General features: G+C 37.3%; 1 protein-coding gene and 2 long non-coding RNA genes across 4 annotated transcripts; all 3 read right to left on the bottom strand.

The window, feature by feature from the left end:
* Positions 1 to 24,022: 24,022 nt before the first annotated feature.
* Positions 24,023 to 27,510, bottom strand: LOC113333746. Its single transcript, XR_003352304.1, has 3 exons — positions 27,245 to 27,510; positions 26,662 to 26,894; positions 24,023 to 26,474 (listed from the first exon to the last, which is right to left on the bottom strand). It is a non-coding gene; the product is annotated as an uncharacterized LOC113333746 (long non-coding RNA).
* A 19,123-nt stretch (positions 27,511 to 46,633) lies between these two features.
* Positions 46,634 to 48,117, bottom strand: LOC113333525. Of its 2 annotated transcripts, none has more exons than XR_003352109.1 (3): positions 47,969 to 48,117; positions 47,773 to 47,853; positions 46,634 to 46,837 (listed from the first exon to the last, which is right to left on the bottom strand). It is a non-coding gene; the product is annotated as an uncharacterized LOC113333525 (long non-coding RNA). The 2 variants fall into 2 exon arrangements; XR_003352110.1 differs by lacking the exon at positions 46,634 to 46,837 and adding an exon at positions 47,068 to 47,092 and having other exon boundaries at positions 47,969 to 48,110.
* A 5,238-nt stretch (positions 48,118 to 53,355) lies between these two features.
* Positions 53,356 to 54,435, bottom strand: LOC113333556. The gene is made up of 2 exons (XM_026579989.1): positions 54,172 to 54,435; positions 53,356 to 54,045 (listed from the first exon to the last, which is right to left on the bottom strand). The coding sequence occupies exons 1-2, from the start codon at positions 54,433 to 54,435 to the stop codon at positions 53,356 to 53,358; spliced, it is 954 nt and encodes a 317-aa protein (XP_026435774.1).
* Between the last annotated feature and the right edge of the window lie 17,654 nt (positions 54,436 to 72,089).

Raw genomic sequence — 72,089 nt, 5'->3', positions numbered from 1 at the left:
TTTTTAGTATATTATTAGATGTTTTAAACAGTTTCTAGCGGTCGAGGTGACATCTATTAATTCTCTAATCTTAAAGAACTATGAGTTATTGATAATAAGCACACTACGAAACTAAGCAATTGCCAATACTTTTGTGTATTATTTTGAACCATCCTCTTAAATTTACCAGTTTTAGTATATTATTAGATGTTTTAAACTGTTTCTAGCGGTCCAGGTGACATCTATTAATTCTCTAATCTTAAAGAACTATGAGTTATTGATAATAAGCCTACTACGAAACTAAGCAGCTGCCTATAATTTTGTTTATTCATTTGAACCATCCTCTTATTTACCTATTTTAGTATATTATTAGATGTTTTATACAGTTTCTAGCGGTCGAGGTGACATCTATTAATTCTCTAATCTTAAAGAACTATGAGTTATTGATAATAAGCACACTACGAAACTAAGCAATTGCCAATACTTTTGTGTATTATTTTGAACCATCCTCTTAAATTTACCAGTTTTAGTATATTATTAGATGTTTTAAACAGTTTCTAGCGGTCCAGGTGACATCTATTAATTCTCTAATCTTAAAGAACTATGAGTTATTGATAATAAGCCTACTACAAAACTAAGCAGCTGCCTATACTTTTGTGTATTCTTTTGAACCATCCTCTTAAGTTTACAAGTTTTACTATATTGTTAGATGTTTTAAACAGTTGCTACCGGTCCAGCTGACATCTATTAATTATTTAATCTTAAAAAACAATGAGTTATTGATAATATTCCTACTACGAAGCAGCTACCTATACTTTTGCGTATTCTTTTGAACCGTCCTCTTAAATTTACCAGTTTTAGTATATTATTAGATGTTTTAAACAGTTTCTAGCGGTCCAGGTAACATCTATTAATTCTTTAATCTTAAAGAACTATGAGTTATTGATAATAAGCATACTACGAAACTAAGGAGTCACCTATACTTCTGTGTATTCTTTTGAACCGTCCTCTTAAATTTACTAGTTTTAGTATATTATTAGATGTTTTAAACAGTTTCTAGCGGTCCAGGTGACATCTATTAATTCTCTAATCTTAAAAACTATGAGTTATTGATAATAAGCCTACTACGAAACTATGCAGCTGCCTATACTTTTGTGTATTCATTTGAACCATCCTCTTATTTACCATTTTTAGTATATTATTATATGTTTTAAATAAGTTCTAGCGGTCGAGGTGACATCTATTAATTCTCTAATCTTAAAGAACTATGTGTTATTGATAATAAGCACACTACGAAACGAAGCAATTGCCAATACTTTTGTGTATTCTTTTGAACCATGCTCTTAAATTTACCAATTTTAGTATATTATTATATGTTTTAAACAGTTTCTAGTGGTCCAGGTGACATCTATTAATTCTCTAATCTTAAAGAACTATGAGTTATTGATAATGAGCCTACTACGAAACTAAGCAGCTGCCTATAGTTTTGTGTATTCATTTGAACCATCCTCTTAAATTTACAAGTTTTAGTATATTATAAGATGTTTTAATCAGTTTCTAGCGGTCTAGGTGACATCTATTAATTCTCTAATCTTAAAGAACTATGAGTTATTGATAATAAGCATACTACGAAACTATGGAATTGCCAATACTTTGTGTATTCTTTTGAACCATCCTCTTTAATTTACCAGTTTTATTATATTATTAGATGTTTTATACAGTTTCTAGCGGTCGAGGTGACATATATTAATTCTCTAATCTTAAAGAACTATGAGTTATTGATAATAAGCACACTACGAAACTAAGCAATTGCCAATACTTTTGTGTATTATTTTGAACCATCCTCTTAAATTTACCAGTTTTAGTATATTATTAGATGTTTTAAACAGTTTCTAGCGGTCCAGGTGACATCTATTAATTCTCTAATCTTAAAGAACTATGAGTTATTGATAATAATCCTACTACAAAACTAAGCAGCTGCCTATACTTTTGTGTATTCTTTTGAACCATCCTCTTAAGTTTACAAGTTTTACTATATTGTTAGATGTTTTAAACAGTTGCTACCGGTCCAGCTGACATCTATTAATTATTTAATCTTAAAAAACAATGAGTTATTGATAATATTCCTACTACGAAGCAGCTACCTATACTTTTGCGTATTCTTTTGAACCGTCCTCTTAAATTTACCAGTTTTAGTATATTATTAGATGTTTTAAACAGTTTTTAGCGGTCCAGGTAACATCTATTAATTCTTTAATCTTAAAGAACTATGAGTTATTGATAATAAGCATACTACGAAACTAAGCAGTCACCTATACTTCTGTGTATTCTTTTGAACCGTCCTCTTAAATTTACTAGTTTTAGTATATTATTAGATGTTTTAAACAGTTTCTAGCGGTCCAGGTGACATCTATTAATTCTCTAATCTTAAAAACTATGAGTTATTGATAATAAGCCTTACGAAACTATGCAGCTGCCTATACTTTTGTGTATTCATTTGAACCATCCTCTTATTTACCATTTTTAGTATATTATTATATGTTTTAAATAAGTTCTAGCGGTCGAGGTGACATCTATTAATTCTCTAATCTTAAAGAACTATGAGTTATTGATAATAAGCACACTACGAAACGAAGCAATTGCCAATACTTTTGTGTATTCTTTTGAACCATCCTCTTAAATTTACCAATTTTAGTATATTATTATATGTATTAAACAGTTTCTAGTGGTCCAGGTGACATCTATTAATTCTCTAATCTTAAAGAACTATGAGTTATTGATAATGAGCCTACTACGAAACTAAGCAGCTGCCTATAGTTTTGTGTATTCATTTGAACCATCCTCTTAAATTTACAAGTTTTAGTATATTATAAGATGTTTTAATCAGTTTCTAGCGGTCTAGGTGACATCTATTAATTCTCTAATCTTAAAGAACTATGAGTTATTGATAATAAGCATACTACGAAACTATGGAATTGCCAATACTTTGTGTATTCTTTTGAACCATCCTCTTTAATTTACCAGTTTTATTATATTATTAGATGTTTTATACAGTTTCTAGCGGTCGAGGTGACATCTATTAATTCTCTAATCTTAAAGAACTATGAGTTATTGATAATAAGCACACTACGAAACTAAGCAATTGCCAATACTTTTGTGTATTATTTTGAACCATCCTCTTAAATTTACCAGTTTTAGTATATTATTAGATGTTTTAAACAGTTTCTAGCGGTCCAGGTGACATCTATTAATTCTCTAATCTTAAAGAACTATGAGTTATTGATAATAAGCATACTGCAAAACTAAGCAGCTGCCTATACTTTTGTGTATTCTTTTGAACCATCCTCTTAAGTTTACAAGTTTTAGTATATTGTTAGATGTTTTAAACAGTTGCTACCGGTCCAGCTGACATCTATTAATTATTTAATCTTAAAAAACAATGAGTTATTGATAATATTCCTACTACGAAGCAGCTACCTATACTTTTGCGTATTCTTTTGAACCATCCGCTTAAATTACCAGTTTTAGTATATTATTAGATGTTTTAAACAGTTTCTAGCGGTCCAGGTAACATCTATTAATTCTTTAATCTTAAAGAACTATGAGTTATTGATAATAAGCATACTACGAAACTAAGCAGTCACCTATACTTCTGTGTATTCTTTTGAACCGTCCTCTTAAATTTACTAGTTTTAGTATATTATTAGATGTTTTAAACATTTTCTAGCGGTCCAGGTGACATCTATTAATTCTCTAATCTTAAAAACTATGAGTTATTGATAATAAGCCTACTACGAAACTATGCAGCTGCCTATACTTTTGTGTATTCATTTGAACCATCCTCTTATTTACCATTTTTAGTATATTATTATATGTTTTAAATAAGTTCTAGCGGTCGAGGTGACATCTATTAATTCTCTAATCTTAAAGAACTATGAGTTATTGATAATAAGCACACTACGAAACGAAGCAATTGCCAATACTTTTGTGTATTCTTTTGAACCATCCTCTTAAATTTACCAATTTTAGTATATTATTATATGTTTTAAACAGTTTCTAGTGGTCCAGGTGACATCTATTAATTCTCTAATCTTAAAGAACTATGAGTTATTGATAATGAGCCTACTACGAAACTAAGCAGCTGCCTATAGTTTTGTGTATTCATTTGAACCATCCTCTTAAATTTACAAGTTTTAGTATATTATAAGATGTTTTAATCAGTTTCTAGTGGTCTAGGTGACATCTATTAATTCTCTAATCTTAAAGAACTATGAGTTATTGATAATAAGCATACTACGAAACTATGGAATTGCCAATACTTTGTGTATTCTTTTGAACCATCCTCTTTAATTTACCAGTTTTATTATATTATTAGATGTTTTAAACAGTTTCTAGCGGTCCAGGTGACATCTATTAATTCTCTAATCTTAAAAAACTATGAGTTATTGATAATATGCCTACTACGAAGCAGCTACCTATACTTTTGCGTATTCTTTTGAACCATCCTCTTAAATTTACCAGTTTTAGTTTATTATTAGATGTTTGAAACATTTTCTAACAGTACAAGTGACATCTATTAATTCTCTAATCTTAAAGAACTATGAGTTATTGATAATAAGCCTACCACGAAACTAAGCAGCTGCCTATACTTTTGTGTATTCATTTGAACCATCCTCTTATTTACCATTTTTAGTATATTATTAGATGTTTTAAACAGTTTCTAGCGGTCGAGGTGACATCTATTAATTCTCTAATCTTAAAGAACTATGAGTTATTGATAATAAGCACACTACGAAACTATGGAATTGCCAATACTTTTGTGTATTCTTTTGAACCATCCTCTTAAATTTACCAGTTTTAGTATATTATTAGATGTTTTAAACAGTTTCTAGCGGTCGAGGTGACATCTATTTATTCTCTAATCTTAAATAACTATGAGTTATTGATAATAAGCCTACTACGAAACTAAGCAGTTGCCTATACTTTTGTGTATTCATTTGAACCATCCTCTTAAATTTACCAGTTTTAGTATATTATTAGAAGTTTTAATCAGTTTCTAGCGGTCCAGGTGACATCTATTAATTCTCTAATCTTAAAGAACTTTGAGTTATTGATAATAAGCATACTACGAAACTATGCAATTGCCAATACTTCTGTGTATTCTTTGGAACCATCCTCTTTAATTTACCAGTTTTAGTATATTATTAGATGTTTTAAACAGTTTCTAGTTGTCCAGGTGACATCTATTAATTCTCTAATCTTAAAAACTATGAGTTATTGATAATAAGCATACTACGAAACTAAGCAGCTGCCTATACTTTTGTGTATTATTTTGAACCGTCCTCTTAAATTTACCTGTTTTAGTATATTATTAGATGCTTTAAACAGTTTCTAGCGGTCCAGGTGACATCTATTAATACTCTAATCTTAAAGAACTATGAGTTATTGATAATAAGCATACTACGAAACTAAGCAATTGCCAATACTTTTGTGTATTCTTTTGAACCATACTCTTAAATTTACCAGTTTTAGTATATTATTAGATGTTTAAACAGTTTCTAGCGGTCAAGGTGACATCTATTAATACTTTAATCTTAAAGAACTATGAGTTATTGATAATAAGCCTACTAAGAAACTAAGCAGATGCCTATACTTTTGTGTATTCTTTTGAACCATCCTCTTAAATTTACCAGTTTTAGTTTATTATTAGATGTTTTAAACAGTTTCTAGCGGTTCAGCTGACATCTATGAATTCTTTAATCTTAAAGAACTATCAGTTATTGATAATAACCCTACTACGAAACTAAGCAGCTGCCTGTACTTTTTTGTATTCTTTTCAACCATCATCTTAAATTTACTAGTTTTAGTATATTATTAGATGTTTTAAACAGGTTCTAGCGGTCCAGGTGACATATATTAATTCTCTAATCTTAAAGAACTATGAGTTATTGATAATAAGCCTACTACAAAAATAAGCAGCTGCCTATACTTTTGTGTATTCTTTTGAACCATCCTCTTAAGGTGATGCATATGAGCAGGCTATAGCCTATTTGGAGGCTAAAAAATCCAAGTGTCGTAATTTAGATCCTTAGGGGTCCATTTCGATGGGAAACAAGCCAAAGAACAGGACAAGGTCTTGGATTGCCTTGGTCTTCAGAATTTAGTCAAATTCCATCGTTTAGGGCATCAAACATACGTTTTTGCTATTTTAGGAAAGTTTTTATTTTGTTAATAACTCTTTCGTTAGGAGTCTGTTTGGGCCGCCGTTTGAGGCGAATTGTTTTATTTTATGAGTACTTTCGTTATTTTAGGTCGACCAAAATTTGCCAAAAATAGCAAATTAGGGTCTGAGTCGGTTTAGGGGGTTTTTTCATCCTTTATTGACTAGCAAGTTAGGGTTTTTCCCCAAGTCTATAAAAGAGTCCATCATAAATTGTTTAGGGCAACTTTTTTTGGAATATATATCTTCTTTATCAAACTTTGTTCAAGTTTAATCGATTTTTATCTAAAGTTGGGAAACCGAAGTCTAGATATTAATCAACGTTCATAGTCGATATTCCTAGGAATATTTGAAGTCTGAACAACACTTCTATTTTCTCTAGTTTCTCTAATATCCGCTGCATCAGTTGGTATCACATCCAGTTCGATTCCAGGGTTAGTAATATGCCAAGGTTACCAGTTGGTCGAGGTCGTGGTCGAGGTCGTGTTCGAGGCCAAGAAGTTGATCCAATTGATTATAATACGATGAAGGAAGAATTATTGAATGAAATCCGAGTGATGATGGGTCAGAATAACATTCATCATGAAGAAGGAGACGAGGAAGAAGGGGATAATACCAACGAAGAAGGGGATTATACCAACCCTTTTGGTAGAGGACGTCGTGAAGATAGGATAATCCAACGTGACGATTCTGAGCGCTGGAAGGCCGGAATAAAAGTGGAGGTTCCAGAATTCTATGGAGGTTTAGAACCGGAGGAGTTTCTTTCGTGGTTGAACACAGCTGAGGAAGTATTGGAATTTAAGGATGTACCAGATAACAAACGAGTTCCGCTGGTAGCAACTATGTTTCGGGGAAGAGCTAATTCGTGGTGGCAACAACACAAACTACAACGCTCTCGTAAAGGGAAGCAGAAGTTATTGGAGCAACCCCGGAGTATAATAAGCTGGGATGGGAATGCTACAGCTACATCCGTAGTCGAAAAGACAGAGCAGTTCTAAGGCTTCTACTTTTGAAAAGAAGGCAGTTCTAGGGGTGGGAGAAGATGAAGAAACATATGAGAGCAGAATTTTTACCACACAACTATATCAGCTTGATGTACCAGCAACTACAAAACCTACGCAAGGGAACACGTTCTATAGACGAGTACACGAAGGAATTTTATCGATTACTTTCTCTTAACGATTTGTCGGAGTCAGATGAGCAAAGAGTCGCACGTTATGTAGGTGGTCTTCCTCAGCAATATCAGGATACACTTAACATGTTTGACTGTTGTTCTATATCGGATGCACATCATAGAGCAAGGCAGGTAGAGAAACAAGTGGGGTGTAGAAGTTCAAATTGGGGTAACAATGTAGCATCTTCCATAACAAGTAATCGTAGTACGTCAACAACTAGTACTGTTAACAAACCTAATTCGGTTTCGACCCCAAGTAAAACTCCAATCAGCTATTTTGGAGGCAAGTGTAATAAGTGCGGTGAAACTGGGCACAAAGGCACTGACTGTCGCAAAGTAGAACGTGTGAACAAGGTTCTTTTCAATGAAGACAATCGTGAAGAAGATGATTGGGTACCTGAATATGATGAGGATCCAGAGGATGACTCTGAACCTAGTGATGAAGTAGTTACAGGAGATACAGGAGTGAACTTTGTAGCAAGAAGAAGTTTTCTCACTCCACGTACAGATGAGGACGACAACTGGTTACGTAATAATATATTCCAGTCGACATGTACGATCGAGGGAAAAGTTTGTCGTTTAGTTATTGATCCTGTAAGTTGCGAGAATATTATTGACGAAGAGGTCGTGAAACGGTTTAGGCTGGAAACCAAGGCACATCCGCATCCATATAAACTTTCTTGGCTTAAGAAAGGGAATGAGGTGAAAGTAAACAAACGTTGCTTGATTTCTTTTTCGATTGGTAACAAATATAAAGATAAAATATGGTGTGACATTACTAGTATGGATGCTTGTCACTTGTTGTTGGGTCGACCATGGGAGTTTGACAGGAAAACTAGTCATGACGGGCATAAAAATACCTACAGCTTTTTATGGAACGACGTACGTATAGTACTTGTACCCAGCAAAGAAATTGCACCTAAACCATCTACCGGACAAACTACCAATCTCTTGTCGTTTAAGCAGTTTGAAGTTGAGGCAGAAGATGCAGGAGAACTGTATGTGTTGATTAGCAAAGACCAACAGCCGGATGAAAGTAGTATCCCTATTGCAGCTCAACCTTTAATTAAGGAATTTATTGATGTTTTCCCTGACGAGTTGCCAGACGAGCTACCACCTCTCCGGGATATACAACACCATATTGATCTCATCCCTGGATCAAGCTTGCCAAACAAAGCGCATTATAGAATGAGTCCTAAGGAGCATGAAGAACTTCGTCGTCAAATGGAAGAGTTGTTACAGAAAGGTTTGATCCGACAGAGCCTAAGTCCTTGTGCTGTACCGGCCTTGTTGATTCCAAAGAAAGATGGAACGTGGAGAATGTGTGTTGACAGTCGAGCCATCAACAAAATCACAGTAAAATACCGTTTTCCAATTCCTAGATTGGATGACCTGCTAGATCAGTTGTGTGGAGCGAAGGTGTTTGGCAAACTCGACTTGAAGAGTGGGTACCATCAGATCAGAATTCGAGAAGGTGATGAGTGGAAAACAACTTTTAAGACTCGAGAAGGGTTATATGAGTGGATGGTTATGCCGTTTGGATTGTCCAATGCGCCTAGTACATTCATGCGTATAATGAATCAAGTTCTCAGGCCCTTTATCGGTACTTTTGTGGTCGTTTATTTCGACGATATTCTTATTTATAGTGTTGATATGAACATGCATTTTCAACATCTTCGAGAAGTGCTTTCAACTCTACGTCGGGAAAAATTATTTGCAGCCATCAAGAAGTGTTCGTTCATGACTGACCAAATTCTATTTCTCGGCTATGTCGTAACCAAGGATGGAATAAAGGTAGATGATTCCAAGGTTGAATCTGTAAGAAATTGGACCACACCCACTACACTGCACGAGGTAAGGAGTTTTCATGGTTTCACTTCTTTTTACCGGCGTTTTATTCATCACTTCAGCACCATTATGGCACCCATTACTGAATGCATGAAAGTAGGAAAGTTCTCATGGTCTGAGGAAGCTGACAAAGCCTTTGAAGCAGTCAAGACAAAACTAATAACCGCACCACTATTGGTGTTACCTGATTTCAGCAAGCCATTTGAATTACACTGTGATGCATCGAAGGTGGGAATTGGAGCTGTTTTGAGTCAGGAAGGACGACCTGTAGCATATTTTAGTGAGAAGTTGAATGGTGCTAAGACCAACTACAGTACTTATGATGTGGAGTTTTATGCCATAGTTCAAGCCTTGAAGCATTGGCGACACTATCTAATTCATAACGAATTCATTATGTTTTCTGACCATGATTCTTTAAGGCATATCAATAGGCAAGAGAAGCTTTCATCTAGACATGGTAAGTGGGCTTCTTATTTGCAAGAGTTCACTTTTGTACTGAAGCACAAAGCTGGGTCGCAGAATCAAGTTGCTGATGCTTTAAGCCGTCGAAGTATGTTACTCAACACCATGCGAACTGAGGTAATAGATTTTGATTCGTATTCTGAACATATTCTAACCGATCCACACTTTGTGGAGATTGTGGATAATATCAGTCTAGGAAAACGAAGTGATTACCTTATGCATGAAGGATTTCTCTTTAAAGGTAACCAATTGTGTATTCCCGATTCTAGTCTTCGATTGAAGATTATTAAGGAGTTACATGACGAGGGGCACATGGGTAGAGATAAACTTTCCAGCTTGTTTCAAAATCATATTACTGGCCAACAATGAGGCGTGAAGTTGCTAAATTCGTGGACAGATGTCGAATCTGTCAAGTTTCAAAAGGAAAAGCAACCAATGCAGGGTTATATATACCACTAAAAGTTCCAAGCCAACCATGGTCAGATTTGAGCATGGATTTCGTATTGGGTTTACCTCGAACTCAGAGGGGGCATGATTCAGTATTTGTTGTTGTCGACCGTTTTTCAAAAATGTCTCACTTTATTGCTTGCAAGAAGACTACTAATGCACTGAAGGTAGCTGAATTGTTCTTCCAAGAAGTGTATCGTCTACATGGATTGCTCTGTTCAATAGTCAGTGATCGAGACACAAGATTCCTTAGTTATTTCTGGAAAACCTTGTGGAAATTGGCTAATACAAGACTTAATTTCAGTAGTGTGTATCATCCTCAAAGTGATGGCCAAACAGAAGTTGTGAATCGTTCTTTGGGTGATATACTACGGTGTATGGTTGGAGACAATCCGAAAAGTTGGGACCAGAAACTTTGCCAAGCTGAATTTGCATTTAATCGTTCAGTCAACCGTAGCCTGGGTATGAGTCCGTTCGAGGTTGTTTATGGATACAATCCACGAGCACCAATAGATTTAGCTCGTGTTCCTGATTTGAAGAGAATTGAAGTTCGTGCTGAAGAACGTATCCAACAGCTGCAACAAGTTCACAAGTTGGCCGAAGAACAGTTGCTTCGAGCTAATGAAAGGTACAAGGAGGCGGCAAATAAGAAACGCAGAGTTGTCGAGTTTGAAGTAGGGGATTTTGTCTTGGAAATATTGACAAAGGATCGTTTTCCAGTTGGCGAGTACAACAAACTGAAGGCGCGCAAGATTGGTCCCTTGGAAATTGTCGCAAAGATTAATTCCAATGCATACAAGTTGAAGCTTCCAAGTCACATCCGTACTTCTGATGTTTTTAATGTCAAACACTTAGTGCCTTTTTGTGGTGATAATTCTGATGATGATACGACAAATTCGAGGGCGAATTTCTGCCAACCCCGAGAGAATGATGCAGATGAGCAGGCTATAGCCTATTTGGAGGCTAAAAATCCAAGTGTCGTAATTTAGATCCTTAGGGGTCCATTTCGATGGGAAACAAGCCAAAGAACAGGACAAGGCAATCTTGGATTGCCTTGGTCTTCAGAATTTAGCCAAATTCCATCGTTTAGGGCATCAAACATACGTTTTTGCTATTTTAGGAAAGTTTTTATTTTGTTAATAACTCTTTCGTTAGGAGTCTGTTTGGGCCTCCGTTTGAGGCGAATTGTTTTATTTTATGAGTACTTTCATTATTTTAGGTCGACCAAAATTTGCCAAAAATAGCAAATTAGGGTCTGAGTCGGTTTAGGGTTTTTTTTTATCCTTTCTTGACTAGCAAGTTAGGGTTTTTCCCCAAGTCTATAAAAGAGTCCATCATAAATTGTTTAGGGCAACTTTTTTTGGAATATATATCTTCTTTATCAAACTTTGTTCAAGTTTAATCGATTTTTATCTAAAGTTGGGAAACCGAAGTCTAGATATTAATCAACGTTCATAGTCGATATTCCTAGGAATATTTGAAGTCTGAACAACACTTCTCTTTTCTCTAGTTTCTCTAATATCCGCTGCATCACTTCGCCAGCTGCCTCCTCATAGACTAGGATTTTACTTATTTCATCTTAGCCGTAGAGACGTCCTTTCTTGGGGAGAGATAAAGTAGATCTACGAAGGTATCTTATGTCACTTGGATTCCTCTGTCTAGCGAAGGCTACACAGTTATCTTGTATACGACCACTGAGATCGTGACACGTGCCCTGCAGAATATTGGTATTCACAATACAAGAATCAATTCACGAAAATTAAGCCACGGTCAACAAGATTGCATTCCTTAAATCATAAATGTTTTAGTTCATGAGTATGAGAATCATACATGACCGATTCTAAAACCGCAACACTGTGTTCGCTATCAGGTACACAAACAGCAGCTCCGGACCTTGGCCTAGTCAAGTCGTTCGCAAACCCGGTTCACGAACAACCATTCTAGCCCCAACTCAGGTAAACCCGTTCGCATACTAGGTACGCAAACAAGAGTTTCGTACCTTATCAGGTAAATCCGTTCGCATACTAGGTACGCAAACAAGAGTTCTGTACCTGAATCATCACAATACAGTTTGCATACTAGGTATGCATACCATGTTGTATGCAGACATGGATAATCGTTCTAAACTCTCATTTCAGTCCTTCAAACATCCTCGGAAGATGACAATGGTTGTCTCACACAAAAAATTAGCTTCAAGTAATTCTCAAGTGACCGAATGACCAATATGAAACTTCCCAAGCTAACATCAAATGACTGTCTCACTCAAATCATATAAGATGTGTAAGGTAATTTTCACATGATCATCTTTTGATATTATATTTAGTCCAACTAAACTCGTCAAGAATATGATGAACATAGCTAAAGAAAAAAGCTTCCAACAAATATTTCGAGAAATAGATAAGCGAGTTAAACTCGGCTCGAAATATCAAATGTGTATAATGTAAAAGTTTATATAGATATACGACTTCGTATCATTAGAAGATAAAATAGAATAGACTTCTGAGTGATAGATAAGTTTTAGTCTCCACATACCTTTTGTTGATGAAGTTCCTCCAAGCTCCTCAGTAGATCTCCGTCTTCAATTGGTGAACGTCTTGAAGTCTAAATCTCAACTACACGTTCTATCCTAATCTGACATAACTATAAGTAGATTAGAAATCAAGTATATAGTTTTGATCAACTAAACTTGACAAACAAGCTTGAGATAATAACGGTTGCGAGTTCACCCGAGAAATGCTATAACAAACTTAATCATTAACTAATAATAAAAACTAGCTCATGTTCATGGAGTTCATAACAATTAATAATATGATTTCAGGTGAATTTCCTCTGTTGTGGTTAAAAGCTGAATAAAGCTCTCCTCTGAGAGCTTCTGGCCCCATCGGGTTATATTTTAACCAATAGGATCGTCCTGTTATTTCACACCACCAAAAATACGTCTGGGAACACCGATTTATAATCTTTCTCTCAAACCCTTTTCTCTTTCATTCACGGCTTCTCTTTTCTTCTCCGTCCTTTCTTCTTCTCAATTTTCTCTATTTTTTTCTGATTTACAGTTGATTTACTTTTGTTTTGTTGTCACAGGTAATATACTTTGACAAAGTATTAACAGCAGTTCTCTATCCGTATTCTTTCTTTGCGTTTTCAAGGAAACCCTAATACTTATTCGCCTCCCCTCATCTTCCTCTCATGAAACTATTTCTTTTGCTCATCGTTTCTTCTATTAATTTGGGGTCTTTTATGTCGCGGGTTTAAATTAACTAGCCGTGTTTTGATTTGCAGATGAGGGTCTACCAGTTCGGACCAGGTAATTTCTTTTAAGAATGCCCAGTATTTTAATAATGATGCTAATGACTATTCGTTTTAGCATTCGAATTAGGGTTCTTGGACTGATTTTTAGTTTTTGATTTTTGATATCAGTAGGGACTGTCAACAGAATGTATAATTAGGTATTTGGTATTATCATGGTTTTAATGGTTATTCACTCCATGCATTCAAATTAGGGTTTCTAATTTTATGCTGTTTTAGGCTCTCGAACTGGATGATTTCAAGGACATCGGATGTGATTCCCTGAATTGGTGCAACAACTTGATAGAACAAGGAACCAGGAATCAAAACAGTTGGTGCAATCAAGAGGTAATAATGTTTCTTATGATTTTATTGTGACAATAGAATCCAATAAAACCCAAAATAGTTATGGAAATTAGATGTGTTTAATTGTTGTATTGCAATTAATGTTCGATCCAATCCAATCCCGAAACACAATATATTTTTTATTGGGATTCTGATTGAATGTTAAATTGCATTCCTAAAATGAAGGAAGGTGATCTTGATGGATCCTAAACCATATTTGTGATTCATGTGGTCTACAGGTACACTATAGGAAGCATGGGGTTCTGTAGTTAGACCAGGCCTAATGGAAGTATGTGTGTTCATGGAGGCTATGACCCCTATTGCATTACATGTATATTTTAATTAGATAAATCTCTTGGGTTCTAGCAATAAGCATTGAGCTTCGTTTACTTTGGTCGATTCTATGTTTCATTCTCATTTATTTGCTTTGTAGGATTCGGTTGTTTGGCACAGTCATAGGAAAAAGAAATTACTTCTAACGAAAGCCAGGAACTTGATGAGACTTTTGTGAAGATTTTATATATGCGCCTATTAGCGCCCTCCATTTATGAACCCGATTGTTGTGTTTTTGTTTCGTTATGTGTTCCCATGTGTTTTAATGGATGATGAACAACGTACTGCTGAAAGGTATGATGAATATGCATTGAAGAAACATTTGTGTTTCTGGCCTCACTAAAATGCTGAGAAATTGACTTTGTTCAAGTTAAATGGGTTTTATTAGAATATTACCCAGAAATAAGGAGAATGTGAAGCCACATCATTCATAAGGAGATGGAATCCACTAACGACGGAAACGTGCAGCTTAAAGAAAATTACTTGAAAATTCATAGTGGTCCAATGTGTAGCCAGCATCATAAGGAGATGGAATTGAGCAATGAGGAAATCATAACATCCGTGCAATAGTGAGGCAGGTGCAATGTCCGAGGACATAGTTTAGCCGCATGAAAGGGAATCCAATTAGAGATTACTAAGATATCTGGGTCCTAGTTAGCAATTCGGGATTCGACAAACGTACAGAACGACAAACGTACGAGTATTATACGGTTTTGTAAAATCTAGATTCGGTCCAAAATTCGGTCAACGGGACGTGATTCGTCAGTAATTCGGAACGGCATACGTACGTGTATAATTCGATTTATAAATGTAATTTCTGCTCTGAAAATTCGGTATCCATATATAACAAATAATTTGTATTTATAAGGTCATAGACCAATTTTATGCATATGTGTGAGTTATTTAAAGAAAAAATAAACTTAATATGATGATATTAATTATATATACAACATTAGTCATCCAAGAGGACGTCATATGGTGGTTTAGATGCTTGGTTAGTGAGTTTCATAAAAATTACAACACGTTTAATATTGGGTCGTGTATGCTCGGGAGGCAGTAAAGCCCCAAAAGTAGGGTCTTTGAAAACGTAAAAGCTAAAGAATTTATGGCAAATTAAACGGACGTATCATTCGGGATACTAAAATTCGTGAACGATTCGCAAATAATCTGAAAATGCCACATAATATACGACTTGGATTCGGAGTTGTAAACGTTCGCGAATAAGACGGTAAAATTCGTGATACATAAAAATTCGTGAATGATTCGCGAATTATTCGCGAACTTACTAACTAGGATGTGGGTTCGTCAATTTATAACTAGGGGAGAATAGAAGAGCCTGGTTTAGGCACAAAATTGGTAAAAGACGAACACCCAAAACTTTAAGAATTTTATGATATAAAAATATTCTTTGTGTTGTTTGGACTTTTGATCTTCATGGTTATCCATATAATTTTGACAATTGAGTTGGTATGTACCTCCTAGGGAATTGCTTAGGCGGTTGCTTATATTGTATCATAGATTGCAGATGTGATTGATGGATTTGCAGATAGTAATTAAGGTCACTCGGTATTCTATTTTTTGCGCCTTATTTCAAACATGTATTGCTGAATTACTTTATCAAATAGGAAGTCCACGAAGGAGAGCAGAGGATCCGCAACAACTAATGTAGAGATCGATATAAAAAAAGGGAGCGACATAAAATAAAATATATATATTTTTACAATTGAGAAATATGAACTTTGAACTTGAAATGGTTACGGAGTATTAGATGACTTTTTCATACGCAACTTCGATACTTCTCAATTTCAGTTGACCGCGTGAGAGTATTGTAATCTTTTAAAGTTGTTCTTTGATAAATCAACCTTATGTGTTGTTACTTATTATTTTTATCTTTTTTTTGTAGAATCAGGTTTTTATTATCCTGGCGTTTTTAGGGGCCACTCAAAAGGATTTAGGGGCCAACAATAAAACAAAAAAGGTCACCCAAAGGGAAAATATAGTCAGCCCTTATCTCGCGTAATTCGTAATGGCGAAATTACCCTTATATATTCGGAGGATATGATAACATTGTTACCCTCCGAATGCAATCGGAAGCCAAAATCGTTCCCATATTTCCGATTGTAGTCGGTGCAGTATTAGAATGATTTGTGTTTCATTTTTTCCATTTCTTTTTAATTTTTGAGTTGTTAGAGTTATAGAGAAGAAGGTGAAGGAAAAAAAGAGAAAACCCATTTTATCACTACAAAAATGGATGGATACGAAGAAGAAGGTGAGAATCATGACGAAGAACAAAATGTTGAGGGTTCACGACCGTTTAGAGAAGACGATTTGGGGTATATGTTGAATGATCCAAATTTTTGTGGAGAGGAAAACATAGACGACCCTTTCATGGAAGAAAATGGAGAATCGCATGATATTGAAGCTAACGATGCATGTAAAACACAGGTATTGTGTTAAGAAACTCAAATACTCGATTTGCATGCGTTTGTGTGCTTTTGTAAACAAGAAAAACCGATTATTGCATGCATTGAATGCCATGAACTACCCAGATTCGGTAGATAATTTCTAGATTAAACTTACGAATATAACACACTGAGTACCAAATATGTATATTCGGTAGTTACAAGATACTAGTTTACTGCCGAATATGAGAAAAACCCCAAACTGGTTTTCCAAAAATATCTACATTCGGTAGTTATGTAGAGTTATTTACCTCCGAATGGCCCCAAAAACGAATTCCTCAGAAAATTTCAAAACTCAGTATTCTTATCCTTTACAATCGGTAATAGTTTAACATTATTTGACTGCCGAATATAACAGTGGCCTCAAAATAAAATTTCCGAAAACTTGAAATCGGATGTTTATCGATTAAACTTATCTCCCGGTTATTTATATTCGGCTGTTTTACTATATATTTTAGCTTCCGATTATATCATTTTTTGCACTCAGTAAACTGTGTACATTCATTTGCATAAATCGGGTGTTTTGGGTAACCGATAGGATTCCGAATATAAAGTATTCGGAAGTTTGACTTATTTAATTACCTCCGAATATATCATTTTTTTCACTCAGTAAACTGTGTACATTCATTTGCGTAGATCGGGTGTTTTGGGTAACCGATAGGATTCCGAATATAGAATATTCGGAAGTTTGACTTATTTAATAACCTCCGATTATTGTATAATAATTTGTTGCTTTCATATGCAGGCCGTTGAAGAGTTTGTTGATGACTTCTATTTGAGGCCCGACACTTCCCTATACTATGCAAACGATTTGGTATACTCATTACTTTTTTCTTTTTTTCAAAATTTATATGTTAAATGGTTATGCTTATTAGGTTTGTTTTGTTTTATGCACGTTTAGACATTTGGAAGTAAGAAGGAGGCAAAGGAATGGCTTATGAACAAGGCAAAAGATAACATGTGCGTGGTAGTTCAAAATAATCATGTTAGTGACACTCGATTTGAAATGATTTGTGAGAGGTGGGACGCGAAAGAGTCACGAGGGAAAGAATAGTAAGTACATACGGAAGACGAATAGGAAATACCGAAGCAATACCAAGAAGATAGGATGCCCATTTAAGATTGTCTTCTATAAGCCCGATGGTATTAAAGGTAAAGAGTATAAAATGTATAAAGTTGATAACGGTTGTCACAACCATGATGATCCGTTGGATTTAATTGGACATGTAATGGTTGCCAAGTTAAAACCACATCAAATGCAGACGGTGAGGTCTATGCGGATCCAAAAAGCGAGTGCGATCTTAAGTAAAATAAAGGCGGACGATCCCGACAACTTGTCTTCTTTGTCTACAATTAAGTCGGCCCTAGCTACGATCAAAAGGACTGATTGGGATGGTAGAACGGTCATGCAACAATCGGAGTGGTTAGCGGAGTTACACGGCTACACCTTGAGAAGGGAAGAAAAGGATGGTATAGTGGTTCGTATTTTCTTGGCACATCCCGAAATGATCCAATTGGCTCAATGCTTTCATCAAATTTTGTTGATAGATGCTACTTATAAGACAAACAAGTATAACATGCCGTTGTTGAACATTGCTTGCCATACTTCGGACAAAAACACGTTTACGATTGCATGGGGTTTAATGGATCATGAGAACAATGTGAGTTTCATTTGGATGTTGGAGACGTTGAGGTCCATTTATAACGGTGATAATTTTCCAAGGGTTATTGTAACGGATAACGATCAAGCCTTAATGCATGCAATAGCGGTAGTGTTTCCGGAAGCCCAAAACTTGCAATGTACGTGGCACATTCAATGCAATCTCAAAACCAATTGCCATCATCATTTCCAAGCTAAAAGACCAAGGAAGGGTACCAAGAGGTCAAAGGAAGAGGATGAGCGCATTAGTAAATTAACCTTGGAAGAACGTAAGGAAGAGGATAGGCTATTTGAAGAAAAGTGGAAGGAGGATGGAATAATTTGGAAAATGTTCATGAAAGCATGGGACAAAATCGTTTGGTCGATGACCGAGGAAATTTACGAATGTAACTTGAAGAAATTTGAGGATGAATACAGCACGGACTACCCAAAACCGGTTGAGTATTGTAAAACACAATGGTTAACGATTAAGGAGAGGTTTGTGTTTGCATGGACATATGAATATCGTAACTTCAAGAACGAGGCGACAAGCATTGCGGAGGGGTCTCATGGTCGACTAAAGAAAATACTAATTGGTAGTCAAAATGGAGTTGTGTCGATCCAAGAAGCAATCCATGAATTCACCAATCGTGATCTCGTAAAGATTAGGAAATGTATGCAATTTAGTGTACACCAATTCCCGATGGAACATATTAAGGAAAAATTGCTTCTAAGGGGAGTTGTTCATAAAGTTTCAAGATGGGCAATAAATCGCATGATGAAACAATTGAAGTTATATAAAACTTATGATGACGAGAATACGGTTTGTGTTTGCAAGGATATGATAGGTATTGGACTCCCATGTCGTCATAAGTTGGGTAGGTATGTTGAAGTGATTGACATCGATGATATTCACCCATTTTGGAAGCAATTAAATTTCACTCCGAACACCCCGGTAGTTGATGGTCCGTCTTTCTTCGAGTCGGAATTGTATGCACGAATAGCCGAGCGTTACGCTACATCAAACGGCACCAAAAAGCAAATATTGATGCATAATTTGGAGGAAGCCCTTCACCCTTGTTTAAGGGAGGTTGATGAACCTATTAAGCAAAAGAACACCGGTAGGCCGAACACCGAAGTGTCGAGGACCATCCAAAGAAAAGAGTTGAAGGAGTATTTGTCTAATAAAAGAATATTGTCTAGGCACGAGTGTTCGGAAGCCGAATTTGAAGATGAGCCGGAACCTAAGAAAAGAGGTCGTCCAAGAAATGATCAAAGTGGACCAACCACCCGACAAGTAAGGCCAAAGATCTCTACAGAGCCTTCTCAAGTAAGTCACCCATGTTGTCGAAGAAGTTGTTGACAAATGAACGCCTCGCAACAAACCCAACCAATGGAAATTCTTACTATAAAAGAGGACAAAGGTACTCTTCGTTGCCCTAGAGATCTTAATGGAAGACCAAATCGATCCACATATACAATATACAAAGAGTATTTGGAACAACTCCCTCCACTTATCATTCCATTTGTTTTGTCGACCGACGAGGTTGATGGGGATGGAAATTGTGGGTTTCACGTTGCTACGGAACAAATGGGTTACTTTAGAGAGGCGGATATCGAAGATGTCACCCAATGCCAATATTTAAGAAATAAGATGGCGGTACAACTAGTGAAGGACAAGGGTTTTTATATGGAGATGATGAGGCGAGGAGATAGATACGACAAAGAACAAGAGTTCAAAGACTTAGTTGCGCGTGTGAAGTGTCGAAAGGGATTGAAGACAATCGGATCCAAGTATTGGATGACAATGCCTAAATTTGGATATCTCCTAGCGGACGTTTTGAATTGCGTGGTACATTTCTTCGTTCCTCCTATGTATGGACTTAGCATGACGTTTGCACCCACAAGAACGGCTTGCGACGAGTCGGTTAAAGATAGAAGAATCGTAATGGCATTTGTGAATGAAATGCATTTTATCGGTTTAAGAGTAAAGAAAGATTGTCCGTTACCTCCGTTGAGTAAGTGGCACGATTACTTCCCGATGAACCATTGCAAGGATTGGGTGAAACAATATGAGTCCAACATGGTTGATTGGGATCGTGTTATGGACAACAACTTTCCCGCTGAGTTACTCGAATTGATCCCCTCGGATGATGACGATGTTTGATCGTTTTTTTTCGAGGCACGATTATAATTTTTTTTGAAACTATGTAATCGGAACAACAGTATTATAACACTTCAATACGATTAATCATATTCGGGAATTCCATATTTTATCAAACCGCCGATTAATATTAAAAATTTGAATTTACAGCACTCAAACATCACATGTTATTCTTTTTTCCCAGTCCGAGATGCAACAATCAACGCGGCTTCGAAATGTAGAAACGACTCTCCTCTCCACTTGGAATAAGCATCTTGTGCCGCAAACCTGTCGTCTCTGTGCCTAGCAAGAATACGGTTGTACTCGGTGCACAATTTTATAACATGGTGCACCCTTGAAGAAACATGGGATGGTTCATAATTGTGGCGTGGCTTCTTGTACTTACCAACAAAAGGACCCAATGAAACGTTAATCCAAAATATACGATCGTCCTGCTGTTCTTTGGGTAGATCTTTCACAATGTAATAATTTTTTATCCATTCGGTCTCTTCCTCAACTTGTTTTAATCTTTCTCTATGATGGAATTGTTCTTGACCTCGCTTCTTAGCCTTGATTTCCTCTTCCTCCTCCTCCGTTGCCACTAACGATGGTTTAATTTTTTTGGGTTGTTTGTTCCTTTTTTGTATTTCTTCTTCCCTTGCTGCAATTGATGTAGTTGTTCGCTTGCATCTTCGAAGTATGTTGTCGATTGATGATGGACTTGCCATTGAAAAGGTTTTTCATTCATATTTGTTACTCAATAATAAATGAGAGGGGTTACCCTCCTTATATAGATTAGAGTTCCAATGGATCTAATTTTTGAAAATATGGCCGTTGAGGTTTCTGAAAATATGGCCGTTGAGGTTTCGTATCATTGGTGCACTACAATCGGTTGTTAACGATACACGTATTACCTCCGAATAAGACATTCGGTGGAAAACTTAAATTCTTATCTACCGATTAAGTTGGTATTTCTAAACACGACTATATTATTCGGAGGATAATTGTTTTGTAAAGTTCCGAATGTACGATGGCCCAAAAATCAGAATTTGGGAAAAACTTATACTTTTCAAATTTTGAAATTGAAATAATCGGAAGTATAATTAGTTACCCAAACTTCCGAATATGGGCTGTCTAACATTCTATATTGTCCCTTGGAACCACCTAGAGCCAAGGCGTGGTTTGTTTTGAACTTGCTATATTCGGAGGATAATTGTTTTGTAAAGTCCCGAATGTACGATGGCCCAAAAATCAGAATTTGGGAAAAACTTATACTTTTCAAATTTTGAAATTGAAATAATCGGAAGTATAATTAGTTACCCAAACTTCCGAATATGGGCTGTCTAACATTCTATATTGGCCCTTGGAACCACCTAGAGCCAAGGCGTGGTTTGTTTTGAACTTGCTATATTCGGAGGATAATTGTTTTGTAAAGTCCCGAATGTACGATGGCCCAAAAATCAGAATTTGGGAAAAACTTATACTTTTCAAATTTTGAAATTGAAATAATCGGAAGTATAATTAGTTACCCAAACTTCCGAATATGGGCTGTCTAACATTCTATATTGGCCCTTGGAACCACCTAGAGCCAAGGCGTGGTTTGTTTTGAACTTGTTATATTCGGAGGATAATTGTTTTGTAAAGTCCCGAATGTACGATGGCCCAAAAATCAGAATTTGGGAAAAACTTATACTTTTCAAATTTTGAAATTGAAATAATCGGAAGTATATAACATTATATTGTCTTCCGAATAAATACTGGCCCCAAAATGGGATTTTTCCTATATCAGAAATTTTGAGATTTTTCAATATATATATATATATATATATATATATATATATTCGGTAGTGAGTGTACTTCCGAATACTGTGTGTCTACTTAAATATATTCGGGAGACAAAAAATTCATTAAACTACCGATTATTACCAGTTTGTATCCAGGAAGATATGACCAACAATATTCGGCCGATAACCATCAAATATTTCTCCCGAATACTGTCAATGTTCTTGAGAAATGAAGAACACGACTACATTCGGAAGTAAAGGAGCATGAATATCGCCCGAATCTGGATAAATAACCGAAAACCCTAGAATTATTTTTTCTCGATTCGCCGAATTAAAGCGAAATAAACCCCAAAAATGATAGATTCTTACCTAATTGGGGCCATTTGACTTTGAAGCGGAATTTTTTTTTTCTTCCACAATCGAAAGATAATAGGAAACTGGAAGAAGAAGAGTTGAAATGAGTAGAATTGTTTTTGATTTGGTTTTCATACAGCTTTACCATAAGGGCATTTATGTAACTTCAATATCATATAGGGTACCCCTTAACTAGAGTCTTTGGTTGGGTATAAATTGATGGCCCCTAAATCCTTTGGGGTGGCCCCTAAAAACGCTAGGCTTATTATCGTTAAAAATAATTTATTTTGATGTCAAAACAACCAAAAAATAAAATTCGATGTCAAAACAACAACAAAAAATTTCCACGAATATTTTTTAAGCTTTTCTAATTTTCTAATGTAGCATGTATGCAAGTTTGAGACTTACAATCAGAACCCGTGCAACGCACGGGCACAAATCTAGTAAGAAATAGAAGAAACATCATGTCTAAACCCTAGAACAAAAGTAGTAGGGAACAGAGTTTTCTTTGTGTGGATGTTCCCCTTTTATAGTCTCCTCGACCAAATTCTCAATTTCCGGTTATAAGTCAGGCCCAATAGAGCAGGTCCAAGTCCAACCGAGTCAGCTAGTGGATCAGTGAGTCAACTCGCCGTACTCCGATTCCGTCAGAGCTTTCTCTGTTTCTGGGTGATTACCAGCCGATTACAGGCCATTTCAGTTTTCCTCTGTGATAATGACCTAACATACATCTAAACATTCCCTCTCATTCATCTGCAACCTCAAATCCATTATTCCAGTACCTCCAAACCTCTTTTCAGTTCACTACAACAACCACCATGGATTTGACTGCAGCTACACACTTCTTTACCACTTCCATGTAGCCCATTCTGCTCATCCTATTCATTCCACTGCAATACTCATTGTCAAAGAAGTACACCCTGCAATTTCAGTTACAGCACCTTCCTCATGATTTAGACAAATCCATCTACTAAGAGCAACCATAGTGGACGATCAAACCTATAACTATGGTCCAGAGACGAGACACAGCGGGACGGAGTGAAGACTAAAAGCTGGACCAAAACCAAATTCGAGACTATATTTGATATAGGACCAAGACCAAAACTATATATAGTCGAGCGAATGTATAATGTACGTTTGTCACCGGCATATATATAAACTACGCTTCACATGAAGCGCATGTATAGTCATCGTCCCACGAAGAGGCGTGTATATAAACTACGCCTCAATGGAGCGGTGCTAAAATGTACGTCCGATACATGTATGCCTGTTATAGGTATAGATCACGCCCCCCACACCAGGCGTACATAAAGTTTACGCCTCATGCCCCGTCCAGCGTACATTATATGTTCACCTGGCAACAGGCGCACATTATATGATATACCTATTCATGGGGCGCACATTATATGATATACCTATTCATGGGGCGCACATTATATGTACGCTCCATTCAGGCGTGCATAATAACTACGCCCATCAGCAAACGAACGTAAAATGTACGCTCGATCATATATAGTCCACTACCGTAGCGTTGCAACACGGACTAAACCCAAAATTTGGTCGTTTTTTTGCTCTTTAGTCTTTGGTTTTGATCGCACCACTGCAGTTGCTCTAATACCACACAGAAGCAACAACTCATTTTCTCTTTACAGCACAACCAACAACACTGCACTCACGGCATCTACAGCTTCATAACCACCTAGTCCATTGCAGGCATCATAGAACCAACACTTTCTCAGTCCATTTTGTAACTTGAGTTTCAGCCACAAGTACCATCATGGTCAAGACCACCATCTCAAGCCATCTACAAACCCATTTCAGTTCTTATCTCCCATTAGCTTCTTGTTCTTCTCATCTGACCCATAGCTATCTGCAGCACCAACTCATCTGCACTTTTTATTGCATTCTATAAACCTCAACAGCACAGCTCAATCCAACCTCACCTCAAGTTCCAACCATTACCCATAGCAGTTTCAGTACCAGTACCAGCACACTCAAATCCCTGTAATTCCATTACCAGCACAACTCATTTCTTTCATTCAGCAACACCACCAGCTACCACCATCTGCAATTCAACCAAAACACATTCGCATCTCCTCCACCATTTCTCAAATTATCATACCCTTGGCAACACTCCTCAGACCATGGCTCGCAGCAGCTTCAATTTCTTCTACAAGTCAGTACCATGAACACTAGCCAAACTGCAATAACCACCATCAAATCTCGACTGTGACCACCGTCAATACTTGGAAATATCCTGTATCCCATCTTCTCTCTACCAGTTCAACAACCCCATCGAGAAAAACACCAACATCAGCCATCAAATTCCATTTGCAGCAGCAACTCACAAACCAGATTACCACCATTATTCATAGTAACAACCAATTCGAATATGAGAGCAACCCTTTGATCACTCAGCTGACAGGACATGAGCTTCAATGCCAGCTACAACATCTGCTTCTCACTGCCATCTTCTAATTCACCCTCCAATTCTTGACCAGGACAACCTACAGAACCGCAACAACCAGACTCAGTTCTCTTCTGTCAAAACCCAAATTCAACATCTCAATCTTCACAGCAGACCCATTTCCTTGACTTTGTGCAGCAATCATCACAACCCATTGCTCAATTTGATTCTTCTTCAAACCCTAACTTCAATTCCTTACTAACTAAATAGTTATTCAAGGAAAAACAGATATCAAGGAAAAACAGAATCTTCCATGATTCTTTTCATTTGATTTGAATCTTCATGGCAACATCACCATTCAACAGCTCCAACTTCTAACTTCTTAAACGACATCCATCAAACCCATCTTCCATTTTATTATCACAAAAACCCGCATTTGAATCTCTCAATAAACAACATCAATAGCAGACCCCATCTCAACACAATTTTAGTCAGATTTTAACCTAAATCCACTATATGGAATAACTACAGCATCATCTTCTCCTGCTATATCTTTCTCAGTTCTCTCAATCACAATTCTCTGAGATTCACTGTTTCTTGGATAAACAGTGGAGCCACCATCGGTTTAGGCAGAAGAAGAAAAATGATTTCTCCGCTGAAACTTAGTTTTTTTTTTTTTTTCTTAACTAATTGGAAGCTTAACAAGCTAAGCTCCAACCAACGTACTACTACATAAGTTGAACATGTTGCCGTGCTAGCCTACGAGCGAGCCTCATGAGGACCAAAGCCGAGGGAGCCGAAGCGGAAAGTGTAGCTAATGTCTTCGCAAGGGGGCAAGCTAATTCTACCGTCCATGTCAAACTCTGTAATATTGATTATCTGGGACTTGAACCTGGGACCTCCTGGAGCGCATGAAACCTCTGTGGATGGCACGAAACCAGCTGATCTACAAGCCGATTATAAGAAACTGGATCTCATATCACTCGCCTGTGAAGTGACAATTCCGTCTTTTATGCTCCAAATTGATAATTTCTTCTCCTTTTACTTCCGAATGAACCTGTCTTCTAGCAGTATTTACAGTGATGCAAAAAGAGTGATTGATTACTTGAAGAATAAAAACAGTAGTCTCTGTTGGTTTAGTTGCACAATCATGGATGACTGTAATCTGTTATTAAACTACTGTAATCATGGATTTGCAGTGAGTTGTTAGGACAGTTGGTGTTATTAATCTCAACTCTATAGCAGACAAAGCTGCTAAGTATTGCAGGCGTTTTAACATTTGTAATGAGTGGTGGGAAATCATCCCTAATTTCTTAGCAAAACTCTTGTAATACTGGAAGCTCTTCAATGCAATCTTTTTTCTTAGCAAAAAAATCATAAAAAAGTGGCCTTTTTTTTTTATCCTTTTATAAAGTGGCCGAGTTAGACTTTTCCGTTCCTTTTTTTCAAAAGAACATTAACGACCGTTAATTTAACACGAGACAAGGCTATTGTAGACCTTTTACAGCCTAGTCAACTCATGACTCGACTCATCTTCTTCTTCATCCTCTTCCGTTCTTCTCCTGTGATTTTTTCGTTCCCATGGAATCCTAAAAAATTATTGAAATCAAATCAAATTCAACGAATCATTACCAACAGTTGTATACATCTCTCGAATTAACCTATCTTAATTAAAGAAAAAAAAACAAGGTCATATCTAACACAAACTCAATCTCTTTAACCATGCATTTCAAATAATCAACACCAAAGCATCAGGTGAGAATGGTTTGGTTTTACCAGGTAGAAAAGCTGGAAATTGACGTTGTTCCGACATTGTTAGATGGAGAAGCAAGTCAAGACTTTGCCTGATTCTTCACTGCTTAATTTTAGCTAAAACTTCTCCTAGAACTACCACTTTATCAAGCACAAAACCATTCTTCCAAGCTCGACAGAAATCCCATACATTCAAACGCATCATGTCACTTCCTCATCTTTACTTTGAAATTCTTTCCAACTGTCCTAACAACTCACTGCAAATCCAAATCAAATTGAAACCCATGAATTTTAATAGCACCACAATTCAAATAAGCATACATAACATGAATTAGCGAAACCCCTTGTCTCAAATTGTAATTGAAGAATCAAAAAATCATAAGAAAAAGATCGACTATCTATAACAAGAGACTAAAGAACAATTGAGAGAGAGGGAACACAGTTGAGACAGAGTTTCCACTTCCCTGGTGTATCATCAACACCATCAGTAAACCCCCAAATTTGAAGAACCCTAAATTCAATTTCCACTCCATGTAACAAATTAATACAATTAACCATCTAATATGAGCAATACGAAGATAAATAAACACTGGGTTTGATTATTTACTCCATTTGAAGACCCATATTGCTTCAATTCAAAAGTTTCCTTCTTCTTCTTCTTCCTTAAATCTCAACTTCTGTGCACTGTAATCGAACACAAACGCTGGTAATACTCTTGGTATACCACCATTAAATCTTATGAATAATCAAACAACAATTTTATTTTTTTAATGGTACCCTAATTTCGAAGATCTCTCTTGAATGATTTTACTGGTTTGGTTTTAATGGTAATGGCAAGAACAGAATGCCTAAAGAAGAAGAAGCACAGTATACGGTCGGTTTCTTTATTAACTTATAAGGATATGATGGTCATTATACCATGAAAAATTGACTTGGTCAATCACGTAGACCAATCTGGTGGGCCCATAAGTGTAAACTAAGAGTTATTTGTTATTTCTGTAGGATAATTACAAAGAGTTTAGACATCATGGATCACCCACAAACTTAAGCCACCACATAGGTTAAGTGTTTATAGCTGCATTTAGTCATTCCTTCCTTTTCTTTAAAGGATTCTGAGGCAAATAGATTAATTGACTATCTTTATAAATGAAAAGTGCTCAGACATTTGAAATGAGGTTTATCTAATTGCAGAGCTGTTTAAGGTCACTATCTTTATGAACCTTTTGTTCGTTTCTTTTTAAAAGCTTCATTAAACATAGTTACTATGGCCATCCAGTTGCAGAGATAGGGTATGGAGATGGGTAAGACTAACAGTGTAACTAAATAAGAATCACACAACAGGTTAAATGAGAAATTTGTTGTGCTTAAAATTTTGTATGACTTCATCAACAAGATAGCAGTTCCAAAGTGTTACAAAGAAGAATTAGACAACAACTGGCTAAGAGCTCTAGAATACTTTGTTCGTCACAAAATTTTCATATGACTGTCATCTACAAGATGGTATTTCCAAAGTTTTTTAGCATGGTAGGGTGTGTACATTGGATAATTGAGTCAATCACATCACCCGAAATTCTACGCAAGCGGTTAACAAAATGATGGTTTGGTTTCTTACGTCATTATATATACATATCCTTATCTTCTCATTGCTCATCATTTTTTGTTTTTCAGTAAGCAGATCCTGAAAAAAAGTCAAAGATAGTAGAAACTCTTTTATTCAAGTGAGTAAGTATTGTCCTCTAAATTACCGCCTTCAACTCTTTACGATATATACTTGAAAGTTGCAGGGTGCTAGGGAGACCACTTGAATGAGTTAATTATATTTGTGTTCCCTTATTTATTTATTGTAGCTTGCTTAATGTAAAAAAAATGCTCCATCCATATGTCAGAATGATGTCACTATGATTGTTATTTGGCGGATATCCAAAATCGAAAGAAAAAAAGTCAAAGATGGTAGAAACTCTTCTATTCAAGTGAGTAAGTATTGTCCTCTAAATTACCGCCTTCAACTCTTTATGATATATACTTGAAAGTTGCAGGGTGCTAGGGAGACCACTTGAATGAGTTAATTATATTTGTGTTCCCTTATTTATTTATTGTAGCTTGCTTAATGTAAAAAAAATGCTCCATCCATATGTCAGAATGATGTCACTATGATTGTTATTTGGCGGATATCCAAAATCGAAAGAAAAAAAGTCAAAGATGGTAGAAACTCTTCTATTCAAGTGAGTAAGTGTTGTCCTCTAAATTACCGCCTTCAACTCTTTATGATAAATAGTTGAAAGTTGCAGGATGCTAGAGAGACCATCTGAGTGAGTTAATTATATTTGTGTTCCCTTATTTATTTATTGTAGCTTGCTTAATGTAAATAAATTCTTCATCTACAGGTCAGAATGATGTCGCTATGATTATTATTTTTTCAATGTTAATATCCGACAAACCCTTGGATGGATTATTACATTTTCTCATAAGATTACTTGAAATGAAATGAGGAGGGAGGGAAGATCACAGCCTATACTAAGGGAAAATTGAATATATCCAAATAATATTTCCAAATTTCTTTTGCTCAAAATTTGATAGGAAACCTCTTCAGTGCCTTTTGAAAAACGTTTTTTACCAGTCTTACAACAACAATTGGTTTAGGAAAGATGAAATAACACCTATGGTATTAATTGTCACATCTTGGCGGAGCATAAAAGAATGCGTACTTAATTTGCCATGGATTTCATGTTACTTAAGAATTAAAATCTTAAGAGGAAGTAGAAAATGAGTTGTCCAAATTTGTTTTGAGTCTTAGAAAGTTATGATGTGTCTTCATTTTCTTTTTGGAATTAAGTTGATGATTCTCAGTTTCCTTAGTTATTCATATGCAAGAAGAGCTTTGCCTTTTATGATCTTGAATAGCTAATAGTCAGTGACTCATATCCTTGCAGTATTTCATTGTTGATTTGGTTTCACTTAATTATATATATTATGTAAGAAATTGTATGACTCTCATATAAAATATGTTATGCCAGAAGCCCAAGAGGAGACTTCCAACATTGTATGGTGGAATGTCGTAGAAAAATTACAGCTACCAGAAGCATGTCGTTTTGTAAAGACTTAGTTCGTGTCAGAACCACGTCTCTGCAAATCTGGGTTCCAAATCTCTCTACTTCACCATCAATGGTTAGCAATTTATCCTTGATTCAGTGGAACTGGATGCTGCAAAGCTGGCTTCCAAATTAGCATCCATAGCAGGGCTCACATCATCATTTGATCAATCAGCACCAATACCAGCAGCCTACCAGCAAGTGCTCCATTTAAAATTTCTAAATCGAAAGTTTGGGGTTAGTTGATATTACTAATTACCAATATGATTTCAGTTTGGATTGGGTAATTGGTATTTATTGTCTACAATTCAGACATTTCTTTTTAAAGCCATATATTTGGTCACGAGGACACTTGCACTCCATGCAAGTTAGATAGATACAAATATTCAGATAAGAACCCTCAACAACGCACCGATATTATGAAATCCAGCAGAAGGTTGGTGCATGTTTGTTGCACCATGTTTTAACATTGTTTGTACCCTGTTGCTAAAATAGTTATTTTATGTGTAGTCGTTTTTCAGAGATAGCCACACGGTCACAGGTATATCAACGAATAAGTCAGTAACTTTCATTTCGTGGTGACAATCACCCAATTCCGGGCCGTTACGGCACGGGTCATACTCTAGTCATTCTTACAAAAATAAATGGTTTTTGTCTAATCTGACGGTTACAGACAAACCTTTTTAAGAGATCAATGGTAGCAATTGCTTTCAAAATGAGAAGGATAAATCGTGTCTCAGAACTAACCCCTTTTAAAGTCCCCATCGGACGTCCGTGATCTCTTATGGCTGGAAATCAACATTTTCTTCGCCTTCTCCTTCTCCTCCTTCTCCGATTGTTCTTCTGTTACAGAACAATAAAACCCTTTAACACCACCATTCAATCCGTTTGATTCAGACGTTATGAAAACACCATTACGTTCCCTTGAAATATTCGACTATATAAATCCCCAAAAAAAAGTTTTCCGGCGCAGATTTTCAATGCTTAGCAATCGCCTTTTTCCTATCAAGATGCATGTAAGTTTCTGTGATTTTGGTACTCTTCCGGGGAAAATTTTATGATTTTGGTAGCATTGCCTGTTTTTGTTGTTGCAGATTTTGGAGCACCACAGAATTATAGTTCAGAGTGAAGCGTCAATCTCAGGTAAGTGTCAGTTGAATTCCATTTCGTTTGAATTGAATTATTCAACTTTCAACTGTTTGTTATAATGCACATCAGTTTTGGATTATGGGAACCCATTTTAATCAAAAATGAATAGTCACATACCAAGGTAATAATGCTTACCAATCCCCTTTTCCCTATCATCAGCTGACCTTATGATGATATAGGAACCCATTTTCATAAGGACCTTCAAAATCAATCTTTTCAAGCATTTGTATAACTTATTAATCTCTTTTATGTCAACCATACATTTTGTTTACATAGCCATTCTATCGAGAAGTTTGTTATGTCTTTCTTCAACCATAATTAAAATGGTAAATATAAATCTAAAGTGAAAACTATAAATGTAATACTGTAATACAATCAGCTTTCCGGGTAAAGCTAAACCATGAAAGGAGAAGAAGTCCCAACTAAATCTAAACCAAACTGCGAGTACAGTTTGTTGTTAAAATGGTCAGAGAAACTGATGTTGAGCATTAATCTTAGTATCTTAGTCTAACTTATTTCATTTTAATATTCTTTTGATTTTATAGATTGTTATTATTCATCTTTTGATCTCATATGTTTTTTCAAAAGATTTGATTTGATTTTCCTATACATGCCTTTTCTGTTTTCCCACCACGCAAGCAAGAAATTTGAGGTACCCATTTCTCTTTGTCTCTCTCATACTCGCAACTGCAATTCCGTTTCCATGCGTCATCTGTTAATGTCAATCTTTGTTAATATTGTTTTGGTCTTTGTTAGTTGTTTTCATTTAGTTTTTTCCTAGACTCACAATGGTTATTGTATTTGAAGTTTGTTGACTGAATTGTATTACAGAATTGTGATTCATAACCGCTCATATTTAATTCAGATTGGTAAAAAAATTAAAAAATGGTTTATCTTTAATTTTGCAAGTGGGAAATTATGATTGGGGTTGAAGGACTTGAATATGAAACAGCTAAAATAAATATCTCTGTGAACCAACCGTATAATTTCGAACCATGTGTCCCCATTTTTTTTTTATAAATTCCATATGCAAGCGTAACCGTTGTCTAAATATGCAACTAAAGTTAGATGCAAATTCAAGTGGAACGTCTGTATTTCCACTTGATTATACACAACTCTGAAGATTGACAAAGTAAAAAACATATAATTGGTTTTTCAGCAAGTGAAATATGGAGGGTTAGTGGTCTTAAAGAAGAGATTCGCAACCTTGTTCAAATGTTTAAACCATCTTCTGACACTGATGCCTTATATTTAGCTAGAATGCCACAGGCCTCTGTCGATTTTCAATCTAAATGATTTCGACCATTTCCTAGACCAATGCGATCTTCCACTACATCTTTCTCCTCATTGACACCATCTATCAAACCTATTTTATCACCAATTACTACTCCTCCCAAACTTCCATTCTCTAATTCAAAGACATTTGTTACTCTTCCACCAACACCCACTAAATTGGAACCCACTATCCCTCCTATTAAACGGCTCACCCTTGCTTATATGAAGGTTCGTCGTGATAAAGGATTATGCTACAACTGCGATGAGTTCTATAAGCAAGGTCACATATGCAAGACTCAGCAATTATTTATGTTGGTTGCTTCTGAGGATACTGGTTCTCCATCATCTGGTGAAGAGCATGAGTATGATGTTGCTTCTCCTTCTTCGTCTGTTGACTCTCCTATGGAGATCTCCCTCCATGCCTTAACAGGTATGGTTATGCCAACTACAATTCGGGTACCTGATTACATTCAGTCACAGGATATATTTATTCTTATCGATACTGGCGGTACCCAAAACTTTGTGGATGCCAAGCTGGCTGAGCAACTTCATCTTACTATTGCACCTACTGGTCCCATGTTAGTGACAGTAGCTAATGGAGATACTACCATTAGTAAAGGTATATTCCCTCAATTACCATGGACTATGCAGGGATTCGACTTTGGTAGTGATCTACGCATTTTACCCCTGGGAGGCTGCGACATGGTTTTTGGAGTAGATTGGCTGACACAGCTTGGCGATATCGTGTTTAACCTATCTGAGCTCAGAGTATCTTTCTTATACCAGGGTCAACACATTACTCTGCTGGGAAGTTCTTCTTCACCCACTTGCAACATGATTAGTGGTAATACGTTTATGAAGTTTCTTAAGGACAACACACCCACTTTCATTTGGAATTTTTTTTCGATATCAGCTGTCCGTTTGGAACCAGTTCCTTCTACCATCTCTACAGTAGTGGAATCCTTCTCTGATGTTTTTACGACTCCAACATCCTTACCACCTAAAAGAGCATTAGATCATCAAATACCTTTAAAGCCCAACTCTGCACTTGTATCTCAGAGACCTTGTAAATGTCCCCACTTATAGAAAGCAGTGGTGGAACAATTGATTCAAGAGATACTTGATGCTGTTTTCATCCAAGAGATTCACAGTTTGTTCGCTTCTCCCATTTTACTCATCAAGAAGAAGGATGGTTCTTGGCGTTTCTGCGTGGATTACAGGAAATTAAACGACATCATAGTTAAAGATAAATTTCTTATTCCGTTGATTGATGATTTGCTAGATGAATTAAATGGAGCCATCATTTTCTCAAAAATTGATTTTAAATCTGGCTACTATCAAATCTTGATGAACTTATATGACATTCATAAAACTTCCTTTCGCACTCATCAAAGCCATTATGAATTCAGGGTTATGCCATTTGGCTTAACCAATACTCCGACCACTTTTCAGTCATTAATGAACACTATTTTCAAACCATTTTTGAGAAAGTTCATCCTTGTTTTTTTTTTGATGATATCTTGATTTATAGTAAATCACTTGAAGAGTTTGTAGTTCACCTTTCTCAAACTCTTGCTTTGTTAAGACAACATTCCCTTTTTTCCAACAAGAACAAGTGTTGTTTTGCTCAGCCAAGACTCTCTTATTTCATCCATTTGATTACTTCTGAAGGTGTTGCAGCTGACCCTGAAAAGATTGCAGCTATGTAAAATTGGCCTCATCCTACCACACTCAAGCAACTCAGAGGGTTTTTGGGCTTGACTAGTTACTACAGGAAGTTTTTTAAGGGTTATGGCAATATATGCAAGCCTTTGACTGATATGTTGAAGAAAGATTATTTTTCTTGGTCCCCAGCAGCATTACAAGCCTTCTTATCTCTCAAAACTGCTATGACAACTGCACCAGTGCTACCCTTACCGTATTTCTCTCAACTATTTATTTTAAAGACCGATACATGTTCTACAGGTGTGGGTGCAGTTTTAATGCAAGCAGACAAGCCCATAGCTTTTTACAGAAAGCCTTTGGGTCCACTGGATTTGGCATTATCCACTTATGAAAAAGAACTATTGGCCATTGTCATGGAAGTTCAAAAGTGGAAGCATTACTTGTCCTAACATCAGTTTATTATTCACACTGATCACCAGAGTTTGAAATATTTCATGGAGCAAAGAATCACTACTGTTTTACAACAAAAATGGCTCGTGAAGTTACTTGGCAGAAGGGTTTGGAAAACAAGGCAGCTGATGCATTATCAAGAGTTTCTCATTCTTCATCCACATGCCAATCATTGTCAGTAGCACAACCACAATGGACTCAAAACATTATTGCTAGCTACATGAAGATGCTCATGCTCAACAATTGATCTCTCAACTCCTTATATCTCCATCTGATTCTCCATATTCACTTCAACATGGTATTTTGAGGTATAATCTAGACTATATGTTGGTTCTAGTGCACATATTAGAAGCCAAATCATACATTTAGTCCACTATTCAGTTGTAGGAGGCCACTCTGGCATGATGGGTACTTACAATAGAGCAAAAACTTACTTTTATTTGCCCAAGATGAAGGATGACATATTCCAGTTTGTTGCTGAGTGTGATGTCTGTCAATATCACAAACATGAATTGTCCACTCCTGCTGGTCTTTTGCAACCTCTTCCTATTCCAGACACAGCATGGCAGCATATTTCAATGGACTTCATTGAAGGCCTTCCCATGTCCTTCAAGAAGAATGTCATATTGGTGGTGGTGGACAGACTAACTAAATACATCCACTTCGTTTCCTTGAGTCACCCCTTCACTGCAATTTCAGTAGACAAAGAATTATGCACCACGTATTCAAGTTGCATGGCCTGCCAACTTCCATTGTTTCAGACAGAGACAAGGTATTTCTTAGCATTTTCTTGCAACATTTGTTTAAATCCTTAGGCACTCAGTTAAATCTTAACACCTCATATCATCCACAAACTGATGGACAAACTGAGAGAACTAATGCTTGTTTAGAACAATATTTAAGATGCATGACTAGTTCTTCTCCTAAATTGTGGCTCAATTGGTTGGCCTTAGATGAGTGGTGGTTCAACACTAATTACCACACCAGCCTCAAAATCACCCCATTTCAGGCATTATATGGTTATAGACCACCACATTTGGCATTCCCTGTACAAGCCACTACTTCAGTTGTTGCAGTACGAGACTACTTGTCAGCAACAGATCACATGCTTAAACTCCTTAAGGAGGATTTGACAAAGGATCACCACAGAATGAAGCATTTTGCTGATGCTAAGAGGATTGACAGATCCTTTTCAGTTGGTGATTGGGTATTCCTGAAGTTACAGCCATACAGACAGTCATCTGTGGCTTTGAGAAGTAATCTGAAGCTTTCTGCAAGATACTTTGTTCCTTTTGAAGTTTCACAAAGAGTTGGAGCTGTGGCTTATAAACTTCAATTTCCAGTGGGTTCTAGGATACATCCTATATTCCATGTATCCCAATTGAATAAGAAGATTGGCCAGCATATTACTCCAGCTGCCAACTTACCCTTAGTGGATTCTTCTGGTGCTTTCATAGTGTTACCAGTTGCTGTCTTGGACTCCAGATTTATTCTCAAAGAAGATAACCCTGCCCTGCAGGTGCTCATTCAATGGACTGGTTCACCACCTGAAGATGCTACTTGGGAAGAAGCCAGTCACATTCGTTCTCATTTCCCTGATTTCATCCTTGAGGACAAGGATGTGCCGGGGGGGAGGGGGGTATTGTCATGTAACTAGGGAGTCTAGTAGTTGTTTTGGTCCTGTGTTCTTATGTATTGCAACTAGTTAATAAGTATTTTGGGCCTGTGTCCTTCTTAGCCCATTTGAGAGAGAATTGTATCCATTGAGGTGTAGCCATCTGTAGGGAACCCGATTGGTTTACTACCACCCATTGGGGGGATCGAGTAGTGTTGCGGCTATTTATGGCCAGGGTCCTTGTAAGAACAATTCTCATGTTGAAATAAATCAAGAGATTGATAGGCTCTTCCTTAAGTTAGGAGAGTAGGTTATTGCAGTAATTGAATCTCTAAGTATGTTCATGACATTTTATATCCAACCATGGTTATATATTCTAAACTCTCATTTCAATCATTGAAATATTCTTAAAGGACGTTATATAGTTGTTGTTCACAAACCATTTTTCGTCAAAGCAATTTTCAAGTAATTGAAACTTAATATGACTTTCGTGGCTGGTAAAGATGAACTTGGATAAAGAGAAATCTTACCAACACATATTTCGAGAAATAGATAAGCGAGATAAACTCGGCTCAAAATATAAAATGTGTATAATCAAAGTCTATATAGCAATACGACTTTTGTCTCAAGCTAGGAGATAGAGTAGATAGACTTTTGAGTGACAAATAAGTTCAAGTCTCCACATACCTTTTAGTAGATGAAGTTCCACCAGTTCCTTGAGTAGTTCTTCGTCTTTGTATGATGATCTCCATGGAGTCTAGAGCTCAACTACACTTTCTATCCTAGTCCGAAACTTAGCTATAAGTAGAATAGAAATCAAGACTTATTGTTTTGGAAACTAAACTTGACAACAAGCTTGAGATAGCAACACTTGCGAGTTCGACCGAGCAGTGCTCTAACAAAGTGGTTATGGAGTACAAATGGTATTGAAACCTATCGAAAATCAATTCAGCGTCTAAGGGTGCATATCTTCCTTGCTGGGCTAGATGAAAGTTTTGAGCAGATCCGTGGTGAAATCTTGAGAAAGGATCATATTCCTAAATTGGAATTATGTTATGCACTTGTTCGTCGTGAATCTTTTCGACGTACAACGATGGTTAAAGAATCGGAAGCAATTGAACCTTCTGCTATGGTAACTCGGAACTAGTACAATCAAAAGGGATCCTTTCAGGGACATTCAAAGGAGGTGGACAAGTCTACACTCAAGTGTACCCATTATAATCAAACTGGACATACAAAGAATATTTGTTTTGAGCTGGTTGGATATCCAGAATGGTGGGATCAACATCTCGAGGGGAATAATGAGTCAAGGAGGAATTTTAGTGCTGATTCGGCTTCAACAAAGAAACAAAAGGATTTTATGGTAACATTTGCGTCAGTTGTAAGAGCAGGTGATGATGGTAAGGTTTTATATATCTCTTCACTTGTTTCGAATAATTCATGGATAGTTGATTCTGATGCTACAGACAGACCATATGATATTTGATTCTAGATAAATTTCATCCATTAAACCATATATACAAAAAAAACAGTCTCCACTCTAAATGGATCACAAGCTCCAATTATTGGAGAAGGATCAGTATCCCTCATTGAAACTTTGAACTTAGATTATGTCTTGGTAGTTCCCACCTTAGATTGTAATCTGTTATCAGTTTCCCAAATAACTAATACTTTACACGGTGCGGTAATTTTTTGGCCCGACTCTTGTGTATTTAAGGACATCAAAAAGTGGCAAACGATTGGTTATGATGTTAAGCGTGGGAAGCTATTTACTTGGATTTAGTGTCGAATAGTTCTGATAAGATGCATCAATCTATACTTGTTGATGGTTTTGAGGGGGAGAGACAGAAATCTCAAATTTTGTTATGGCATCGACGATTAGGACATGCGTCGTTTGGATACTTGAAAAAGTTATTTCCTAGTTTGTTTGCAAAAATTGATATCTCTAGTTTTCATTGTGCGGTATGTGAACTTGCAGAAAGCCATCATGCTTCTTTTTTACTATCTTTCAATAAGAGTCCAGTTCCTTTTATGGTTATATATTCTGATGTTTGGGGGCCATCTGAAGTCACTACTTTGGGTGGTTCAAAGTGGTTTGTTACGTTTATTGATGATTGCACCAGGATGAGCTGTGTAACCAATTGAGTAACCTAAAATAATAAGAGATTGTTTTATATCTTTATCTTTTAACATGGTACCAGAGAAGGCTATTTGCGCTGAGTAATTGACCACGCCTTTACTCTGCGTCACTCGATTTAATTGTGCACGTTTTAGACCCAACGAGGCTACACGTGAGGGGGCGTGTTGAGATTATTAGTCTCACATTGTCTGGGCAATCTAAGATCCTGCGGGTTTATAATCCTATGGGTCACTCCACTCATTTCCAATGGGTTTTGAGTTGGATGCCCATATTCTAACAAGTTCTTAATTGAACTTGTGCTCAATTGCCAAATCTTTGTGGGGAGTGCGGCTATGGAATATTGTAGGAGTTTTCTTGTATCTTTATAAACTCCTTGATGAATACACTAAGTTTCGACTATGTGAAATCATCGAAACAAAGTTGATATGTTCTCTTTTGGTCGTGAAGTATCTATATGAAAATTTCATTATGATACCACTAGTTTTCGTACCTTTACCAATTTATATTGACAAAAAGTGGGAGAATTAATGTGTAGTTCACACTACAAATACATATAATTTACGAATCATTATGTAAGGGTGAGTGGTTTTCATTATGAGATGAAGTATTGACTAAGGGGAAGTGATACATATCACCATAGTATTGTTGTCAAAGTTGTGATGCAATTAAACTTTGATACTGCGCAATAATACTATGACGTTGTATAATAATGATTGAGAGCAAATGTTTTCTCATTATTATGGTTACGGATCTTCAACAACTATGATGCTCAGAATCACTGGAGTACTTGGAAGTGACGAAGATTTTGAGTAATGTTGAAGGATGAGAAGATACAAAGTTTTATTAATTTTGTAATCCATATGTGTTGATAGTTTTGTCACTAAAATTGACAAAGAGGGAGATTGTTAGAGCATTGCTCGGTCGAACTCGCAAGCGTTTCTATCTCAAGCTTGTTTGTCAAGTTTAGTGATCAAAACTATAAGTCTTGATTTCTAGTCTACTTATAGTTATGTCTCGGACTAGGATACATTGTAAGTTTAGCTTTAGACTTCACGGCGTTCATCAACTGAAGACGAAGAACTACTCACGAGAGCTTGTGGAACTTCATCAACAAAAGGTATTTGGAGACTGAAACTCATCTATCACTCGGAAATTATATTTCTACTCTATCTCCTATTTGAGACAAAAGTCGCATAGCTATATAGTATTCGATTTATATGCATTTGATATTTATAGCTGAGTTTAACTCGCTTACATATTTCTTGAAATATGTGTTGGTAAGATTTCGCTTTAACCAAGTTCATCTTATATGATCATGTGAAAATCTCCTGGTAACATGTTATATGATTTTTGTGAGACAGTCATTTGATGTAGACTCGGAATGTTTCGCATTTATCATTCGATCACTTGAAAATTGCTTTGAAGCTAATAGTTTGGGTGAAGAAGCTATTGTCGTCTTCTAAGAATGTATCAATGATTGAAATGGAGTTTTGAATACTTAACCATGATTGGATTATAAAAATAGTATGCGTACTTGAATATATGTTGATCCAAGACCGGTGTAGTATGCATACCCGTATGTGTACTGGTAAGGGTCGGGTGAAGTCCGGGAGCTAGAGTATGTGTACCCGTACGCGTACCGGCGAACTTAGTTGAACTCCGGGAACTTTGGTATGTGTACTCGTACGCGTACTGATTTCAAATGATGTTTGGATGTGTGATAGTATGCATACGCATTTGCAAACTGTCGAACACAGTCCAAGTCCGGCTACTTAGGTATGCGTACCCATTTTCATACTTGAGTGAGTTATGTTCTAAAATAGGTTATGTCATGAACCAATACATTAATGTAATAAGGAATGCAATCTTTGCAAACCATGGCTATAATGTTCATGAATCGATTCGAGTGAATCAAACCGATTTTACTTCAATTGTGTCTTGTATACTTCTATGAGATTATAAAAAATTGAACAACTCTAGAACAAGTTTCATTTAAATCATTTTAACTAGTTGTGGTTAAGATGAATAAGGTTTATATGAAAGTGTTAGTCTGGCTAACTTCGGTTAACTATTGTTGAGCCAACCTAGTGTACACGTTTAGGTACGGTTACTCATATTTAAATGAAGGTACATTTCATTTGTGTGTAACAAGATAAGTTCGATCTAACGGTTGAAAGATATTACCTTGAGTCTAATCAGGTTTTCATCTTACGGTGAATATTGAATGCTTTGTTATCAAGGTAACATTGATTGCAAACTCTGATTTGAAGACTATATAAGGAAAAACTCTAGCAACCGGGAAACCTAATCCCCACAACTCCTGTGTGATACTAGTTGCGACTAGAGTCGGTTCTCCTTTAACCTTAGGTTTTTTCCAAAACCATGTAGGTTAACGACTTGAAGACTTCATTGGGATTGTGAAGCCAGGACCAACTATTTTCTCTGTAGTTGCATGTTCTGATCTTGTTGATTTCTATCGTAATTGAGTACTATCTTCTCTAATATTTTCTCGAGATTCAATCTCCGATTGGAAAGATAAAAAAGTAGTCACAAACATCTTCGTCTCATCGTTTGTGATTCCATAATATCTTGTTTCACTACCATACGATTAAGATTATTGTGAGGTGATTGATAACATTAGGCTGTTCTCCAGGAATATAAGTCCGGTTTATCAATTGGTTCCTATGCACCTTGATTTATCATAAGACGGAACAAAACTCATAGGTATTTCTGTGGGAGACAGATTTACCTATCTCAATAGACTTTTCTTGGTGAGACATATTTGTTTATCAAGTATTCGAATTTGGGTCGTAGAAACTCTTAGTTGTGGGTGAGATCAGCTAAGGGAATCAAGTGCGTAGAATCCCCTTGGGGTTCAGAGACGTAAGGAGCGCAACTGTACCTTGATTAGTGTGAGATTAGTTAGGGCTCAACTACATTCCAGTCCGAAGTTCATTGGTAGTAGGCTAGTGTTTGTAGCGGCTTAATACACCGTGGTGTTCAAAGCTGGACTAGGTCCCGGGGTTTTTCTGCATTTGCGATTTCCTCGTTAAGTTTTTTTCTGGTGTATGTGTTATTTCTTTTTCGCATTATATTTGTTTATATAATTGAAAATTATCACAGGCTGTGCGTTAAGTTCAATCAGTTCTTGAATCCGCCCTTTGGGTTGTTGATTGAATTGATTGACACTTGGATATTGGTTTGTGATACCGTCCAAGTTATTTCTCTTATTCAATCGGGCTCGCAAATTCCTATTTTTTTGATTACGGATTGAATTGAGAAATTGAGATATAACTCTTTGATATAGTTTTCTAGATATTTAGTCTGACTGTCTAGTTGATTCTCTTGAAAGTATACTGGAGTTAGTCCATACAAATTGCTAAGCGAAATGTTGGGTGTGGTTGTTAGACCCCCCGCTTTTTCAGTTTATACTCTTTAAAACTTGTAGAGATACCTAATTATTATACAACAAGAACAACTAGAAAACATCTAGATATATCTTGTTAAAACTTCTTAAGGAATTTATGAGACACCTTAGATGAAGTTTTCTTTCTAATCCAGATTTTGACCAACTAAGATTTATGTGATCTTCAATTGAAATCTATCAAATCTAGGTTTTATAATCAACAATCCTTGAATTTCCTTATCTCAGAAGAGAAGGACCTTAGAATAAACAAGGATTATTGAAGTAACCTAAATTATAAGTTACGTAACTATCAAAGAATATTATTACCAACTCGTGCTTTATGATCCCCAAAAAAAAGTCTTATCATCTCACTCTTCTTCATGAAGAACAAAAGTAGTGGAAACAACCTTATGAAGCACACACAAATTTTCCAAGGGATGATTTGTGTAGCTTACATGAACCCTTTAGTTATAGTGGATGGTTTCTTGAATTTTAAGCAAGTTCGTGAGCTATTTCCTTTTACAAGGCTCTCCTTATTTTGAGATTCCTAAGTTAAAACTCTTACATAAATAATTACTTTAGCATAAAATGTATTTTAGTAAAATAAATCACAATTTAACTTAAGAAGGAGTTTAAACATCAAACACACTTTAATATGGAAATCAATTGTGTGTGGAAGAATATCCATCTTGCCTAGAAGCGGAAACATCAAAAACTTGACTAAAAAAGTCATCTAGTCACGTTTCTGCGGTTTAGTCCGTGAATCATTACAAACAATTCGTGGATTGCTTCCTATACAAGAACTGCAACACAACAACACTTACAAGTGTTCTCCAATAAATCACTCATAACTTCTTCGTTATATATCGGAATTTAGTGATTCTTGGATCATTGAATTCGTATGCTCATTCACTACAACATGAGTACTTTCCAAGAACAAAGGTCATTCTCACTAAAGTCTTGGGCTCAAATATCCTCGATTTATATATAAATGTATATTTACTGTCATGGGAATTTTTCCATAGAGTGAGCACTTGTTTTGATAGATTAGATAGGTAGAATTGAATAAGAGTTCCAAATGAAATCAGTCACCACATACCTTTGTTGATAAAGTCCTCGTTGATGTCTTCGTTTGATCTTCAATCTTCGGGGGTTACTCAATGATATCTGATACTCAACTACCAACTTTTAATCCTACTCCAAGACTTGACTTTAGTAGACTAGAAATCAAGATATAATTGTGTATAACTAACATTGACAACAATCTTGAGATAACAAATTATTAGACCGAGCAGTGCTCTAACACATAATTAATTTTATGTATAAGATTTTGAATCACGTAAAAATTGTCTGGTCAAAGGACAATGTTGAATGGTAGTTTTAAGGTTATAATGGAAGATGGTGAGTATCTAAGCAAATCTTGGGTTATAATGACGGGGTTTGTGTCAAAAGATAAAAGTTAAGTTACAGATTAAATTTTAGGCAGTAAGAATAAAAAAAAAGTTAAGTTACAAAGTAAATTTTAAGCAGTAAGAATAAAAAATTAATTTTACTTGGATTCTAAGCGACCTCAAACACTGTGACTTACAGATTAAATGTTTGTCATTGTAATTTAAGTTACACTGTAAATTTCGAGTCAGGAGCTGAACAGATTTTAAGTCATGTAATTGTATTTTTTACATAGGCAAATTTAAGTCATGAAGTGTATTTATGTTCACTTATGAGAGTCACATTGACTTGGTTAACTCTCATAATTTGGCTCTCAGGGATGTTTGGTGCATGAGGCAGATTTTAGATCATACTGGACAATTTGAACATTCTATACTTATACATGAACTACTTTTAACAAACTTTGAGCATTCTTGTTATCCATAGTATTGTACGTGATTCAAGTGAAAATTAAATAGGTAGATTAGCATGCATGAGTTGCATTTTTTTTTTCTTATTTCTTTTTGGATAAACAACTACTAAGACCAAACTATGATTTAAACAATCTTGGTTAAGTCCTTCCCTTAATATGAGAACTTAAAGCCTAACTATTTATAGAGGTGGATCAACAACCCACACTCCATTAAGAGTCTTTTTAACAAATAATTTACCCACATAATTACTCCCTTTAAAAACCAAGATTAAACTTAAAAACTCAAATTCCTTTTTAAATTTTTTTTTAAGGAGTAAATTTATTAATTTCATATATTCTGGATCAAATACATCACTGATTGAAAAAACATGAAAAAAATACATACATTAAGTATTACAAAAACACGAAAATTGTAGTACAATACAAGTATCAAAAACATGATTTTCACATAGGAACTGATGATATTGAGGGGATAGCATCTGAATTTTGATTTTGCCTTTTGAACTTGTTTTTTTTTTCCTTCTTCTTCTTTTCCTTCTTCTTCTTCTTCAATAAGATTGAAACCTCACAAAAAGATCGAAATATGTGCAATACATCATCATCACGATTAGAATCTGTAACCATCGATATTTCTAGAAGCGCAGGCCCTCGCCTTGCCAAAGTAAATCGTCTTCAATGATCCCTTTGAAATGATTGTTGAAATCGATATAAACGTCCTTTGGCTACGATGAATCACTCTAAAAGTGTATTGGAAAAAGAAATGGCAATAATTTACAATATCCATTGAATTAAACGAAAATAAAAATAAAACTATACAATTGATTGTTATAATCCAATTCCGTTTTATTTATCCTAAAATTACAAATATATTACGATTTTATATTAAAATAAGAAATAGTAATTACACAAACCCAAATCTACTCGGCAAATCTGATATCTTTGATTAAATCCGAGCAAATCTTGATTTGGAGATGAAAAATATGGAAGATAAGAAATTTTGGATAATTATTTGGAGAAAACGGTTATATAGAGAAGAAAGAGAGAGAAGAAATAGTTCTCTCTAAGACCGTTAGTCTCACACAACAACTTCCTGATATACCAAGCAGGCTTGTGACCCATATGTTATTATCTAAAATATCATCAAAGAGAGTTGTAATATTCATTCACGACTAACATTTTTGTTTGTACAAGAATCTCGAAATTTTAATATAACCAAACCGACTATATGGAGTTTCATTTCCACTTTTGTAACGCATTTTGTCTACATGCTTACTGATAAAATTTCTAAGGTTTCATGTCTTTAAATATTTATGTTTTCTTTTTTGGCATATGCATATTGAATTTTTACAAGGAAATATTTAAGCAATAAATCCATCTTACAAAAACAAATGTGTTTTTTCCAATTCGACGAATCTGAATGAACCTTTTCCAGTGATCAACGACTCCCATTTTTATGAAAGTGAAAAAGATAAATCGTGACTGAGATTTAACCCACCTTTTAAGCCTAATCCAACGTTCCGGATTTTATTTGCCGGAATATTTTATCTCTCTATTTGCTCCGCGCGTTACTTCTCGGATTCCACATGAAGCGTTTTTCGAAGAATAAAGTTTCTTTTCCCTTCATTCACTATGTTAAATTGTAAATGAATCTAATTTATTGTCATAAGCGTCTTTCTTTCATGCACATCAATGTAAAATCTCATTGATGGATAAAGCACCAAGATAAAGGTTACACATAGTTTTTTTTCTCTTACACACGATATTGAGTAGGATTAGAGATTTTTTCAGGTGCGAGTCACTCTTTTTTTTGGGTGATTCAATTTAGGGATTTTCTTTTTTACACTCATTTGGAAAATCTTCAATAGTTGTGTTGAATTCGTTTTGATATTCCCCCCCTCCCGATTTGGTTGTGCACACCTTTCGATTAATTCCTCATCCTTCCGCATCCTGAAGCTATACAAGAAGAGCTTGAAAAACTATTTGTGGATAAATTAATAGGGAAAAGCTAATTGCGTTTCAATTGTTTGTGCTGGAAAATTTGAGCTATTTGTACCGAGTCATTATATTTTCCAATGAAGGTTATCACACAGCTGGATCGATTCATCCCCATATATGAGATCAAATCCATTAATGGCGGCTTTATATTTGCAGGAGAGTCTGCTTTGACCTGTACGGTATTATTCCCTTTCATTTTGTATATTCGTATATGATATTTTACTTATCTGCGAGTTGACAAATCAAACCTTAATTATTCCCTATTAATCACAACTATTGTTTTAAATAATAGAAGCAGGTGAACTACAAATTTAATCTGGAGCTGCAATGAAGACCAGATTTGTGCCCGTGCTATGCACCAGGTATATTTTTTCTGATAACTTGGTGTTCGTGGGGCTTCGCCACGTCGCGTGGCGACGTATTTTTGATTTGGTGTGTACGGGGCTACATCCCGCCTCGTGGTGATGTATTCTTGATTTGGTGTGGCGGAGTAAATACATTCAATAGGTGGAGAATATATACATATTTATTTTTTCCTTTTAACTTGGTGTGCGTGGGGCTTCACCCCCCACCCCCACCGCCCACCCACCCCCACCCCCACCCCCCGTGGCGATGTTTTCTTTGATTTGATGTGCACGAGGCTTCGTTCCGTCTGTGGGGATGTATTTTTGATTTGGTGTGCGGGACAAATATATTAAATAAGTGGAGAATATGTGCAGATTTTATTTATTTTTTCCTTTTATTTTCGCCAAAAATACGTGGATTTTTTCCCTTTTATATATTAATTTGGAAAAAAGAGTAATTACTCGATTTCCAAATTGAATTTGGACTTCCATAAAATTCCAAACACGGTGAGTTAGGTTTTACTTTTACGTTTGTAATTTTTAAACCAATCATGAATTCCAAATTGAATTTGGTTTCCTTTTTCTAATCTTTTCCCTACTCTTTTAAACCAGTCATACGCTGCCAAGTTTCCTCACCAAAACGCTCGTTTCACAAAATTTAAAAAAAAACTATTTCGACTAATAGGAAGCGAGGGTATTCTTACCGTTCAACATGGGATCTTTACTGGTATGGGCCTAGATATTTCGGTTGGATGCTTGGTATTCAATAGGGGGTGCAACGGACAGACGGTTGCGGATTAGGGGTCACCCGCAACCAATCCGTCAAAATTACGGATTTGGAAAATCAAACCGTGTCTGGTCCATCAGCGGGTGATACGGCCCGGTTGCGGATTAACCGGGGATTTACTTAGGAAAAAAATAAAACAAATAAAAATACGAAGTTCAGAAACAGGAAATTTTAACATAAAAGATAGTACTGGTAACACAAAAGAGTATTAGTACTGGTAACACAAAAGAGTATTGTGTTTTTTTTAACGGAAACAAAAAAATACTAATTCTTGCAACAACGGAAGGTAAACTATCAAATGCAACAAGTCTGGTGCCAAGCCAATGGAAATTCTGCTGCCAAAAAAGAGTACTTAAATTTGAGTACTAGTTCATCCAATCCATAATTCATATGTCCGGAATTTCTTTCAAGACTTCTTCCGCATCTATAAAATGAGAAGGAATGTTTGCAATTAGATAAAATTGAACTGTGATCATATAACAAGTACCAAATGGACTAAAAAAACTGAATCATGGCAAACACCACTATCATATGTTTAACACAAGTATGGCCATATCAATTTCATACTCGCAAGTGGACAAAAATGTAGATCATTTGAAAAATGTGCTTTATCAAACAACATTTGCAAATGGAAAACCGTATGAAGAGAGAGAAGCTTTGTTAAACATGACCAAGAGTACTGCAACAAATATGTTTTATTGAATTTGTCAGTACCATAAGAGATACAAATGATATATTACAAAACTCTGAGCAACCCGCAAAGAAAACGACAACTCAAATAAGATATGTCAAAATAGTCATATAAATTAGGAAAGATAAATGATTCATGTAAACTGAAAGCGAAGCATGTTGTCTGATTTTTCCTAACTACACTTTAGTCTAGGGTACTCTGAACAAGGGTTCTGAGCAGGAGAAAAAAAACAAAAGTGAGATGCAATTTCGAAGAAACGCTAACTAAATTTCCAATAAAAAGACCTACTTGACCTAACATAACAGGTATCTGTTCTCAGTTCACTTAGTTTTTATGAGGCTTTATGTTGTTGATATCCACTCATATCTCACATCAAACCCTAATTTCCTCATAGAAATAAATTCTAATTAGCAACAAGACCCTAATTTCCTCATATAAAGAAATTTTAATTAGCAACAAGACGTAAGGTTGATAACTAATTGGCAGTACTCTTGTAATCATTCACAATTTTGTAAGTCTGTATTCGTTCCCCCACAACCAAATAAGCTGAACATAACGAAATAGAATTTGATACCTTCAGCTACTTGAACATAATTTCCCTTAAAGATACTCAAACAGAAGACTAAGCGCAAGATACACAAACAAAGAAAGCAAGGTTTGAGAATTACCTAAATCAATTTTTTCAATCCCTTCTAGCATCTCCTCGAAATTGATTTGTTCAGCATAATTTCTTATAAAATTGTAGTCTCCTTTCACAAACCAAACTAAACCCAGTTTAATTTCATGTGTTTCAGACTTAAAGATGAAAAACCCGGAATTTTTTTCTACAATTGAATCCAAAATTAAACAGATAAATAAACTTACTGGTTGCAGGTGCAGCAATCAGGTAGTGCGTTAACTTCTTCTTCAACACGATCCAATACTTTTTAGTGATGAATCTAATAGGCAGAGAACTACTCAGAGTACAGAAATAAAGAACCTCTCATAGGTAGAGAAGAGGGTTGAGCGTGAAGTGAAACTGTTTTAGGTTTCACAAAGATAAAGATGTTTATATATATCAAACTCATATTTCCTATATTATCCTTAGTATTTCTATCAAATTCCTTTCCTGTCCTGCGGTGCGGGTGAATCCGCGGATTCACAAAACCAACCGCAACCAAACCGCTAAACTTTGCGGATTTAAAAACTCAACCATGTCCGGCCCATTGACTCTTGCGGATTGGTTTTCACCCGTAATTTTACGGACGATTGCGGGTGAAATCCGGGGTTTCGATTTTTCTGCGCACACTAATATTCAACCAAGGAGGGATCTATGAAAGGCTCAACAAATATGTTCAGCATGGCCTATGTCCCTGATGTCGTCCTCCTAAATATTTGTCGCTTTATGCATGTAATCTTACATCTTTCGGAGGCAAATTAATCTCTCAGTAATGCCAATTTTGTTTGCACCCCAAAATTTTCAGGGGCGTATAGTGAAAATGCTATTTTATCCCTTATTTTTTTTTAAATCAAAATCAAAACTTTAAAATAAAAATCATATTTTCTTTTTTCGAATTTTATGTTTGCAAATTTTTTTCTGCTCAAATTTGTATGAAAAATCGTCATGATTTTTTCTTTTTTAAAATAACGACCCTCAGGAGTCGTCATTGTTTGACGACTCTAAACAATCGTTATCTTCTTTAAAGATTCATTGATGGCGGAATACATTAAAGGGTCGTCATATGCGTAGTTGAACATTACCGACTGTCTAGAGTCGTCACTAAAACAATGACGAGTCTTGAGGGTCGTTTTTTAAATAATAATGACTATTTAGAGTCGTCACTGAAACAATGACGACTCTTAAGGGTCGTTATTTTTTTAAAACTTTCATGACGACTTTTCATACAAATTTGCGCAGAATTTTTCTTTTGTAAACATAAAATTCGGAAAAAAATATTTTGATTTTGACTTTAAACTTTTGATTTTGATTTTAAAATTTTGCACTAATTAAGTGAGATTACCACTAATTAGATAAGGGTAGATTAGGCATTACCGAAATATTTGGATAAGGGGTGACCCAAATTACGATTGAGTGACCTTTTTTGTCCTCTAGTAGGAGGCTCCCAATTACTTTCCAGGGTCCCCAATTGAGCGGTGGATGAGAAGTGGACCATGTCTAACGCCACCATGTTGTGCTGATTGTGAGGAGTTTACGCTAAGAACAAGGTATAATGTAGCTCTTCCAAACTATCTTTTCTATGTTATTTACGCTAATTTCTTCATGGATTTTTTTTAGAGTTAAAAAATGTGCAGTAACTACTTATGGTTATACCCACGAACCAGCAAATGGTAAAGAATTACCCAAGGCTGCTGTAACTCAACATGTGAGTGTGGCATATATGGTAGTTGTGCAGCATTTTAACTATACTCAAGGTGAGTACTTGAGAAACATTTATGTGGATACAACAGACTTATAATGTAACAAGGACATACGACCAGTATTTTTTTTTTCTTTTATTAAGCAAAGGCCTTCAACAAGGCTAATGGTCCTCCTCAACGGTTGGAAGAATCCAAACAGGGGATTTAGACCAGTACATGGTATAATTGTTTTGTTTATTCCACAGAGCAAGCTCATGAGCTACAGAATTACAAATTCTAGATTGAAAACTAAAAATACAAGCAGATAACTTAGTAGAGAAAAAGAGAATGTCTTTAAAGATAGCATCCGTCCTAGTATCTCCATCGAAATTTTCAGCTGAAAATTGGTCTATTAGAGCTTTCACATCACTTTCTATGATGATGTGAGATATATGTTGTTCCACAACTTTCTTTAAGACTGCCCAGATGGCTCTTGCTTCAGCTTCTTCAGCAGAGTGAACATCAAAGACTATGGAAGCACAAAAGGTTGCTTTTCTTGTGAAGTCTCGCATCACATACCCTACACCATTTGCTCCAGAGATAACATCAAAGGCACCTCAGTATTACATCTAATCTAACCGAAAGAGGGGGGGGGGCATCCATTTATCATAAATACTGACAGGCATGGTAGGGGGGATAGTCAGACTAGGATTCCTAGACTTCCTAGTGAGAAGCATAGCTCTAGTTCTAGCTAAGACAGCAGTGAAGTTCTCCTTAATTCCTTGGAAACTGAGGTTAATTCTACTGGTCCAGAGAGACCATAAGATATCCACAAAGAGACATTGATCATCATCAGGCAGTTTAGACTGAGTATCAATTAACCAGAAGAGAAGCCAGTCAATAAAAAAAAATTTCTGAAAAAAATTGAGTGTTGATATTGAAGTTAGAAATGAACCAGACCTTATTAGCAAAGGGGCAGGTGACCAAAACATGCATAATATTTTTCTGAGGATCAGAACACCTAGGAAAATCCACATTATACATAAGAATTCTAGTGTGAAGGATAGTTATGGAGGGAAAAGCATTTCTAGCTGCTCTCTAAAGAAAGACCTGAATTCTGTAGGGTACTCTAACTTTCCAAATACACCTCCAAATGTTTTTACAAGGGGAAGTCCTAAGGCCTCTGAGCCCTAAGTAGGTAGATTTAGAAGAAAATTTGTCGTTCTTTGAAAGATCCCAAGCCCTCCTGTCAGGAGTGCAAAGCTGTCTTAAGGGAATGGAGATAATCTTCTGGACATAAGCATTATCAAAATGGGTGTTAAGGCGAGACACATCCCAACTTCTAGTTTGGGAGTCAATAAAATAAGCAACTTTAATACTAGGATCAGGAGGGACAAGAGGGTTGAGTGTGGCAGAACCCAAAGAAGGGATCCATTTATCATACCATAGGTTAATGAATTGACCATCCCCAACAATCCAGGAAAGAAAGGGTTTTATAAGTTCCTTGATGGCATGCAGACACTTCCAAGTCCAAGAGCAATTGGCAGTGCATTTCGCATTCAAAAAATCAGTTTTATGAAAATATTTAGCCTTAAGAACAGTGGCTAATAAGTAATTAGGATTTTCTAAGATTCTCCAGGAATTCCTAGCAAGCATTGCTAGGTTGTTTAACTCATCCTTTCTGAACCCCAGACCTCCTTCAGCTTTGGGGGAGCATAAAATATCCCAACCAAGGAGGTGCAACTTTCTATCCTTGGGATCTAAAGTTTCACCCCTCCAGAACTTGCAGAGGTGAGAATCCATTTATTACATAGGTGTTTAGGAATAATAAAAGCTCTCACTTGAAAAAGAGGAATATCTTGGCCAATGTGCTTGATCAGAGTAGTTCTAGCAGCTTGAGATAATAGCTTATGAAGCCAGATAGAAATCCTGGCATCAGTGGCTTGGAGAATACCCATATGGGTATGGATTTTAGAAGCTTGGAAAACAGTGGGGGTTCCAAGATATTTTTCTCCTAAATCTCTGCTTTGGATATCCAAAATATTGGCCAAAATAGCTTTCCTATGTTCAGGGATCTTCCTGCTAAACAAAATACCAGATTTTTCAAAGTTGATTTCTTGCCCAGAAGCTAGACAGTACTTTTGGAGATAGTCTTTTATGACATGAATTTTTTTCAGTAGCTTTAGAAAACAAGAGAGAATCATCAACAAACAAAAGGTGAGTCGTTTCAGGAGCCTCTTTACAGACTTTAATGCCTTCTAAAGTCCCCTTTTTTTGAAGGCTATTAATGTAAGAAGATAGGGCTTCAGAACAAATGATATAAAGATAGGGAGAGAGTGGATCTCCCTTCCTTAGACCTCTCTCAGGTTGGAAGAAACCAGTAGGGCTACCATTAAGAAGGAAATAATAGGAAACAGTAGAGACACACTGATTTATCAGCTTAACCCAATGGTTAGACAAACCCATTTTAGTTAAGAATTTTTCAAGAAAATTCCATTCAAGCTTATCATAGGTCTTAGACATATCAAGTTTGATGGCAGCTATACCCTCAACCTTATCATTATGATTGACAACATAAATGGCCTCATTAGCTAGCAAAATGTTATCGAAAATACTTCTCTTGGGGATAAAAGCACTTTGGTTTTGGGAAATGATTTTGTTCATGAAGGGTTTCAGCCTATTAGCCAGAGTTTTTGAAAGAATTTTGTAGATAAAATTACAGAGACCTATTGGCCTATACTGAGTTACTAATTCAGCAAGAGGGACTTTGGGGATAAGAGCTATATTGGTATGATTAAAAACCTTAGCAATGTTACCAGTTATAAAGAAGGTTTGGGTCATATCAACAACAACTTCTCCCACAATATCCCAATGTTTGTGATAAAAGAGGTCTGTAAAACCATCAGAGCCAGGAGCCTTCCCCCCCCCCCCCCCCCCCCCCCCCTTTGGAAGACAACATTCTTAATTTCCTCTGGAGTCAGAGGCATATTTAAGGATGCATTATCTTCTTCAGAGAACTTAATAGGAAGGTCAGCAAGAATTTCATCTTGAAATTGCTGAGGATGGGAGGAATAAAGACTTTTGAAATAATCTATGAAAGAGTTTCCAATACTATCTCTATCAGTTAGAATAGTATTCAAGGAGTTCTTTATACATCTAATAGCATTCCTTTTTCTTCTAAAGAGAGTTATTCTATGGAAATATGGTGAATTTCTGTCACCTTCCAAGAGCCATACTTCTCTAGATTTGTCCTTCCAATATAACTCCTCCAGGTTGTACAAATATTCCAACCTGGCTTTAAGTCTAAAAGTATTACTAGTAGCAGTTGGATTGAGAATTTGGATGTCAGCTAATTATTTTCTAATAGTGGATATATTAGTTTGAATATTACCAAAAGAAGATTTATCCCAATCTCTTAGGCCTTTCTTGGTACTTAAGAGCTTAGCTTTAAGTTTGTAGGAAGGGGATCCTACCACATTAACAGACCAAGAGTTAGCTATAATATCTCTACAGGTAGGATCCTCTATCCACATGGACATAAAATGGAAAGTTCTAGGCATACAAATATCCTCATAGTTAAAACCTATATGCATAGGGAAATGATCAGAAGAGTTCCTAGGGAGGTTGTTAACACAATGTTTAGGAAAAAGATCTTCAACAGTTTGATTAATAAGACATCTATCTAATCTTTCAAGAATCAAATCAGGACCTTGTTGCATATTAGACCAAGTAAACCTTGGTCCAGAAAAACCAGGATCATGAAGATTAAAGACAGAACAAAAATTTCTAAGATTTTAAAAATCAGGGTCATCTACTTCTAGGCCACCATTTTTATCTTCAGTTCCTAGGAGGACATTAAAGTCTCCTATAAAGAAAACAGGTTCATCTAGAGGGACGTTAATCTGTTGACATTGCTATTCCCAAAAGGCTTTTCTTAGACTACTGTTAGGTTCACCATACATGAAATGAATATGGCAGGTCTTAGAGTGGATTATATCAGTAGTAGTAACATAGATGCCCCTCAGACTGGATGATATAATGTTGAGGTGTACTTCCTTCTTCCAAGCAAGAGAAAGACCACTACTTCTCCCAACACTTGGAACATTAAAGGTACAAGGAAATCCCATATTTTTTAGTTTCCTAGCTGCCATGTCTTTGATCATTTCAGTTTCAGAGAGGAAAATAATATCAGGGTTGACATTCTTACACAGTAGACTAAGCTCCTTATTAGCAGATTTTTTACCAAAACCCCTAAGGTTCCAAGCAATCATGTTGATGTTATTGACAGGGAAATGATTTATGGTATTATGAGCAGTATCGATTAAAATATATGGGAGAGGTTGATTTACCTGAGTGGTAGAGTCAGATCCACCACCAAGAGAGGCACTGGTACCATCACCACTCTGAGAAGCAAGTTGGGAGGAGTCGAGACTAGAACTAGCAGCATTGGGAGGAGAATTATTGCAGACACCATTGTTTCTTGGGGAATTTTCAGCAGATACATTGTAGCTCCCAAAAGAATTAAAGACTGGTTGGGTATTGAAGGAACAAGTAGAAAGGTCAATGGTTGGTAATTCTCCAAATTTGGTAATTGGAGGATATAGCTGAGCATAATCAGGTTCAGTAGAAGTTTGTTCTTAAGGAATAACAACTATACTAGCCGGACTGGAATTATCTCTCGTACGTTTCCGTAAGTCAGCTCTGGGATTAATCTTCCTTTTGAGATTTACTAGAGCATCTTGTTCAACAATATTAGTTGTTCTTCTAGTGATGATTGGACTGGTATTTGGCATAGCAGCAGTTTTGAATCTTCTTGAGGAATTTTTGGTACGAATCGGACCACTAGGAGTTGACTCGGTGCCAGAGATAGAAGCAGCAACCGTAACATTTTGAGTGGTAACTTGTTTTAGCACGATTGGCAGACCATTCTCCAACTGTGTCGGATGTTTTTGAACATGTCCAACATCAAATATCTTTGAGAGTAGAGGATCCATTGATAAACGGGCCCATTTGAAAAGTGTTTGATAAGCTGTTTTGAATAGAGTTATCCATACTTTGATCAATAGCTTCTGAGTTTCCTTTGTTGCACACTTCGATAGTAGTAGATTCAATTTGTGTTTCTGGTATAACTTTAGATTATTGCATAATAGTATCAGTGATGGCAGCAGATGAAGGAACTACTTGCTTGATTGTAGGAGGCATCATTAACCTAGAAACAACTGGAAGAGTATAATTGTTGCAGGATGCATCAATTTCTTTGATCTTTTTTTTCTTTAGTTGCCAAGCAGGGCAGTTACGATCTTTGTGATCAAGAATGCGACAAGAGGTGTAGAAATACCTTGGAACTTTGATATGTCTACATTCAATCAGAAAAGGTTCTCTTCTACCTCTTGTGAAGAGAGGAATGCCTGTTGGTAAGGCTTGTTGGACTGGGATTCTGATACAAACTTTGACATTCTTCTTGAGAGGGTGTTTTCTAAAGGGATTTTGAGATTCAAGTAGTTCCCCCATGCTGAGAGTGAGTTTCTTAAGATCTTCAAATTATGTGCATTCATTTGGAATGTTGCATAATATGAACCACATGATTTCCTCATCGAATGTGATTTGATCGTTTGGAGGCTAACCTTCGGTCAGAACAACTCGTAGCACCATTAGATAACCACAAACAAACCAAGGTTTTTGAGACTTGATTCTGTTAAAATCCTCTTCAGATAAGTAATGGATAAGAACTTTGTTTCGCTGACCATTGAAGGTAGTTATGGTTGGGTGTTGAGCTAAAGGCCAGTTATTACAGATATAGAACCGCATTGAAGAAGTTGGGATCAAATTTTCACAACAGACATATCCCACCATACACCATTTCCAATTGGTATCTGCTTCAGCTAGAACAACTTTTTTGCCAATGAAAACTGGTTTAGCAAGTGTAGAGGGTAAAGTTAATTTCTCAGACATTTGAGCAGAAAGTGTTTGAATTTCTTGATTTAAACTTTGGGTATTCTCAGAAGATTGTGGGAATTCCATCATGTAAGAGAGGTGGATATATATGAATATGGGTTGATGGAGAACAGTTTTCCAAGTAACTAATATAAAATATAGTTGCAGAGAAAGGAATCTCTTATGAGTACTCTTTTGATATTGGATACAGACAATGTGGATGAGGGGTAAACAGGGAGAATTTGTTTGTTTATGGGTTTGAACCTTAAAAAAGGAATGAGAAATTTGTTGACTATGGTTTGGAAAACTTTCAGGAGGTATCTGGTGTAATATAGCTATTGTTATACTGCAGGACTTGCTTTGGGGAAGAGAGTTAACATAAGGAAGGTCCTTTTCATATCTTTGCTTTATTGACACTATCCCAGTAGAACAGTTCAAGTGAGCATTACGGACAAGAGTCCACGTATGGACAAATCCAATAATACTTTGTTGGGATTTTTGTTGTAGGTAAGCTTGGGGATACATGACGTAGTTTATGGTAGTTGGATATTTATCATGTTTGTCTCTTCTTGGGGTGACGTTTATACGATGATGCAAACATCCAAATGGAATAGTGGTAGATAATTGGAGGGAAAAATTGTGTTGAGGTGGGTGGCTATGGGTTGATTGTATAAGGTTCGTCGAGGAGTTTGGCTTAGACGTTGAGCTAGTGACGCATCTGCCAGCCATACCCCAAACCGCAATAGTACCTCTCAACTGATGCTGCATTCTTCTAGTCTGCATAAAACATAAAAAATCAATTAGACCCCAAATGGCAATCTCAAAGTTTGGTGACATACCAAGGCCTCCCTTAATAGAAATTCTGTGAGAAGTAAGGGTAGTAATAAGTATTAGGTGTTGAAAATAGGTCTTGATAGGGTAATGATGGTCATTAATGTGAAGGGGATACGTATGTCTTTGAATGGGCGTAGAGAACAAAGCGACATGACGGTTAACTAAGCGCCATAAATGGCAGTTAATGAACAAAATTGTGCCTTTAAAAGGGGGGTTTTGGAAGAGATTAACATCGCCATTAACAAATTTACTAGAAAATGGAAGGTTAAGAGAGATTTTAGCAGAGAATGGCAAGTTCCAGCGCCTCAAATCCGGAAAATCCTTCCAACTCCTATCAATACAATCAAGCGAAAAACCAGGAATTTTCCTTGGAGATGGATGAATTAATGAGGTTGAGGGATGAGGTTGAGGGAGAGATAAATAGACGTGCAAGTGAGATTGCTGAGCGTCAGAGAGAAGAGGAGGAAAAGAAGAGGAGAGAAGATGAAGAGACTGAATCGTTGTTTGCTGCTTGGTTACTGAATCATTATGAGAGGTCAGAATGGAAAACGTAGGAGAGGTCTGAAAGGCATCATAAGGGTCCAAAGTATGGTAGTACAATTGAGAATGACTCCGAAACGGATTCTGCAGCAGGGTACGAGTATCATGAGGAAGAGGTAAACACTAGTGAAGAAGGATCTTATGATGCTGAGGACAGGCTAAAGATGGAGAAGTATCTTGATTGGAAGTTACGAAGACGGTTTGAGTTTGAGAGAGCCAATCCAAATATATTTTCCAGAACCATGTAGGAAGGAGAACCCAAGGTGGAAGAGGAAAATCTTTTGTTGATACATCCCCGAACTGCTCAAGTTGAAGATTCCAGTGACTCTGATGAAAATCTCCCTAATGCCTCCAATGACGATGAAGAATAACATGAAAGTGATGAGGAGGACTCGTCTTCTGGAGATAGTGATACTTCTCCATCTTCATCAGGCAACAGTTGCATTGAACAATATCCGGAGGACGAGAACTGGAGCTACGATGAAGAGGATTGGTAAAGTTCTCTTCTAGAGTGTCGAAAGCAGCCAAGTTTTCAGACTTTGAGAAAAGTTTGAAAATGATCAACAAGTTTTTTGTAAGATGGCTTTCTCGATGCTTGCTCTTGGTCTTCTGAATTTTGCTGCTACTGTTGATAAACAGGTTACTTGTCTTCGTCCTCTTTTGATCGGCTTTTGAAGAATGTGTTTTATTTTCTAGTTGATGTGAATAGATGGTGTTGTTAAGAAGGTTTTTCTGGTTTGAATTAGTAATGCTTGGGTCTGTAATAATCTTTCGGTGTTGGATATGGTATTTTGGATGTTAAGTGATTTGAACCGGGTTGTTTTGGTTATGGTGTTTAGGACTAGCAAAAAATTGTTTTGAACAAATGGGACTGTAATTGCTAAAAAGAAAATTTGATATGTAATTATGAATGCTAGTTTGGAACTTTTTGTAGTAATTTTTAATGAACTGAATGCTTTTAAAATTGAGCTTGTTCAAGTAGTTCTTATGGTTTTTTTTGTTAGGATAGTTTCTGATCGATAAGAATTGTAGGATGAATGTGATAATGGGTAGTAAGTAGGTCTTGTGGATGATGTAACTGCTAAAGATGATCACAAGAAAAAGAACTGATTGATGAATGTTAGTAAGATCAATACTCAGAGGTTTGATTTTTGAGAACATGAAGAAATTTCAGACGCATACGTCAGGATGACAGAGCAGAGCTAAGTTCTTGGTTTTATGCCTGCTACCCCGTACGACCCATTTTCAAAGATAAATGTTTGATGCTTATTTATCAGAGGAGATGCGGTATGGCATGGGTCTAGAAATGGGGTTGATTACTGGATCTTGAAGAAACCCACGGGGAACATATTGGGAATTAAAGGTTAAGCACATGCTATGTAATCGTCTAAGTAAGTTGTAGTGTATCTAGTACAACTACAAGATGAAATTTGGATAAATGGTATCAAGCTACCTTCTCTCTGATAAACAGATCCTGAACTTCAATTGAATTTTAATTAGGTTTTCATTACATGAGAGTTTCAGGAGAAGAATGATTGGTCTTTAATAGACCAATCCTTACCAACTGTATAAATGGCAAGTACAACATCACATCTAATTACAAGACTCGAGAAAAGACTCTAGAATGAGTACATCCATACAATTGGATAATTACACCCAACAGTGTATCTACTTAGAATTATAATGATGCATAAAGAATTGTGGCACATGACAATGCCCCTCCCATTTAGAGATCCTTGTCCTCAAGGATAAAATATGGAAACTGAGCTTTGATGTGAGCAGCATCTTCCCATGTTGAGTCTGTTGGATCTGAGTTTCACCACTGTACTAAGACTTGTGGAATTTCATATGTGCCTTTGACAGTAATTCTAGTGTCCAAAACAGAAACTGGTTCAATCACAAACTGGCCTGCATGGTTTACCAATGGAAGTTGAGGGGAGAGGACAGCCTGCAATCCAATTTTCTTCTTCAGTTGTGAGACATGAAAAACTGGGTGAATCCTAGAACCCACAGGAAGTTTGAGTTTATAAGCAACAACTCCTATCTTCTGTAATACTTCAAAGGGACCAAAATATTTGGCAGAGAGCTTATGGTTCCTTCTCACAGCAACAAATGTTTGCTTGGAGAGTTCCTGTTTCAACAATTGCAGCATAAGGTCTCGTTCCTGCAAGTAGTTCTCTACAGTTTCCACAGAAGTAGAAGAAGGAACTGGAAAAACCAGGTGAGGTGGAGCATAGCCATACAATGCTTGAAAAGGAGACATTTTTAGGCTGGAGTGGTAATTTGTATTGAACCACCATTCAGCTAAAGCTAACCATTGTACCCACTTTTTAGGGTGAGAACTTGTCATGCACCTCAAGTACTGTTCAACACAGGCATTTGTCCTTTCAGTTTTCCCATCAGTTTGAGGATGGTAGCAGAACTGAGCATCAAGGTTGTGCCCAAGGATTTGAATAGTGCCTGCCAGAATTGGCTAATGAAGATCTTGTCCCTGTCACTCACAATTGAACTGGGTAGGCCATGAAGTTTGAAGATGTGAGAAAGAAACTCCTTAGAAACTGTGATAACAGTGAATGGATGGCTAAGGGAAATGAAGTGACTATACTTGGTTAATCTATCTACAACCACTAGAATGACATTCTTTTTATTAGACATTGGAAGTCCTTCTATGAAATCTAGGGAGATGTGTTTCCAAGCAGTATCAGGTATTGGAAGTGGTTGTAGTAAACCACCAGGAAGTGTGTTTTCTCCCTTTTTGCATTGGCACACATCAAAAGTTGTGACAAGTTGAATAATGTCAGCCTTCATATTAGGCCAAAAGAAGGAAGTTCTAGCCCTGTGATAGGTACCATTGATGCCATAATGGCCTCCAACAGCTGAGGCATGTAAATAATACAATATGGAGGATCTTAGGGTAGTACTTGAGCCAATATAGAGTCTTCCTTTGAACCTTAAAATCCCATGTGTATAAGAGTAGTTGCCCTGATTTGGAGTCACAGTAATTTGAGTAATAATTTGTTGTGTTGTTGTGTCAGACTCATAGCTAGAATGGATGTCTTGCACCCACTGAGGTTGAGATACTGCTAAGGAGGAGCATGAAGCAGTAGGCAATCTGGATAAGGCATCTGCAGCTGGATTGTCTAACCCCTTTTTGTACTTAATGACATAGTCAAGACCTAGTAATTTGACTAACCAATTTTGTTGTAATGCAGTAGACAATTTCTGGCCCATAAGATACTTCAAACTCTGATGATCTGTATAAATGATGAACTGCTGACTGCATAAATAGTGCTTCCATTTTTGAACAGCCATGGCAATGGCTAAAAATTCTTTCTCATAGGTAGACAAGGCCAATGCTTTGGGACCCAATGGTTTGCTGAGGAAGGCAACGAGTTTACTGTTCTGCATAAGCACAACACCTATTCCTTTGGAACATGCATCGATTTCCAAGGTAAATGGTTGAGAAAAATCAGGCAGGGACAATACTGGAGCTGAAGTCATAGCAGTTTTGAGTGCAGAGAAGGCATCATTAGAAACATCAGACCAAGAAAAAGAATCATTTTTAAGCATATCAGTGAGTGTCTTACAGATGTTGTCATACCCCTTAATGAATTTTCTGTAGTACCCTGTAAGCCTCTATGTTTCTTCAGTGTTTGAGGTTGTGGCCAATTTACCATTGCTGCAACTTTGTCAGGGTCAGCAGCTACACCATTAGCAGTAATAATATGCCCAAGATATTCTAACCGTGGTTGAACAAATGCACATTTTGACAGCTTGGCAAAGAGAGAGTGCTTCCTCAACAAGGATAATTTTAGTTGTAAATGCTCTAAATGTGCTTCCATGGATGGGCTGTAAACCAAGATGTCGTCAAAGAATACCAGCACAAATTTGCGAAGATATGGCTGAAATACCTCATTCATGAGGGCTTGAAAGGTTGCAGGGGCGTTAGTAGGCCCAAATGGCATAACTATGAACTCGTAATGGCCTTGATGAGTGCGAAAAGCAGTCTTGTGAATGTCAGGTACGTAAACTATGATTTGGTAATACCCAGAACGAAGATCGATCTTGGAAAATACCATAGAACCATTCAATTCATCCAACAGTTCTTCAATAAGAGGTATAGGAAATTTATCCTTGACTGTAATATCATTAAGCTTTTGATAATCGACACAAAAGCGCCAAGTACCATATTTCTTCTTGACTAAGAGAATAGGAGCATCAAATGGGCTATGGTTGTGTTGAATCACTCCACTAGATAGCATTTCAGAGAACAAGGACTCTACGACAGACTTATGTATATAGGGGAATTTATATGGTCTTTAAGAAGTGGGGTTAGACCCATGTTTGAGTGGTATTTTGTGGTCAAGTGATTGACATGGAGGAAGGCCAGTGGGCTCATCAAAAACATCTGCAAAGGTCTCTAAGAGGGAAGAAACTGCAGGTGGAGGTGGAAGTATAGGAGTGGTGGAAATAGAGAAAAACTGGCCAATTAGGGTAGGTGTATTACTCTTAATAAACTTCTTCAATGAAGATCCACTAATCATGCTTAGATAAGGTTTAGAAGTGGTACCCTGAAGTGTAATATGGCTTCCTTGATGTCGAAATGAAATACTCAGTTGACTGAAGTTAAATGTAACATCACCAAGTGGGCGCAACCAATCAGATCCTAAAACAATGTCGCAACTGCCAAGAGGAAGAGTTCATAAATTTGCAGAGAATTGATGGCCTTGCATATCCCAATGTAGGTTGTGGAAGATACCTTGACTGATGGTACTATCTCCATTAGCAACTGTAACAAGCATCCGTCCAGTTGGAGAAACATGTATACCCAATTTTGAAGTTAAAGCAGCATTAATGAAACTATGTGTGCTTCCTGTATCAATAAGGACACCGACAGAGTGCTTATTATGATGACCAACAATTATGATTGTGTCATGGGCAACATTCCCTGTCAAGGCATGTAAGGAAATCTCAATGGGAGAATCAGGAGTCGAGGGAGAATCTTCAGAGACATCTTCAGTGGATGATGACTCCTACCTTTCAAGGTCCTCATCAGCAATCAACATGAATAGTTTTTGAGTTTTATATTGGTGACCCTGTCTGTAGAACTCATCACAGTTGTAACAAATCCCCTTATCTTTTCTAACTTGCATTTGAGCATGAGTGAGTCTCTTAACAGGAGGAAGAGAATTGTCTGGAGATGTTCTAGTAGGTGTGGTAAGGTGAGTTACAATGGGAGGTGATGATGATGTATTTTGCTTGGTAAGGGTAGAGGATGGGGAGAAAAATGATTTGACTGTAGATGGTGGGTGGGAAACAGAAAGTGGTTAAGGTACAAATGGTTTAGAGAAGGATTTAGTTGGTTTAGGCTGATGATGTAGAGAAGCCTGTTGCAGCCTAGCCAAATAAAAAGTTGTTGCAGTATTCTCAGGTTTGAACATTTGCACAACTGTACGGATTTCCTCTTTTAACCCACTAATGAAGCTTAATGTGTAAAAACTCTCAGGTAGATAAGGATTATTAGCTATCATAAAGCTTTTATAATGCTCCCAAAGATCATAGTAATCTTCGACAGTGGAGGTTTGGGCTACTTTATTAAAACTACCAACATAATTATCCTGAGCAACATCCTCAAATCTAGCACATAAATCATGTTTAAAGGTTTCCCATGAAATAAACTCTTTACCCTGTTGGTAATTTAAAAACCATGAATCTACTGCTGAATCGAAATGAATTGCAGCCATATCAACGCGTTCATCTTCAGGAAATTTATCTAAACTAAAATACCGGTCACATTTAAGAGCCCAACCACGAGGATTAATACCATTAAAACGAGGAAAATCAACCTTGGGAGTACGAGTGAACTTACGAGATTCAGTATTAGAAAAATTATGAATCGCCTGATGAAGATCTGTAAATGGATTACCCGGATTTGGTGGATGATTTTCCGATCCAGAAGCCTCAGGTTGATGAGATTGCGTCGATTGAAACAAATTGATAAGAAGATTCATCTTATCACCCAAAGATTGAATCTCAGTTTTCATTTCAGTAATCGCATCGGTGTGTTGAGCAACAGTATTTTGAATTTATTGAAGCTTTTCTTTGGTGGCCATGGTTACAGATTCCAGGATGGAGTCTGATACCAATTGTAGTGTATCTAGTACAACTACAAGATGAAATTTGGATAAATGGTAGCAAGCTACCTTCTCTATGATAAACATAGCCTGAACTTCAATTGAAGTTTAATTAGGTTTTCATTACATGAAAGTTTCAGGAGAAGAATGATTGGTCTTTAATAGACCAATCCTTACCAACTGCATCAACGGCTAGTAAAACATCACATCTAATTATAAGACTCGAGAAAAGACTCTAGGATGAGTACACCCATACAATTGGATAATTACACCCAACAGTGTATCTACTTAGAATTATAATGATGCATAAAGAACTGTGGCACATGACATAAGTATAAACATCCCAACTTCATATGTAACTAAGACGAGTCCAAATCCACCATCTTGAAATATGATTCACGCAACCTATTTTCATAGGTCTTTAGCAATCTTAGTTCAAAACAATTTATCGTTCAAGAACTGTTTTTGTGTCATATGACCGTTTGGAAATTGCCCAAGCAATGATATTTTATATTTATGGAAAAAGAGAATGTTTCAATACATCAAAAGAAAGTTTTTAGAACTATTGAAATCTAGACTTAGAGTAGGTTTGCAAACTTAGTAAGCGTACCCTGGATATTTGAGGTTCCGGGATGTAGGTAGGTACGCATGCCTAGTACGCGTACCATGGTATTCTGAATTCGTGAATGGGTACGGTTGGTGGCCCGAGTTCATGAATAGCCTAACAGTATACATAACTAGTACACGTACCGTGGCTCCCGGAATTCACGAAATGGCTCATAGGTACACGTACCGTTTCCAATACCTACCCAATATGAATTAAGCAGATGCTCATAGACTATTTTCACAAATATGTTTGGTATTTCTACACCTCTCATAAACACCTATAAGACATATTTTATCACTAAATCACTTTGTGCTTATGTATTATTATTCAAATCTTAAGTGCTAAATGAACACGACTTTGGTTACAAGTTCTTAATGTATACTTCCATGCACTATCATTATACACGGTTCTGGTACCCTGGACCATAATATATATTCTTCTATGCAATTTCAAGACAAACTTCTCATATGCTTACATGAACTTTTAACAAGAGTTTCATCTAAACATAGAAAGTTTTTTTATTGAATCTCAAGTTATCTTAGCTTGAATTTCATGCAATCCTTAGTCCTGAAAATCTAAAATAGAGAGACTCAAACAACTGGGGATTCTAACACATGACACTTCTGTAACCTAGTTGTATGCTAGAGTCATCCTCTATTAACCTAGGTTTCCTATGAAAAACATAATTAGGTCTACGACTTAAACACTTCACTAAGGGATTCGTGAAGCCAGGTCCGACTATCTTTGCATTGATAGTTTGTGTATCCTGATCTTGTTCTTTCTGTTATTGAGGTATTCGTAATCTCTTTCAAGAACGAGATATATAAAAATCGCAAAGTTCTCTTCGTCTCAGGATTTGTCATTCCTCAAGAAGATATCTAAAACTCTTCTTAACTGATCGGTTTAAGATTGTTCTTGATAAGTGGTAAATAATCCAGGATTCTCATCTAACTGAGTGTAAGTGTTTCGGATTTCTGAGGTTTCATAGATTTGTCTATTACAAACAGGTTTTCAAGCCTTGATCTATTTGATCTAAAGGGAAATCAAATAGGCTTATATGTTAGAGGCAGATTAGTATCAAAATTCTTCACTGAGGCTGAAGAAACTCTTAGGCTATAAAGGACGTCAGATAAGCTAATCAATTTCGCAGAGCCTTGCGAGGTTCAATAGATATAAGTAGAACGAGTGCAGTTGAATTTCTTGGAGGGTGAATTCCGTCTCAACTACATTCCAGTCCGAAGTATGATAGTATGCTAGTGTCTATAGTGGCTTAATACAGTTCGGTATTCAAATATGGACGAGGTCCCGGGGTTTTCTGCAGTTGCAGTTTTCCCCACTAACAATGTTCTTAATTTTTGAATTTCAACAAAGCCGCATCATGGTCAGACATTAAATAGTTATTGGGAAGTTTAAAAGGAGAGGGTACCATTGTACCAAGTACACCATCAACTTTTTCGTTCGACAACCTGTAGGGAAAAAACCTAATACAATTGCAAGTAGACCAACTTATGATCCTTGGAAATATGTATACATAATTTATACCTCTATCTCTTCACAATAAGAAAGTCAAGACAACAAAGTCCGTGAACCTAATTGTGTAGAAGAGTACTTGGACGATCTCAAAAATTATTATCCAAGAACAATCTAGTCGTATCAAAATAGTTAAATCCGAATTCTATCAAGTATGAAACTTGTTATCTATCTTTTAAGATACGAATTCTACAAAACAAGTCTCGTAGTCGATCACAATTAATATGGCTTATCTACTAGAATTCATTACGTACTACTTGTGTTATTCCTATTTAAAAAAAAAATAATGTGGAAAAGGAAAACACCAAAGGCACCAGAAGTTTTGCTGACGAAGAAAATGCACCTGTAGAAAAACCCCGGGACCTCGTCTAGATTTGAACATGAAAATGTATTAAGCCACTACAGACACTAGCCTACTATCAAACTTCAAACAAATGTAGTTGTTGATGGTGGTATTTAGAATAGGGTTAAAATTGTAAAACCTTGCATCAGATGTGACGTCACTCTGCAAGGAAACGGTGATGCGAGTACTAACCTCTCCACCGACACATTTATTGAGCCGCTCAATATACCTTTTCTGGCGCCTCGCCAATACTAGACTCACTGAGTACTTTCTTGTGTTGTTTTCCCCAGCAGAACCCTTAAATCGGTATCGCATGACGGATTTATGTTCACTCGCAGCGGAGTAGCATGAAACCTCCAAGTAGAAAAGTTAAGGCCATTGCACGAAATGCTCAGACAGAACGCACACTGCATTCTGTAGATAAAATTTTGTGTGGAAGCATACAAAATCCATCCAATTATTGTGATAACTCACAAAGAATTCATAAATCCAACTAAATTACAAAATTAAGGTTTCATGCCCGCGCAACATACTAGACCCCGTTGGTCGAAACCATGCTTAGTCAAGCTAGGCAACCAAATCCGCCACAGCGCACCAAAAGTGCGGTCGCACGCTAGCATGCCGTCCCTCTTTCCATCGACCAATCATGTCGCTTCAAATCCGCCACCGCGCGTTAAAAGTGTGGTCGTGCCCTAAGCTTGCCGGCACCCCACTTTCATTGACCAATCAGGTTGCTCCAAACCTGCCACGGTCTCAAAAGAGGTCGATATACATGCTAGCTTCCAAAAAACGTGCCAACGGCGCCAAACATGACGCACGAGCATACTACATGCACTAATTAGGGTTTCAACACGCCAAACCCTAATTTGGGCAAGTTGCAACCAACATCCCTCCTGAATTCTTCATGAGTTTTACTTTCGGGATGTCTTCACCTCCAGAACGAGCTCAAACCCTAAATATTCCCGCGTGGGGAGATATGAAATTCTTTTCCGTGCAGAATGGAGGGGCGGCCATCAAAATCCCAGTCCGCACGAGAATTCTACAACGATTCTAGTAAAGGGATCTAATTAGGGTTTCATCATACCAAACCCTAATTTAGACAAATCCGCAAGCGCTTCCCTTCCAAGCCGCACACTTCCAGCGGCTTTACTTCATGCCAAAGCCATGCTGGCCATGCCTCCATGCCACTGGTTTCCAAACAGAAGGTTGCAACAATCAACGGGTACCCTTCCTCCTAAGATGCAAATCTCAGCCGTACAAGTTTGCCACCAAACTTGTGGAAACTTTTGGTCGCAATGCTAAATTCCATGTTTTATGCCAAAACCCCTAATTTGGACGCGCCTAAAATATGCGCGAGCATGTTAGCCATGCCACCATGCCATATATGCTAGCATGTCGTTATGCCACAGCTGCTAGCACGTCTCTATGCCACAACTTCTAGCACGTCGCTATGCCACGGCTACTGGCATGACACCATGCCACAGATGCTAGCACGTCGCTATGCCACAGCTGCTAGCACGTCGATATGCCACAACTGCTAGCACGTCGCTATGCCACGGCTACTGGCATGACACCATGCCACAGTTACTAGCACGTCGCTATGCCACAGCTGCTAGCATGCAACCATGCCGAAGCTACTAGCACGTCGCTATGCCACGGCTACTGGCATGCCACCATGCCAAAGCTACTAGCACGTCACTATTCCACGGCTACAGGCACGCTACCATGCCACATCTGCTAGCACGTCTCTATGCTACGGCTACTGGCATGCCACCATGCCACATCTACTAGAACGTCGTTATGCCACGGCTATTGGCCTGCCACCATGCCACAGCTACTAGCGCGTCGCCATGCCACGGCTATTGGCATGACACCATGACACAGGTACTAGCACGTCGCCATGCCACGACTACTGGCATGCCACCATGCCACGGCTACTGGCATGCCACCATGCCACGGCTACTGGCATGCCACCATGCCGCAGCTACTAGCACGTCTCTATGCCACATCCACTGGCATGCCACCATGCCACACATAGCAACCTGCTACATGTTTTCCACGAAAACGCTCGAGACATCAAAACATGTCACAAACTGGGGGATACTCATCAGGGTATTGGTCTGGCGGTTTACAGCGTGCGGCGTGCAATACGGCCGTTACAAGAAAGTGTCATAAGAGTGAGGCGGTTAGTAAATACAAGAAGTAATGGTGAAACGTTTTCTTCATTATGGAAACATCAATTCCAGGCGTTACCCGTTACCGCTTTCTTCCATCACTCAACCGTTTCCACTTCTTACGAGGCCAGGGTAGGTTTTATTACGACTTGTATAAATAGGTTTCACCTATTTCCACCAAAGGACAAGTTTTTGGTCAGGAGCATACAATACTCAGAAATCACTTGTTAGCTTTCCCATCTGTTAGCTTTCACTTTCTGATACAAGTCAAACAAATACTCTTCCAGAATAAACTATTCTGGTATCAACACTTTATTCGCTTTCCTCCTCAAAACCAACCCTTCTCCTTCACTTTGTGACCTAAGCAAGTCTGGAACGGACATTTCTTAGTTTAGGCCGGATTTGTACAGATTAATCTCTCGAATCTAAAGTACTCCCTTGCAGTACATTGTTTAGAGTTTAAACTCGTTCCTCACCCACAACACACGAAATTACCAAAACCAATAGAAACTGTTTTCACCCTCAAACAATTGGTGACCACAGTGGGAGATTAATCTCTCGGTTAAAATATCAATTTCCAACTCCAAGTTTCATTCTTCAACCCAGACATCAAGATGGTAGAAGCAAATGATCGCGCGGGGTTCAATGGATCAGTTGTCAGTTATCACACGATGAGGAATGACTGGGTACTTATCACGGACACAACGACGTCGCTCATGAAGCTCATACATACGCCCGGAAGATCCATTTTGTTGGGAGACCCTAAAAGCGAGTAAGTCTTATTAGACAGAGTACACAATCTACTACTTCAGGTTTTCGCATTCGAAACAGACAGCCATGTTATTTCCAAATTGCATCCCATGCTTTCCACCGTCATGCAATATTCACGGTTTCACAATTTTCCCAGATGATTTGCTACTTACACTTGCAATTCAAACTTTAATATATAAAAAGACCATTGTTCCAAAATAATCTAAAACTTTTATAAAAAGCTATCATCTATCAATCCAAAAACCATAAAACCCAACCATAAACTAGGCGTTTCGTTTGCCTTTCAAAAAAAAAAAAACCTAAGCAAAAGAGGTCCAGAAGACAGAAGATGTTAAAGGAAAATCATTCAACAATAGCTTGCTCTTCTTAGAGAAAACCTCCTTCGCACTTTGGAGAGCCGCCTGTTTCAGCTTCAAATTTTTGGACAACCTTCCGATTTTCGCTTCCTGTTGATTGATCACATCCGCGGAGGAGCCTTCGGTCGCCTCAATTTTCGACTTTTGGATCTCGGCGAAACCCTTAACGAACCAAGGAGCGTTGAACTCAAAGTTTATGCACATGTCCCGGTGGAACTCCCAACTCGAGATTACATCCTCGGAAATGGTCCGGATCAGCAACAAACCCTGAGAACACTGGTACTGAAATTATTCCCGGTGTTAACGTTCCTTCCAGTGGGGTTAATACACCACCTACCAACACCAGCGACGCGGAAAACATTCCTTCAGGTGTTACGCCGCCGATCATCAGAGCCAGAGCCGCTTCTACTCCACCATCAGGATGGGAGACTTGAGGAGCCAGCAGAAGCCGATCTCTTCTTACCACCATCAGAAAGAGATACCTATTTTCCTCAAGACACTAGCGGAGCGGTTACCATGAGAGTCACGTCAACCCCAGATGGAACCGGCAAAGAATATTTTTAACATCTGGCGCAAGCACTTCAGCAGGACGCGCCTTAATAGATGAAGAGGCTCGCGTTGCTCCTAAACGCCCAGTAGAAAAATCAGCAATCATATCACACGTAGCAGGAACGACTTCTCCAAAATCGAGGCAAAGAAAATCAGCAACCTTCCTGGGTTCCCAGAGACCCTTTTCCCATCAGTAGCTGCATAATTTCTTCGGATTCCATCCAAATCGTGCAGTCCATGATAAACCATTTTTGTGAGATTATGTATTTCTACAAGGCGCATCGTCAAGACATACTCGTATCCCTCAACCGCACTGCATCTGGAAAGAAGCTGTTTCCAGCTAGGGAAGCCATTCCCGAACCCCAACCTCTCCTAGGAAGCACGATTGATAGACAGAACTGGGGACTCCTAACCACTGTTCACTTGAAGGATGTCGAGTTTGACAGCACGCTGATTGACGCGGCCTACGACTTCAACATTGTAGTCGTCAAGGCTCTGAGAGGTGCAAGGGAGAATCGAACATAAGAAGCGTATTCCTTCACATAAGGAGAAAAACGCTACTTTCCGACCAGCACCATTTGTGACGTCTTCCCATGCCATATCGTATCAATTCGTTTTTTCGGAGTCAAGGGTTAATGGCACCCTCACTGGAGTTTTCTACAGGAGCCGCTTCAACATTCTCTCGGGAAGCAGCCTCCGCTTCAAGAGCCAGAAGCCGCTCCGCTTCAATGTGTCACTCTGGAAACCGCTTCAACATTCTCTCGGGAAGCCACCTCCGCTTCCAGAGCCAGAATCCGCTCCACTTCAATGTTTCTCTCTGGAAACCGCTTCAACATTCTCTCTGGAATCCGCCTCCGCTTTCAGAGCTAGAAGTCGCTTCGCTTCAATGTTTCGCTCTGGAAACCGCTTCAACATTCTCTCAGGAAGCCGCCTCCGCTTCCAGATCCATAATCCGCTCGGCTTCAATGTTTCGCTCTGAAAACCGCTTCAACATTCTCTAGGGAAGCCGCTCCGCTCCCAGAAGTCGCTACGCTTCAGCATCCTCTCCATAAACTGCTCCAGGATCCGAAGCCGAAGCTTCAGCGTTTTGCTCCATAAGCTTCAACGTCCTCTCCAAGAGCTGAAGCCGCTTCAACGCCACACTCATTCCTTACAAAGTTCGTGCATGTAGCCACCACACTCCTCCCTATCAAGGATCGTGATCACAACCAGCCAAGGATCGCAGTTGTGGCCGCTTTTTTATCCATCTCGCTAAACCTCATGGTCATGGACAGTTTACTTGCTTACGCATACAGCCGATCCCTTTACTTCCATGGACTCCCATACAATTCCATCCGACCTATTTGGTTCCCACACGGTGTAGTCTCTTCTGATCACATCTGCTGCCAAGAACTATTGCTGCTCGTTTATCGATACCAGCCAGACCTTCACCATAGCAACAATCGCTACAAGGGTAATCCGTACTTCTACATGTTTTTGTTTCACATGGAAGAAGTAATAGAGTCACCACTACGGATGCGAGATGGTGATATCCTTATCATGGTCAACTCACCAACCATACCGTATATAAGCATGTAAACCACACCTGGGGACTGAAGCCTCCTTCGTGTTTAGAAAGATTAAACGCAGTCACCACCTTACCAGCGAATGCAGCAGAAGCACATATTCCACGAGAAAATAGGCTCAGGACAATAACACATGGGGACTACCAGAACGGGACGCCTTTGCTGCTCTCAACCAGGTTATTTCCGATTTCAACATCATCACTGTCGAAGTTTTACAAGCCGTAAGAATTTCTCAACATGAAGCCATACACGTGCATCAAAGTCCCCAAAATCACGCCACAGAGATACATTCACATACCCGGCCACACCATCGGATCTAACATAAGTATAAATGGGCGCTGCTCACTGCATCCCATTCCATACAATAGTCCAAGGTTCAGAAGATGGTTCAAAGGATATCGTTTAGAACGAAGTCCTTGAGGACTTGATAGCATCACATCAGCAACAAAACATCTCTCAGCTCATCTACTTCACCCAATGGTTGCGGAATATTTCGACCATACAAGCATCCACAGTATATCATCATCGCAATCAAAAGTCTAGGCACCAAATAACCTAAAGTCAAGGATGAACCAATAACGCAACCACAATCTCAAAATTAGCCCTGACATTATTTCATCCATCCATCCCAAGAGTGCAATTGAGTTCGGTAAATTTTGAAATCCACTGTCAGCTAATCATCCTTTTGGAGTCAGAACCTTATTACACATTCTGGAGAAGATCGATGAAACTGTTGGGCGGGTACATGCGAGAGCACCTACCTTGAGTTCTCCTGGCTCGCCTTGATGCTGATTTGGAGATTTCTTTGTTATCATTAATGCTCGCTCTACCACCGCTAACAAATGAAAAAGAGGATCCAGATATTGCAGATGAAAGCACGGAGCTGGACGAACAAAAAAACAGAAGAGGGTCGATACCCCTTTTCATACGAACGCAGTTTTTAGAGTTTGAAACGAATAAGGATTCCTTAATTCCATGAACGGGAATAGATGACTGAGCGCACCACACTCATGCTCCATAGCCGAACAAGTAGTGTGCCTATATCTCCGCTCCATGACCGAACCAACAACGCGACAACACGAGGAACACCAGTTGCTCAACATGAAACTCTCCATGACTCCAGCACTCTGTGGTTAAGTTAGTGCCAACGCTCCAGCATTCCGTGATCCACCCTGCAAGCCTTCCAAGTGCCATTTCCACCGTCCCACGGACTAAATCCATTAGCGCTATCATCACCGCTTGGTATCCAAGTTCCAGCGCCAACAGTCCACGACCAATACAATGCAAGACGCGCTTACCAGACGCGCTTAC

Source organism: Papaver somniferum, unplaced genomic scaffold (genome assembly GCF_003573695.1).
Source record: "Papaver somniferum cultivar HN1 unplaced genomic scaffold, ASM357369v1 unplaced-scaffold_133, whole genome shotgun sequence".
In the NCBI taxonomy this organism is placed as follows: domain Eukaryota; kingdom Viridiplantae; phylum Streptophyta; class Magnoliopsida; order Ranunculales; family Papaveraceae; genus Papaver; species Papaver somniferum.
Note: the sequence above shows the minus strand (reverse complement) of the source record. Positions and strands in the feature narration are given on the sequence as shown.

What these genes read in the sequence shown, in the direction of transcription:
- LOC113333556 (XM_026579989.1), bottom strand. Translation starts at nt 54,435, where the DNA reads ATGGATCCTCTACTCTCAAAGATATTTGATGTTGGACATGTTCAAAAA. An exon ending in TTGTTGAACAAGATGCTCTA is followed by an intron (nt 54,046 to 54,171) that starts GTAAATCTCAAA and finishes GATTATGCTCAG; the next exon opens with CTATATCCTCCAATTACCAA.